This window comes from Mustela nigripes, chromosome 13, assembly GCF_022355385.1.
Source record: "Mustela nigripes isolate SB6536 chromosome 13, MUSNIG.SB6536, whole genome shotgun sequence".
Classification (NCBI taxonomy): domain Eukaryota; kingdom Metazoa; phylum Chordata; class Mammalia; order Carnivora; family Mustelidae; genus Mustela; species Mustela nigripes.
Genome location: NC_081569.1, coordinates 95863222 through 95935310, shown reverse-complemented (window position 1 = coordinate 95935310; position 72089 = coordinate 95863222).

The window sequence follows — 72089 nt, the reverse complement described above, 5'->3', positions numbered from 1 at the left end:
AAGACATTTCTGAAATAATCAAAATTGTTCATCTACAGTAAAAGGAACAAACTGAGCTATATTCATTAAATGGGACACTATATACAGCAATTAAAAACAATCAATATAATACTGCTATACAGGATAATATTTACTAATCACACAAACCTAATATTTGGTGAATGATGCCAGACACACAGAGGACTATCAACTATAACATTCAATATTTATGAAAGGACAAAGATAAAATACAAATTTGTTCTTGAGGTTAAAAGTAGGAAAGGGGGTGAAGTTAGGAGCTGCTGGATTCGGTTTCATCACTAGCATGGTGGACACATGAGTGTGCCCAGACATTCATCATACCACAGTTTCATGCCTTTTTCTACATGTATTTTTGTAGTGCCATTAAAAATTATTTGAGTGATAACTTCTTGTTATCCCAGTACTATGAAAACAGAATGAAACAGAATCTTAACTGAATAACTATAACCAATAAGCACTAATTGACATGTATTACTTTAGGCTTGTGAATAGGACTCAAACTTCACAAATGACTTACTTAACATTTTATTTTTTAAGATTTTATTTATTTGTGAGAGAGAGAGAGTGAGTGAGCAGGAGCAGGGTGAAGGGCAGAGGGATAAGACTCCCTGCTGAGCAAGGAACCCAATGAACCCCTCGACCTCAGGACCCTGGATGAGCCAAAGGCAGTCGCTTTACCAACTGAGCCACCCAGGTGTCCTGACTTAATATTTTAACAAAAACTGGGAAATTGTAGTCATCATATAAGGACATGAACTTAGGTGAAGAAGAGGATAAAAATATATCCAAAGTAATCCTGACAACCTGGGATTTAATATTTTGTGGTTTAGTGTTTTTAAAGTCACATTTAATATAATAGAGGGCCTGCACTTGATTTAAACTATATTCTGGGAAAAAAGCAGTATAAACAGAAATATTATCTTAGATTAGGTCCTCTGGGAGCCCACAATTAGGCCAAATTCAAAGTATATGATGCTTGTTAACAATCAACGTATGTGGAAAGGCAGGGTGGGGAGATGAAGAAGTGGTGCTGGACAGAGGAAAAAGTGAAACAAACTTGGGCCAACTGAGTGGAGAGCTATGGAGCTTACATTTCCTGTCAGTCATCCCCCTTTGGACTGAAATGGCTGGGCTTTTAGACATCTGCCTCCCCCGGTCTAAGGAGGCAGGATGCCCCGGGAGGTAGTGGCCTGGGTAAGGCTCAGCTTTGCAGCTGACTCTGACTCTGACTCCCTCAACTGGAGGCAGTTTGAAGAGGGATTAGAGTAGGACATTTCCATGTCTAGGACACAGATAGAAAAATTGGCACAAATTCAGATGAGACTAACAAGAGGAGTGATTATGTTTAATATGAATGAAAACATGGCATATATGGAAACTGCCATGTCTATCTCAGGAAAGGGGGAAAAATTAGGCGATGTTTTTAGATATCTGAAAAGTTGTCAGGTGGGTGAGGTTTTAAACTTTATCACAGAAGAAAACTAGGACCAATTGACAATTTTGAGGCATATATATATGTATTATAACGAACAATATTAAGTAACATAACTATTTTTGTGAGGTGATAAGCTTCCCACCTTGCAGCCATCCCGGTGAACCTGGATCACCACTTGACTGGAACAATACAGAGAAGATTCAAACACCAAAGAGAGGACTTGACCAATGGCATCCGTAGCTCATATCAGGTCTAGTGGTCCATGGTTTTCTGTAGCCACAGATCAAGATAGATTTTAAAATGAAAATATAAATAAATTAGGTATCATGCAAATTGGAGTTACCAAGGAAAATATTTTGAAATGTGGATGTATTATAATTAAGGACTGAAAAAGTATGTACACACCTAAATTACAGTGAAATTTACTAAATTCAAAAGAGATCAAAGGAGAGATGGCATTGCCTGGCTAACATTTAGGGAGGTTTCCATCAGAATTAGAGACTGTGGAGCAGGAATGTCAAGCTGACTTTGGATGAAAAATTGAACTGTATGTGAGACATGCAAAATACTGGAGTGTAAAGAAAAGAGGGATTGTGCAAAAGATGTGATGAAATCAAAAGAAAATGTCAATATATTTTTATCTGACTCCATTCCCTTGAGGATTTTCCAAGTTGTGATGGAGGTGCTCTCTGTCATCCTTAATTAAGGCTACATCTGCACCAAGTACAAGTAACTATTTTAGTCTAGATGATTCACTGAAAGGAATCTCAGAAGGTTGTACACATACATAATTAGTCCCATCAAGATTGTAGAACTGGTAGTTTCAGTCTGTAGTTTTACTTAAGATTCTGCCTTAATTATTCCATTTGAATGTGTGGTAAACCTGTGTTCCAATCTTCAGAGTATAGGATGGAGGCAAAGGTCATACTTATTTAAAAAAAAAAAAAAAAGGACATCTGATTTGTCTGCTTCTCTAAGCTGTAGATTGCTAAAGACTACATTGTTTTTGCTGTATTTTGATACCATGGTTCAAATGTTATCTGCCTCAGTGGTATGTTTTTAGAACTGAAAGTGTTAGAAATGTCCAGTCCTTGTTTCCATGATTATCTCTCTACCCCACCTTCCAAAGATGAAAGGAATAAATATATTTTGCTGCCTTGCTAATATGAAAATGCAAGCTCCTTTGCCTTCAGAGTTGTTGAGTGCATAAAACTGATAGGGAAGTAGAAGCTGGTGGAAATGATGCTCCCAACTTCGACATAGCAAGAGATGATTAAAATAAAATTGCACTTCTCTTGGCGGTGTTAGACATTGGCCAGCTGCCCAAATTCAGTAGTGCATATTCCAGTAGGCCTAGCTTCTCTCCTGATATACTGTACCAGTGAGCACAGACTTCTGTCTATTACTTCAGATGTGCTGGGATTGATGTATTTACCCCACCTCGTTGCCTGTGAGTACCCAAGGCATTAAAGAAAAGATTAACCTATAGGTATGATGAACACTGGGGACTCTTCTTACATTAGATGTCACTTCCCAAAATATTGGCTTTCAATGGCACATACAAGCAAGATCAAAATGGGATTTGTCAGTAGTTTTAACCATTTGCTAGAGGATGGAAATTTGCATAAGACATACTATAAAGCTCTATTCAAATTCTTGCTTTATGTAGCAGATCAAAAATGGAAGTTATTTTTAAGCTAACTTGAGAAAAATGTCCCTTCCCTCACCCACATTTTCCAATGAAGTAGTAGCTTGGCTGCCTTTTTACAGATTCCGTTATATGTTGCTACATAGACTATATATCCCAGCATAGTGACTGGGAAAGCAGACCCAGAATTGTCAGAATTGTAGTTGAGACCTCTGGCAGATTTCTAAATATGTCTTAACATATCTGCGCCTCAGTTTTCTCACTGTAAAAAAAAAAAAAAAAAAAAGCTACTCCCTCATAGGGTTGCTGCGATAATGAAATGATTTAACACATAATAAGCACTTAGAACGATATTGACACATGATGGATGCTTGGTTCAAGGTCAGCTATGATTAAAGAGGATAGTGAGCATACTGAATGTTCATGAAACCATGGCATACATGGAATGGCTTCATTTACTACAGAAATGAGAAATTTGAAGGTGAAATGATAACTGTTTATAGATATCTGCAAATTTAAGTGGTGAAGGTTTTAAACTTTTTGTATCACAAGAAAAATGCTAACCCATTTTATACACACACACACACAACACACATCACCTCTGTTCTCAACCAAAAGTCATGCTCCCAAAGGTCTTAAGCTGATACAAATTTAGAAATATCATTTATTTGGATTATAAAATTTAATCTGTTACATGTTGTCTATAAAATGCAGTCAGATAATGTACAGATCCCAGCCTCTTAAGATATTGAGGTATTCACGTAGATAAAATAAACTCTAAAAATACAATAAATCCTCAAGTAACCTCCCTATAGTTCCATCTTCTCTCAGTGAAACAACTGTTTCTTATAATTGGGTGATGAACAGAAAAGGAAGGAGAAAGAAACTAAGCGGCCTTTTTCTTGAGCTCTATTATCCTATTGTTTAGTTTTGTGAGCAAACCATAGACAATTCCGCCAAAATTCATAACTCCTTAATTTAAGAAAAACAGTCTTCTACACTTTTCAGATTTAGTGATAGATATTTTACTTAGCAGTCTATCAGAGTTCCAGAAGCAGTGATTCATTTCTAGATACATATTGGAACTATCTGAGGCCTTGGGAAAAATGCTGATATCCAGGTTCCATCCCTGGGGAGACTATTTTATTAATCTGGGATAAACTGGAATAAGTGTTTTTGAAAGCTCTCCAGCTGATTCTAATATGCAGCCAAGGCCAAAAACCACTGGTAAGAGTCTTAATTGTTCAGAGATAGCCTAACAATTAGACAGGAAGGAAATAAACAATGAAATATGATATAAATGTATAACCATTTAAAGTTAGAGTACTTTGTAGGAGGATAGCAGGTTTGAACTCTTATAATTAAGTTCTCAGTAGAATTATAGATGATGCTATTAATATTCACACAGAAACCTGACAACTATAATATATATATATATATATTTGTATATATATATATATATATATACAAACCCCAAATGTTTAATTATATAGTGTAACCATTGAGGGGGGAAAAAAAAGCAAGCACCAACTAGGTTCAGAATTAGGAATATCAAGATGGCCAAAACAAGGTCCCTGCTTATAATAAATTCAAAGTTGAATTTTGACATAAAGTAGCAAGATAGCTACTTCCTCACTGAGTATGGAACTAACATATTTTTTTAAGATTTTTTTTTTTTTTATTTATTTGACAGACAGAGATCACAAATAGACAGAGAGGCAGGCAGAGAGAGAGGAGGAAGCAGACTCCCCACTGAGCAGAAAGCTCGATTCCAGGACCGTGGGATCATGACCCAGCTGAAGGCAGAGGCTTCCCCAACATTTTTTTTTTTTAAACTGTGTCCTCAGACATTGTTCTAAGGACATTACATCAAAGAGTTTTATATTGAAAAAATGGAAGAACTTAGATGCTAAGAAAATTTTCCAAGATTATGATATTTATATATATTGCTGCTAATGAGAGAGTTTAGATTTTAATTCCAGTGATACACTTGGAGAACTTTTTAATTCTATTTTTTATCAGATTGCTTTTAAAACTCAAAACATCCAAGTCATTAAATGATCCACAGTGTCTGCATGTGGAAGTCTGTATGCATTTATTAAGAATGAAGTGTTCTTTTGAAAATACGTTGTTTAAGGACTTATTAAAAGCAAGATTTGAAATGTGCTGGTTTGTTTTAAGGTTTTGAGAGATATCTAACAAAAAATCGTGATGTTTAATTGCCACCATTGAAAAACAAATTTTAGAACTGGTAACCTAGATAATTTGTTAAAGATTTTTTAAATTTAGGGGTGTCTGGGTGGCTCAGTGGGTTAAGCCTCTGCCTTCAGCTCAGGTCATGATCTCAGGGTCCTGGGATGGAGCTCTGCTTTGGGCTATCTGCTCAGCAGGGAGCCTGCTTCCTCCTCTCTCTCTCTCTGCCTGCCTCTCTGCGTATTTGTGATTTCTGTGAAATAAATAAGTAAAAATCTTAAAAAAAAAAGATTTTTCAAAATTGATTTATTTGACCACAGAGCTAGAGACAGGGAGAACACAAGCAGGGGGAGTGGGAGAGGGAGAAGCAGAGCGGGGAGCCCAATGTGGGGCTCCATGCAGGGCTGGATCTCAGGACTGTGGGATCATGATCTGAGCTGAAGTCAGACACTTAATGACTGAGCCACTCAGGTGCCCCAACCTAGATAATTTTATGGGGACATATGAAGGAAATAACTTGCTGAACTAAAAGAAAACCTGAAAAACCAAACCTTGGAAAGTTCAGGAGCCAAGGCAGTCTTAGAAAAAAAAAAAAAAAAAAAAAGAAGCAGGAACATGGGAAGTCTTTTCAGAGCTCCATTATTTTAATAAACTATATTCAACCATTTTCTCACCTTTTATCACTTGGGGAAATATCCACATTTGAGGAAGAATCTGATTGGCTGAACTTAGGTACCCCGCCTACCTCTCGGCCAAGAGAAGCTTAGCCTCTTAAAAACTAATTCCACCATAACCATTTCAAAAGAAGGGAAATAGTTATCCAAAGGGATCAAGGTGCAGTTACGAAAAAAGGATGAGGAAAGCAAGCAATAGCAGCAGCTGGCCCATAAAGCTCTATTGCTATTGAGCTGAAGCAATGCAGTGATTCTGAGGTCTTATAACAGGAGTTTGCCTATTGGTCAAAAACTGTCCTTGAACAAGAAGGTGGGAGGAGGACAAAGGATAATTCATTCACAAGATAGCTACAAAGACAATCACTATTTATGAATAAGCTTATTTGTCCTCCCCTGAGTCCTACCTTCCCACCCTCCTACCTTAAGCATTTAGGACAAAATCAGTCCTTTCCTAGATAATTAAGACTGGAGTTGATGAGCCCAAAGCTTCCATCACTGAAATTGATTTAATGTGAGGCTAGGAAAAGCTCTTTTCTAATTTAGCTAAGTTAAAATTTAAGATTACTTGTCTGTCTTCCCCTAGTTCCCTTCTAAAGGCTGGATCTCACCCTCCAAGTAGAACAGGGAAGCATCTGTCAGGTTAGGTCTAGACATTCTGTCATTATCACCTCTACATTTACTATTTTTCCTGGCTCACTTCTGTGCTAAAGATCCTTCTGTTACTCATAAAAATGTTCCAATTCCTACTCATAACCTAATTTCCCAGTTGCACAACTCAAGACTGACTTAGTGTGTTGTGTTACCTCTTCTCTCCAAAAAGAGGAAAGTAGATGCTATCACCTCTAGAGAACTGGATATAAAGAGACCCCAAACAGAGTCCAAGGAAAATCACCATGTAAGACAGACCGATCTAAAGGACCAGGAGAGTTTGTGTTGCAGAAGCAAATCGGACACATGGCCCAATGACTAGCATGAAACAGCCACTTAATAAACATTTGATGGGTGCCTGGGTGGCTCAGTGGGTTGGGCTGCTGCCTTCGGCTCAGGTCATGATCTCAGGGTCCTGGGATCCAGCTCTGCATCGGTCTCTCTGCTCAGCAGGGAGCCTGCTTCCTCCTTTCTCTCTCTGCTTGCCTCTCTGCCTACTTGTGATCTCTCTCTGTCAAATAAATAAATAAATAAATAAACATTCGATGACTGACTAGCTGAATATATTAATATAATCATGACACAACATTTTTTGTATTTTTTCCTTAGACAGTTTGAGAATCCTGGCTAACTACTCTTTAAGAACACTTAAGAGTATTCTGTGGAAAATGATACATATAAACATGAAATCATTCTCATGACATTTTTCAGTTATGTTGAGATACAATTAACCTGAGATCTGCACTTTAAATTGCATAGTTTTATTATAATTTGTTCACGACAGTATATACAATTTGATGATTAGATACTTATTTAAGATCTTTTACTGTCTTCTTTCTCAAAAACTGCTTACAAGTAGAAATTGTCAACTCACTGAAAACCTTGACAACACGATCCATCAAAAGATGGAACTGCTGACTGGATTCTGCATTTAATATTGGGCTAATTTTGACTGGAGCACTTTATAAATGCATTACCATTTTCCCTTGATGGACAATATAGAATACATTCTGGACATACATGCAAATGTTCAAAGTGCAGAAATTACTACAAATAAGTGAAAAGGGAAGTTTGAAATTAAATTATTACTTTCAAGGAAAAAGCAGGGATGGAACTCATTCAAGACAAATCATTAGGGTAATCTTTCCAGATATCACTCAAAAATATGAGAATCATGAGACTTAAAGGCCTGGCTCATTAGGGCTATTTTGTAGGCTGTAGGGTAAGCCATTCATCAATCTGGTAAGACAGGGGATAAGTGGAGAACAAAGGTAAATAAATGATAGATCCATTCAACTGAAGTCACTGGAATATTTACAATTATTAGTTCCAGAATCAAGATCAATCCATCTAACATATTCCACTTAAAGGGGTCTTCATATATCAAGACCTTATCCAACCTGTTTTTCCATTTAGGATAACTTTGGGGAAAATAGGAAAACATAACACTTTCCTAACCAATGTGTACTACTTTAAAAACATTTTCAATCACCCATAAATTCAGAGATAGTTTTATTAGAATCAGTTCTCAAAAGAGGCCACAGTGTGTCTTATTTCTAGTGTGCTAATTCAACTATCAAGTGATGGACATATTTTCTCATATGAAACTGAATGAAGGAGCATATAAATTGTGTGTCCAATAACCAGTCATCTACAAAGCACCATGATTAACGATGATGCTTTCACCTCTGTTCTCTTCCATTCATAGTCCACACTTCAGTAATCTAGTCCAATGCCAAAGTCTATTGTGCAGTGTTATCAGATGTACTTTCTGATGGTTGAAGGCGTCTCCTTAATCATCTTGTAAGAATATTAATTTAAAAATCCAAGCAAGCTAGAGCTTCTAAAGAAGTAATAGAATAGTAAAATTTTCTCTGTTATGATATTATTTGCCCCCAAATTTTGCTGCAGTTTACAGTTAAGTTTTGTCAAGCAGCTGCCTTTATGGCCTAAATAATTTATGGAAGAAAAGTTGGATTTAACATACTGTGATTCACAGTAGATGCCCCATTTTCGTCTCGTTTTTGCATTTTCCTACTCTTTTAAAGATAAAGACCCTACCCTTTTGAGGATGAAAATTGAAGGACTAAGAAAACCCTTTTCCCTGGCATAAAACATGTACTGTGCCAAGCATGAAAGCTTAAAGACAGAGACAACGTTTCCTTAATGTGAACAAAGCTACCTATAATTATGTCCAGTACTTTTTTCCTTTCTGGGAACCCCTATATCTGCTGCCCATTGACTACTCACTTACTCTAGTTAAAACCATGACACAATTCTACTGAACTATTCTTATAAAATTGCACCACTTTATATCCATAAATTTATTTAATGGTTGCACTTCTTTTCTCAGTTTGCCAGAATATCAGAAGCATTTGATACATGTGTCTACTCCCTTTTTATGGAAAAATGGCTTCTTTTTATGACATAATATTCCACTGGTTTTTCTCTAACTTCTCAGAACCCATTTATGTCAGATTTATCAGAAACTCTCCCCTTCCAGATCTTTGAAGCTTGACATCTTTTAGGAGGAGATTAAACATTCTGTTCTTGTTCTATATTCTTGTAGCTCATCTCTTTTGCCCATGTCTGATTTCACTTTTATACTAAATACCAGCAAAATTATATCCAGAGTTCAGCCCCTCCCTTCAACTCCATACCTAAATTGATCAAGTATCTCCTCTTGAACATCTTATCAACAGCTCAAGTTCAATACACCCATACTGTACCACTCTGCTGCCATTCAGTGTTTCTATCTCAATAAATGGCACTTCTCTCTAACCAGTTGTCCAGCTCAGAACCTCCTGTGTCAAGCCTGAAATCTCCCTTTCTTTCATCTGCCAAATGTAACTATCCGTTTTTACTGATGTTGGTTATTAAGGATGTTTGGATTATAGTAATTATTCTTCTACCCTAACAACTCCAAGCCATCTCATGGGCATTACTATCATAGCCTCAAAAGTGTTTTTCTTGTCTATTCTTGCTCCTTTTTCTCATGTTGGATAATTATACTTTTAGTTAAAAATTCTCATTTTTCATATTGGAGAAAATTATAATTTTAACAAAATTGTATTGTGTGAGTGTTTTTCTTTCCCCCATGCTTAGGACCTTTCAACTGCTTCCCAACTTCCTTTTGATAAGGTTCTATGTCCTTAACCTGGGCACTTCTGGTGGCCTACCCAGCAATAATATTCCCCTACCAGACTAGTAGTACCCCAATTTTAAACTGCTATCAAAAATTTGGGAATCTTATGACTGATCTTTATGACTTTAAGGAGCCTAATTCCACACGAGTAAGTTCACACTAGGATTTACCAGCCTAGCTCCCTCCACACAAACAAGTCTAAAGAACTGTATACATTCGATGCCTCCACTCACCTACATCCCCCCACACTCATGTATTCCTCAAATGATTAGTTATGGCAGTTACATTCCCCTTACAAATCAATAGTACAGAAAACCAAAGATCCTGTGGCCCATTCTGGCCAATAAGATGAAAGGGAAATTTCCCGAGTATTTATGAAGATAATTTTTTTTCTTAAAAAGAGATACAAAAAATATATTATGCTTACAGCTCTGGATATTGGTATGTGAGGATGTGCATCTTGCAGACATGAGGGAGAACTACTCCATTTCTGAGTAACTCATTCAGTATTTATGATCTAATGCTCCCTACCTGTCCCCTCCCCCCTCGAACACGAAGCATATAATCACCAGATTCATACAGCAAAAGTGCAGTTCTTTCAGCCTTCAGGTCCTGTCCCCAGTGCTACTTAAATAAACTTATTAAGTTGCACACCACACACAAATCCCCTCAAATTATTAGATAATGAGTTGTTGAATTAACCAAACTTAAAGCTGCTTTACTTTAGGACTTCTTATTACAGAAGACCAAAAAAAAAAAAAAAAAATTCTTTTTATTGAAGCCAGTGGAGGCAATGTTTTCTAATGTCTCCCCAAGGCCCATGAAAACTGGTAATTTCTATTACCTATAGAGATCTGATGCTACTTTTCTCAGCCTCTTTTCTTTGGCTGTTGGTGTCTTCCTTTCTCTCGATATTGCAACCATATTGGCTCTTTTTCAGCTCTTGAAATACTCTGTGCACATCTTCACCTCAGAGTTGTTTTGCAAGGAATTTATCTTTATGGAATTCTTCTGCTCCTGCTCTATAGCCTATTCAAGTGCCAGCTGAAATGTCACTTCCTCAGCCCTCTGTTATATATGCTATAGCATGACACTTGTCCTTACACTACCCATCATACCTCTAATTAATGTTCAAGGTCATCCATTCTGACTTCATTGTCAGCTTTATAAGATAGCAGCTTGTGTCTCTTATTCAGTTTAGTTATAGCACTGAGCATGGTTCTTGGCATACAGGAAGTGCTAAATATGTACTTTTTAAATGAATAAAACTAAAACCATTAATCAATAAAAGACTTATAAAGTTTTATTCCTGCAGGTCTTCTTTAGTTCTAGAATCTACATACTGCATCGAGAAGAATTTCCAACCATATCCTGACCCTGTTTAAGATGACCAGCCACATAAGGAAAGGCAGCAGGCAGACATAAAACTCACTGGCTATCAACAACATTCCTTACCTGGACCAAGAGACTTAAGTTAAAATAAAAGTGGAGATGGATAAATGTAACCCTAGGGGAAAAGGAAACTCTAACAGAAACTGTGCATTCATTCAAGGTGTCTTATTGCTAGTAGACAGTCCATAATGGATCCATTTGTCTAAGTGAGACTCAGAAACAAAAAATAGCAGAACCACTGGGGCACAGGTAGGCTGATTTAGTACCCATAACGACCTGTCTACCAACCAAAGCTGGAGGAGAAAAACAAACTGAAAACATCGCAAGCAAAATTATTTTCTCTTCTCAAACCATTTTTTCCCCCAGTAGTTTAACCTGCCCAGGAATATGTAAGCACATCTAGTACCAATCACTACTTGGATGCTGAAACCCATTCCAGGAGACTCCTATCCCTACCATACTGTTTTGTGGTTTATAAGCCCCACTCTGTGTCAGTAGCAGCCTTCTTTTTTTTTTTTTTTTTTCCCTAGCACTTCCATTATATCATGTATGGTAATGATCTGTTTAGTTATGTTTGACCCTGCTTTTCCATGGCATAGATTAAATCCCACAGAAATGATGTATTATTTCTAGGACCTATCAAATTGTGGGACAATGGTAAAAATTCGGAAAACATTTCTATTTCTAAATGATTGTGTTGAGCATTGCCAACTGAAGAAAACGTATTATACTGAAGGATGTTTTTGTATGAAAAGATAACATGAGGCAAAGGAAAAAAATCTCTTCTCTGCAGGTAGGCTAAGTATATAATAGAAAATGCAGTTTTCCACCTGAAGATGGACCCCTATCTTTTTATAAAATCAGACCTTTTGTAAACACTTTGGAGAGATCAATTTGAAAGTAGGTCGTAAAAGTTTACATTTTTATGTTAAAAGTACCATATTTTTACTATAAATATTGTCCTGCATTTTCTGATTATATAAGTAAAAAAGACCTAAACAGGAAATCTAAAATGAAAAAGCATGTAGAAGAAAATATAGGAGATAATCTTTGCAACCTTTAGGATGACAAAGATTTCTAGAACAAAAAAAGCACCAGCTTCATAAAAAAAAAAAATTATCATTTGGAGTTCATGAGAAGTAAAACATTCAACTTTTCACCATACAGTTAAGCAAATAAAAAGGCAAGACACAGGTAAGGAGAAAATATTTGCAGAACCTACAGCTGAAAGTGTATCTGTATTTGTAAGGGCTCTTACAACTCCATGATAAAAGGAGGGAATGCATTATTTTTTAAATGGGCAAGAGATTTGAAAAGACAATTCACAAAAGATAAGAATAAGCATCTGAAAAGACAGTAAGCATCTTTCACCAAGTGGGAAATACAATTTAAACTCTAAAGAAATATCACTAGGTACCCATAAGAATAGCTAATATTTAAAAAGCTGATAGTAACAAGTGCTGACTGGTTAGTAGAACAATGACAACTGTCTTACATTTCTGGTAATGATGCAAAATGATACAGCCACTTTGGAAAACTCCTAGCAGTTTTTTTTTTTTTTTTACAAAATTAAACATACTTTTTACCCTATGACCCAGTAATTCCAGTGCTATGTACCCATGAGAAATAAAGCATTTGCCTAGAAAAATACTTGTACATGAATGTTTATGGTAGCATTATTCATAATAGGGAAAAATTAGAATAATGCAAAAATCCATCAAGAGAAGATGGAAAAGCAAGTCATGGTATATTCACATAACAATCAGCAATACAAAAGGAAGAAACTACTGCTTCATACTATAATGTAGGTACTTAAAATAAAAAATCAATATGCTGATCAACAGAAGATAAATACAAAGAAACCATGTGATTTGGGGCGCCTGGGTGGCTCAGTGGGTTAAGCCGCTGCCTTCGGCTCAGGTCATGATCTCAGGGTCCTGGGATCGAGTCCCGCATCGGGCTCTCTGCTCAGCAGGGAGCCTGCTTCCTTCTCTCTCTCTCTGCCTGCCTCTCAGTGTACTTGTAATTTCTCTCTGTCAAATAAATAAATAAAATCTTTAAAAAAAAAAAAAAAAAAAAAAAAGAAACCATGTGATTCTATTTTTGCTAATGTCTAAAAGAAGTAAATTAATGAAAAAAGAAGATCAGTGTTGTCTGGCGCTGAGGATTGGTATCAGACAATTGATTATAAAATGCTCAAAGAGGGGTGCCTGGGTGGCTCAGAGGGTTAAGCCTCTGCCTTCAGCTCAGGTCATGATCTCAGTGTCTTGGGATAGAGCCCCACATCTGGCTCTCTGCTCAGCGGGGAGCCTGCTTCCTCCTCTCTCTCTGCCTGCTTCTCGGCCAACTTGTGATCTCTGTCAAATAAATAAATAAAATCTTAAAAATAAATAAATAAATAAATAAAATAAAATGCTCGAAGACACTCTTCTGAATGATGGTGGCACAAATGCACACATTCCTCAAAATTTGTAAAAACTTACAATTAGGGACACCTGGGTGGCTCAGTGGGTTAAGCCTCTGCCTTTGGCTCAGGTCATGATCTCAGGGTCCTGGGATCCAGCCCTATATCAGACACTCTGCTCAGCAGGGAGCCTGCTTCCCCCTCTTTCTGCTTGCCTCTCTGCCTAATTGTGATCTCTCCCTCTGTTAAATAAATAAATAAAATCTTTAAAAAAAACCCAAAAACCTTACATTTAAAATTCTACCTCAAAAAAGTATCATTGTCACTAATACCTATATTTTAGTCATTTATGTTAATGTTAACTACAAACCTTCAATTATAAACATATTAAAATGATTATGGAGATTTTCCTATATTAATATCACTCCCAGAGAAAGCCATTTTAAAATAGTTTGATAATATCTTATCCTGCAACTTTGTGTATGTATATACATGTGTACATACTTTTATTTTACAAAGATGGGACAAGCTACATATAACCTATTTTCCTTAAAAGTAATAATGCTTTTTGATGCTCCATGTCAGTCCATATAACATTCTAATGAATGCAATCCAATTTTCTAAGTGAATACTATACTAGTGCTATAGTAATTTATCATAGGTATCCTGTAATTTATTTTGCCCATGTCTGCTGGTGGAAAAAGACATCCAAAAATCCACTTCCAAATATTTTAAGTTGAGAAATGAAATAAAGCTGTCATTTTTTAATACAAAAATATCTGTATTGACTGCTTTAGCAAAACAGGATCTTAGAAATTTATTCTGACCCTGAGTAAATTATACATCAGTCATGCATATTCTCCCAACTGATGAAAATCACTAACAGTGAAAATACTGCATGACAAAATGAGATTTCTAAAGGGACCATTAGACTGATGAAAAAAAAAATGCAGCTCAGATTGATCAAGAGACATATCCAAGGTCATACAAGTTGAGGTTGGCTGAGCCAGCATCCGTTCCAGGTCCCTTGACCTTAGTGCCACGTTTTCCACACGTTTTCCTTTGTGTAAATTTCACTAGCCTGCCAGGGGCTTCAACCTATCAGCTTGGCGTCATTAACATTGTGTCTAAACATGGGAGATCACCAATCTTTCCTGTATTTGAATAATTCAGAAGAGAGAGAAATGCTTCATGTTGAAGACGCAGAGGTAACATGGTGCTTATCTTTCAGAAATGTTTCTTTATGCTTCACAACTTAACATACTGCAACAGCATGATGCATCTAATGATTTTTTTTTTTTAAACAGCTTTCTGCTGACAGCAAAAACAAAACAAGTTTATTTTGAGTGAGCAGCTGCTGTTTTTTCATGGAGGAACGTCACTTGCTGAAATAATGCAGCAGGCTGGCACTGCCGTGAGTGGATAAACATCTATGGGGTTTGTGGACTGGCAAGTATAGGACCATTCTGCTACTGCCGCAGTTACCAATAAAACAAACAGCCCATCTCCAATTTTATGAGAATGGAAAGTTAAGGCAGTCTGCAAAAGAGTTACAGAAATGGGCAGCACAGATTGTCTTATTTTAATGAATGGATCAACTGCAGATGTCAGATTTTTTTGTCACTATATGTGGGATTTGTAAATTACTTTGTTTTTTAGGTTCTTTGAATTAGTTGATTCTTTTAAAAAAGTCTGTTTTGCTTGCTTTTAAACGGGATTTATTACAAGAAAAAGTTAAGGCAAGGCTCTGGAGATTTATTCATACAAAACTCCCTTTTTGCCCTCCTTAACAATGTATTCATCAATATTTCTTTCAAAAAAGATTTTAATGGCCTAAGTTTGGTCTGGGGGAAAAAAAAATGTACTGGCCAGCAAATGATCTGAAGGAAGTAGTGAATTGACAAAAATATTTAGATAAGGGATCTCTTTTTGGAATGTTTTTGATCTTTTATCAACCCCACCTTGGTTTTAGTGCTTCAGGGAAAGCTGACAAAGTCTGTAGTCTGAAAGTTATTATTTATCTTTCTGTTTGTACATTTTTGCAAGTCTATAATTATGTAACACCATCATTTGGCTGACCTCAGACATTCTGTTCAAGTAAAATGACTAATCCTATGATCTATGAAGACTGTAAATTTAAATCGGAGTTGCAAATATGGTACTGAAATTTCCCACATACACTTCACCCAACTTCCTCCTATATTACATAATTATAGAACATTCATCAAAACTAAAGTTTCATATTTGACTTTATCATTTTTTAAAATACAATTAGTATAAGTCAAGAATACTGCTAAATGATAAGCATATACAAGCACAAGAACCGAAGAGGAGATATCAAGTATAGAAATTTCTGGAAGGGAAACACTACTTCCAACCAACTAGAACACTAAGGTGTTTATGGCTGAGTAGCATTTCTACTGGGACCTGGATGGTTATTAAGACCTAGACTTACAACATTGGAACAAAAGGAGAACCCTTGAAGTTCAAACAAACAACAACAAAAAAAAGAGGAGCAATGTAGAAGGCTAAAATTAAAGTGTAAGTGAAGTTGTGAAAATCTACACCCTATGGAAATTTGGAAACAGAGGAGAGAGATCAAGGGCTCTTTTCAATGACCTTTCAATGTAATAATTTTACTGTTTTATTATTAGAAGAACTATAGATTGTATGAAACATACCAAAATTAAGAAAAAAAAAATCTGCAAACCTCGATCCCTTGGTAAACTACTGAATATGCCATTAAGTTAAATAGTGAACTCTTTCTTGGCCTAATCCCAGCTAATTATAATTCTGTTCACACCTTCTAACCTTTGCATAGTTAGCATCTTAGCAGGTGAATAGGTCAGGTCTTTGGGGTGTCAATTAATCTTACCAGAGAAACTTCACTATTTTAACACTTTAAGCACATTTAATACAGGTTCTCTTTGAGAACCATGGAAATCTGTTGAAAATGTTAAGTATTATAAATGAGATCAATCATTCATGTGCTGTATTATTAATATCATTTAGAATTTATATGCCACCAATGTTTTAAAAATAGGGCAAGTCTGAATTGATGCAATAGTCACAAAGGCAAAACATTGCTAGAATAACTCCCAGGGTCCACTGGGTAAAGGGGCAATGGCCTATTGTTGCTAAAAACAGTTTTGATATGGACTTTCCTACAAATATACCTACTCTGAATTGTTCGTAGAGAGAATAGAGGTGCCACATAAACTCTAACAATTTGATTTTATTCTAAAAAATAATGGATATTTCTCCTTATATGAAACTCTCAGATCCCCTAAAGATGCTTAAACAGAGGGATGCAAACAAAATTGCTTTGATCCTTATTCAAAACCAACAGCAACCTTGAGTGATCCCTATATCTGGAACAAAATTGAGAAATCCATGAAAGAGAACACCCACCTGCTACATATTATGCTTTGTTTGTTGTTTGTTTTGCTTCACTGAAGCCATTATTAACCAAGAGCTCAATTCTGAAGGTCATTCCCATCTCTTCTATGTCTATTCAAATTCTATCAATTGCACCTGATTCAATGTTCAACTTCCTGAACTCTTAAATGACCATCCCTCCTCAGCAATGTTCCCTCTTCCCCTACTGCACATTTGTGTAGCCTTTATGTTCTACACCACTTATTGGATCCTATTATATTATTTGTTTCTATATCATATTTTCTATTCTTCCTAACTACATGGACTTCATAGAGGACAGAGCTGATGAACTTATTAACATCTCTTCCTATGGTAAACTTTCCTGGGTACTAAAGCCTGATCTTCTTGTGGATTTTGTTTTTAACCTAGGCATGGACCATGATGGAACATTATGTATCACCAATTCACTTTTATCCATCAAGTAATTAAAGGCTCATTAAGTGCAAACCACATACCAAAGATGATCCACATGTGATTCTGCCTCTACAGGACTTACTGCTGAAGAAGATTGTACAACTACATAATTAGGATACAAATGGGCAAGTCATGGATGTCTAAGGGGTTATGGTTGAAAGTTTCTCCATGTGCTAAAGGTATACTTGGATTGAATCTTGTTATACAAGAGGATTTATGAAGGAGAAAGTGTTAAGGAGGCCCTTCCACACAAAGGTGCTCTTTAAACCAATACAGAGAAGCACAAAGAATCCACAGGTACTAGTGCAGAATTAAAACTGATAGGAAAAAAAAAAAAAAAAGTAATGAATTCCAATTCATTTTGAAAAAGGAAGCCAGGTCCAAATAATAAAGGCTATTAAATTTGACATTTGGGAGTTTTGACTTTATTCTGTAAGCATCATTTTATCTTTAATTTGTTAAAATCTTAAATATGTGTTTTCAGGTAATTCTTGTATCAGAAGGTAAGATAGGAATGGGAAAAAGATTTGGAAGACTGCTGTCTTAGTTCGACAGTTTGGAAAACAAGCATTGGAAATAGAAAGGAGGGATGGATGGGAGGTACTACAGAAGTGGAATCAATAGAACACGTATGCATCATCTTTCAGCAAGCACTCGATCTCCTTCAGGAACTCCTATTTGAAGTAAAAAAAAAATACAGAGTATATATATATATATATATATACATATATATATATATATATGTATATATATATATATACTGTAAGGTACTCTCTCTTACAGAATATTGGTAGAGAACTCAGAGTTACCAGGGAGCAAAGAAAAACTTGAGGAACCCTTCTACCAATATCTTTCAAACAAGAAAGGTTTAGTAAAGATGATATTGTCTTTATAAGGAGGCAAAAAAACAGATTTTAAAATAAGTATTTTGGAATAAAAGAGATAAGGTCAATATACCAAAATAAATTTAAGGCATCAGAACTATTATAAAAAAAGAAATCCATTCCAGCCCCAGAGAAGGTCAAAAGATGGCTACTCAATTGTCAGCTGCTTCTTTAAACACTGGATAGATTGAAAAAAAAAAAAATCATTTGCACAAGGAAACCATGCTGCTAAACATCCACCACATATAAACATAGGACTGTGTACCAAAAGCAGGGATGGTCAATGATATCATGAGCTAAATATTGTGTGCTAAAATTCAGATCTTTTCTTATGCTATTTCTGTTGTCTTTTTGTTCAGCATCCAACAAATTGATTTTAAAGAGTCTGAGTGTGATCTCAATATATACTTCTGGTTTCATAGTACATTACTAATGACCTAAATTAATATTTTTTAATGAACAAAATGAAGAAAAAGAGATTATGAATCTAAGATGAGAATATTTACTTACAAAGCTAAAGAACATATTGAAAAGAAAAAAAAAAGAGAGACAACATTGGAGCTAATAATAATTGCCCCCAAATAAACTATTCATAAATTAAACATAATGCTTGCTTAGTAGGACACCTATTAACTTTTATTGATCGAAGTAGCGACATTAATATGCACAAATTTGTTTTCCATGGAACATCTCTTTTCCCTGTGGAATATTTTATGATAATTGAGCATGCATAGGAGGAAGCTCTTCCATTAGCATATGGATCCACTGGTGCTAGAGCTGCAGGAAAATTTCTCTGGAAAGTTTATATATTGGCAAGGAAACATGTATATTCAGCCATTCAGCCTATCAATCAACTCTGAGAACTTATAAATCTCTCTCTATACACACACACACACACACACACACACACACATATATATACACATAGATACACACACACACAGACTTTTCTTTAGTCCTACATGTTCTGTTGATCATGATGCCATTCAGTCATTCAGCTTAAAACTCAGGCCTGAGATCATGAAGATATATATATATATATAATATATATATGCACATGCACAGATCATATATATGTATATACATAAATAAAAATACACTTGAGACTATATATGCATAAAAATATATTATGTACCCAAATATGTATATTTACACTAAAAGTATAGGGACATCTGGGTGGCTCAGTCATTGGGTCTCCAGTTCTTGATTTCGGTTGATGTCATGATCTCAGTGTCGTGGGTGTTAGCCCCTCATCAAACTCCAAGTAGGGCTGCTTTGTCTGTGCAGAGTCTGCTTGATATTCTCTCTCTCTCTCTCTTACTCTCTCTCTGTAACCTCCACCTGGCTTTTCTTTAATTAGAAAAAAGAAAAAAGAAAAAAAAAACAGTATAAATACTAAAGTATATTCTAAAGACTATATAATTAAAGTCTGATTATTTTTTAAAGCTCTTGATCTCAATGTTAGTCTGAGACCCCGAGAAATAAAAATCCTCATATTATTAATTAATCATAACTGAAAAAAGACAGAAGATTTAGCATGGGGCATTAATAAATGCAGACAATTCCTAAATTTTACAGACCAAAAGCATTAGTGATTTTCTTAACCTCTCATTGGCTTGGGTTCCTGCCTGCTACAAAACCAGGGAAAGACTTGGCAGAATACACTGTAGCATCTACCTTCTCTACAAAAAAAAAAAACTCATTTCCTCTGAGGAGTTAACACAGAAATAAGCATATCCTCTGTGCATTTTTGTACAAAACCTCTGTTGTATTAGGAAAAATATGAAATATTCACCATCACTGATTTACTTTATTCCAAAAATCACCTAATATCTTGATTCATTGTTTATTAACTACAGTTCTAATTGGTAATGAAATGGTTCTTCAATCATTACTGGAAAATGGAGTATTTTACTACCTTAAGTACTCAGGGGCAGAAACAAATACAACTCAGCATGAAATTATATATACTTTCTGACTAAGCATGATAGGAAAATTATTTTCCTTATTTATTTACTTTTAGCTGTTTACAGAATAAAATTAAATAATGGCTTTCAGAATCCCAGAAAATGAATTTATCCACTGTCAAAGGGGTCTTTTAATTTTACCATCATGCACAAAGCAATGTAGTCCCATGCTATAGAGTGTATTGCAAACAAGGGTGAAATGAAAAAACTAACATAGCATATGCTTTCCCAGAACAACAGAAGACAAAAATCCGACTGGAAAAACAGCAAGCAAATCCTAAGAACAACTTTAAGTGGTGTTTTTTTTTTTTTTTTTAAATCAAAAAAGAAAAGTTGACAAAACAAATTAAAAAAATTATGTTTTTAAAAGTGGAATTTAAATGGTCTGAAAGGTAAGGATGTATGTATGAGTTTACAACTGATAAAAAGAGATAGAAAGTGCCTGCAATACACCTTGATATTTGCAGGCATCTGGCAAGGTTCCTGAGATCCTTTAGCCACCCAAGATTATTTACTGAATGCACAGTCATCGTGCAAAACAGATGCTAAAGGGTCTCACCTTTGGATAGCAACATCATTATATTAAAATAAATCAGTGAGAGGAGAAAATGCAAAATGTCATTGTTTAAACTGTCTAGGGGGAGAAGGGGTACAGAGGACACATAATTATAGACTCTTCCTCCACATCTGGAGCAAAGAAATGCTAACTTCAAAGATGTCATTACTATCCTTAGCATTACTATCAGCACCAACTTTTCCACAGCAATAGGGAATAAACATTATGGTAATAATGATCTTTATGGCCCCTAACCTTCTTGCTCCCTAATTCTAGGACCTTATGGCCATTTATAAGTCTCAGGGCCTATACAGATGCTTTTGTCTACATGAAGAAACAAGATCAAGATGGAATTTTCTACCTGTGTTTTATTTTCCCACAGAGAGGAGATATTCAGGATTCTGGAATTAGGGCAAATTTACTACCTATACAGATACAGGATATTGCTGTTAATTTTCTCTATAGTTCTACTAAGAAAAGAAATTAAAGCCCTCTAGCTAATACCCTTTAGGTACATCCATGTTATTGCAAAAGATAAGAGCCTATATATGTGTACACACACACACACACACACATCTAATTACCTAGATACTGATAATCTGTAAAGAAGGAAGTTGTGTAGGAGCCTGAAGGTAAGTGTGCTGAACAAGGGAAGAAAATGCTTGCTAGGATCAGTAGATGTAAACTTGCTGAGCAAGAAAGATGTAAATTGGTTAAATTTTTCAAGAGGGAGTCATTTTCCTTTCTTTACACCCCCTCATGCTGAGAACATTTCTTCTCCCCAAAGATCATGGTCACTAGAGGATGAATATCCACTAAAAAGCACATTTCAGCACAATTATACGTCAAAGCTTGCTAGACAGAATGTGTGCCAGTCTTTGTGTGTACTGATATCTTTGAAATAAAATGTGTGTTAACAAACAGTCTATACTGGTGATTCAAGTTAATTGCATCATTACGTTGTGATAAGGCGATGCAATTAACACATTTCCCTGTACAGAGATCTCAGGATGGGTATCCAATTAACTCAGGTCACCAGGCGCCTTGTTTAGAATGGGGCTTTCAGTCTGCTCCCAGGATGACTTCACACAGTCGCCTATCTCCTGACGTGCAAGAAAAACTTTTTAAGAATTAAGGCAATTTTGAAAAGGTTAGGGTAAAACTGCTGTATCAACTTGGTTCAGAACATGCCATGCTGATAAATCTCTTCCAGTGTGTCAGGAAAATATTGTTTAAAACTGGGCAGAGTGACTAAAATATGCAAGAGTTCCTCATTGTTTCCTATAAATATTTCATTCACTCATTATAACAAAGCTGAGGATGTTGGACTTGACCATACTTTCAACAATACCAGAAAGCATGGGATTCCTATTCGATAATGGGGTATTTAAAACTGAGACGATTACTGGAATATCACAAACAACAACAGCAACAACCTAGCATATCATTTTGGAAGATCTGAAATACCTTTAAAAACATGGCAAGGAAATAGCTTTTCGATTTATAAAGGAAGGTATGACATCATACTGGGGTTCTTTAATTCATGTAATAATCTACCCCCCCAAAAGAGAACTGAGCAAAAAGCAACAGAGTTCATATTTATTGGTACCACCCTTTTCAACAAAAACTGGTAAACCCCTTTCCCCGCTCCATACTGTTTACTCACCACTTTTTATAAACACTTGTCATATTGCAACATAATTATTTCAAAGCCTGTCTTACAGTAATATAAATTGCTTAACGGAACATTCACCTTTTCATCCCTATTATTATACTATTGGTTTCCCTGTAAGTATTTGAAAAAAAATGAGAAAATTTATGAATAGCAATGTAATGCATTCCCTTATTATTAGGGCATACAGACATTGGTCGTTTGCAGTTATTTGAAACGAAGCCATCCTTAGATTCACATAAAGGGGGACATAAATAGAATGGTAGCATCAAGTTTTATGAATGAATGAAATGCCCTAGTCCACCATGATGGTAAGCAGCCCGTTGGAAAAGCTATGAAGTGGAACTAAACATAGTTGCTCAAGTTGGTACAGATGCTGGGAGAAACTCCAGACTGATAGACCATACGAAACATCCGAACATAAACCAAGGTAATGCGCAGGCATTGGCATTCCTTATATGGGAAAAATAATACCAAATGATATTTCGTAAGTCTATGTCAATGCAATGCCTGCCTTTTCCTATTTAAAGATTCTATTATTTATTTCAGAGCAAGCAAGTGTGAGGATGTGAGCGAGGGCAGGGGTGGAGGGAGAGAAGAGAGAATCTTGAGACTGACTGAGCACAGAGCCTGACCTAGGGCTTGATCCCATGAACCTGAGATCATGATCTGAGCTGAAATCAAAAGGTTGCAGGGGGGAGGGGGGTTGGGAGAAGGGGGTGGGATTATGGACATTGGGGAGGGTATGTGCTTTGGTGAGTGCTGTGAAGTGTGTAAACCTGGTGATTCACAGACCTGTACCCCTGGGGATAAAAATATATGTTTATAAAAATAAAAATTTTTTTAAAAAAAAGTTGCTTGCATAACCAACTTCATGAGGTGAGTTTAAATACAAGATAACTAGACATTTTTAGCTTAAAAATGATTCTGGTTTATTAGGCTATATTATATTCTGCTTTCTAGGATGACCCTGGATTGGTCTTTTATTCCTGTTTGAACTTCACTTATTCGGGGCTACTTTCTGAGTTTTCTAAACCTATATCCTTAAATGTCCTTAACTGCTTAAAATCAGGGACTCTGTGCATTTAATCTTTGCTTTGGAAACCAGAACACTTAGCTCACGGATTGTATGTGGATGTTTGGGCTCCAATTCATTCAGGAGTAATCCTCTTAGCTTGATGAAACCCACATCCCTACAGCAGCTGGCAAGATCCCTTCTGCTTCTCATAGTCCCATCCTTGAGGAAATGAGATGGGATGGCTCCCAGGTTTGTCCTGCTAAGTATCCTCGCTATGGAACTGCAAGATGAAGGATTACACTTTGATTAGACTTTGATTAGACTACACTTTGATTAGACTTTGATTAGACTTTTACTTCAGCCCATAACCTGAACTCATGGACTACTATCTCAGTAGTATAAAAGGCTCACGCTGATGGTTTGTAGTGTTGCCACAACAGGTGTCCTCTCAAATCATGAAGAATATTTACTCAGGGTGTCAAAGCAAGGGAGGTAGACCCCTGCAACTGCATATTCTTCTTTTTGGTTTTTTTTTGCTGTTTAGTAAGGCATAGTCTGAGCATCCTGATGGTGGCAACATCAAGTCCATGGGTATATCACACTTCAAAATTTTGCTTGCAGAGAAGTGACAAACCAATGTTCAGGTAGACCACCCATCCAGAAATGTAGCTGCATGTTGGAAATGAGGTACATATTCAGTGAGGAGAGTTATAGACAGGGAATGCTGGGGAGGCCCTCTCTCCTCCACCCTCTGGGAAAATGATTTCTCAGATGATAACAAAGACTCAAGAAAAATATGTTAAATATCAAACTTTAAAGGCAACATCAAAAACATGATTCAAAACTATAATTTTATTTCAAATCTTTTTTTAAAAAATATTTTGATTGTCAGAGAGAGAGAAAGAGAGGGAGAGAGCACACACAAAGCAGGGGGAGTGGCAGACAGAGGGAGAAGTAAACTCCCTGCTGAGCAAGAAGTCCTGTGCAGAAATTGATCCCAAGCTCCTATCACCTGAGCCTAATCAGACACTTAAAGACTGAGCCTCAAATCTTTTGTTTTGTATTTAATCTTTTGTATTTAAGCTCATCTCATGAAGTCACGAGTAGGTCTGCACATAATGAAGGACTGAATATGCTGGTAGGGAACAAAGGTGGCAGACTTAATGTTAGACTTTGCCTAATGGCCTACCACGGCAGACATTTTTTTTTTTTTTTTTTACTGAGAGGTAGAGTGTGCTCAGCTCCAATTAGCAGATGCAGACCAGCCTTGCTTCTGAAACCAAGTCTGACTTTAAACAGGGGAAGAAAAGAAAAGCAACCGAAGGCTTAAATTCAGTGATTCACCCTCCAGGTCAACCTATTGCTCTATTTAATGCCATATCTTGGATTTAGGATTGACTTAGCAGATCCCATTCCATGTTGCCTCTAGCTTCTGGATAACTATGCTTTTCCCAGTGACCAAGCCTGTCCTGGTTTTTGGCCAGTACCCCAGCTTCTATGCAACCAAGGCCTTGTCTAAGTTTGAGACCTAGACTGATCTATAAATTGCAGTGCAGTGGCCAGGGAACTGATGAGAGCTTAAAGAGACAGGCAGTGGGGCACCTGTGTGGCTCAGGAGGTTAAGCGACCAACTGCTTTTATAAACTGTATTCAAGGGAAGTTAAAATATTTTGCTTATGCTCATGATGAGGGTGCTTGAATATTTAACAACTTTATTAGTTTCTCCTCAATAAGTTGTACAGTTAACTACAGAAATTTAGTTACTATTTCCAGGTCTATTTTTAAATGCCCCTCAAAAATTAATAATAATCGACCTGAAAAATCATGTTACACATCTGGATAAAAGAAATGAAGATGATTTTATTCTCATTAATCTCTCCATATAAGTTCTGGGAAGATAGAATCCCCAAGGTTGAACTGACATTTAATACTGCAAAATGACCAGTTCTCAAAGAGAATGTGTTTACCTTTTTAATTTCTGTCGTTTTTCTAAATGAAACTGATTTGTAAATGGTGAATCTTCTCTAAATGTTTTAAAGTTAACTGAAATTAAATTACACTAAATAAAAAGAAAAACAAAATCTACCTTTAATATCAGTTAATCAAGGAATTTTAAAAGTAAGAAAACTCAACCACACCATATGATTTACGTTACCCACTGTTGATATGCTTTCTCTAGCTGAAACCAGCTCTTGGTAGGTTACAAGAATTCTGAAAACATTTTAGGAATTCCACAATTGAAGATTCTTGATAGGATGGTAATGTACAAATAGTCTTTTAGTCCATTAGATATTTAGCTATCCAAAAGGCCATCACTTGGTTGATGCTGCCCTGAAACCCCAAACCTTCTATGGAATGCTAGAGCAATGCACTAATGGTGATATCTAATACCTAAGTGAACTCACGAACAAATTAGTTGATGAATGCAATGGAAATACTCATGAAATTTTTCTAAAACTTTCTTCCCCTTTTATGCTATGGTAGAAAAAGAAATTCCTTCAACTAGTCTATCTCACATGGCCATAATAATCTTAAGAATTAAAAATCACATACATATGCACTTAACCTTATGAGAATCATTTCAAAACTATGCCATATGCAGTTAGTGAATGGTATAGATCATAAAACTTCTGTTTTTCAAACTGATTCCATTCTAAATAAAAAAAATACTATATGAACCTTTGTGATAGATTAGAAATTCTTGTTATATTGGAAAAGAGCAGCTTTCTCACTGATACTGAATAATTAAAAATAACCACAATTGATCACTAACCTATCAAGTTTCACATTTTCCAAGCTCAGACCCATGTTTTCAGTATTTTTTTTTTTTTTCCTGTCAGGGCAAAGGCAGATGTTGTCTGTTCCTATAAATCTAAAGTTACAGAATCCATGAGCTGTAGAACATCACATTTTACTTTTCATTTTTACTATATTAATTAAAACTATATGATGTTTTCTGGGCAGGAGAGTGGTTTTAACTGGATTTTTTTGTTTATATTTTAAAGACTTTATGTGAGATGGTGAGAGTGAGTGTGAGTGAGCAGGGAGAGGAGGAGAGGGAGAGGGATAAGCAGACTCCACGCTGAGCACAGAGCCTGAAATAGGGCTCAGCCTTACTACATCTGACTCAGCCTCACCACCCTGAGATCATGACCTGAGCTGAAATCAGGAGCCAGATGCCTAACTCACTGAGCCATTCAGGCACCCCTAGGTGGAATTTGTAATAATTCTAGAACAATTATAAAATATAAGGCCTACATATCAATAATTAGGTCTTTTCTAGACTGCTTCCAAAACAGCCATTTTTGTTTATAAAAATGAATTTGATGAAGTTTATACTGAAACTTTTATTCTCATATTCACAAACTCACTATTAATCTAATCTGCTTTGACCTTTATAAGTAACCCTAAATATTGAAATAGATCTTTGCTTTAGCAGTTCTAAAAGTTTTGCTTACACTTTTGGCAAAACCAATATGATTCTGAGCTAAGATCTAAGTAAAGCTTAAGTATCCTTATGCCAAGTGTATCTTAACTCATGATTTCCTATAGAAGAGGCAAAACTGGGAACTTAAATAGCATGGTATTTAAGTAATATTTTCTTTCATCTGCTACTTTATAGGTAAGAAATGTGAGAAATCTAGACACTAATATTGTTTTACCACATTTTCCCCCTCAGGATAGATTAAAAGCAAAAAGAACTACAGTGACTTAAGGACATCGTCACTTTGGTAGCAAGATTTATGTGGCAATCTTTCAATCACAAATTGTAATATTTGAGACTAGGTGTAAGAGACAAATTCAAAACTCCAAGACTAATGGAACTCTAGTTATCTGAGGGATACAGAAAGAGATTCAATCTATCAATAAGATTACATCTATCCATGTGCCCTTTGAAAGCCCCCCAGACTTCATAAATAGGCTCTTCCAAACACAAACCAAAGCCCTATTTCCCTCATTTAATTCCTCATTGGAGCTCTCATTTTCTCAGTCTCTTGACTATGAAATGGAAACGAACAGATACAGTTGGAGACTCGGGACTTTATTTCCAACCAGTTCCTCTTTAATGGCCTCCACAACACCCCAAACCATGTATGTTGTTTTGTACATTTGATGGATTTATACATTTGAGATCGTACCACTTCTATTTCTTGTTTCAGACTGGTTGAAAATGTGTTTTTCCATTATAATTTATTACTGGTTTCTGGCAATTGATAAAAGTTCCTAACGTTTCTATGTTTGTACCAATGCTCATTAATGGTCTAAAGTGGAATTATAATAGAATATTTCATATTATTTATACTTTCAGAAATTAAAAATAAAGGAGCTTTGAAACAAGACTCATTTTCTGGTCAGGGAAAAGAAGTTCTTTTTTTTTTTTTTTTTTTCCTTAGGTATGAAATAATGAATTCTTCTTGGCCAAATCTTCAATAAAAACTGTTCTGGGGTTGTCAGGGGGAGCTAAAAGAACATCTGAGACAAATGTCTCCATCTGACAGAGAGGAAATTTGAGAGGAAACAGGTCCAGCTGTGTGGGAGGACACTAGTGGCAAGGTTCAGGTTTGGAACTTCTACCTCCTAACTCTGGTGTGGTGTTCCTTTCATACAAGGATACTTACCAGCCTAATTAAGTATCTAAATTTTTAAAGGAATCAGACAATGAAAAGAAACTAAAAGCATCCAGATCAGCAAGGAAGTCAAACTTCAGTTCTTCTCAGAAGACCTGATAGTCTATGTATAAAACAGGACTCTACTGAAAATTGCCAGAACTGATACAGGAATTCAGCAAAGTTGCAAGATATAAAATCAATGTACAGTAGTCAGCTGCATTTCTATACACCAGCACTGAAGCAGCAGAAGGAGAAATCAAGGAATAGGTCCCATTTACAATTACACCAAAAACAATAAGACACCTAGGAATAAACCTAATGAAAGAGGTAAAAGATCTCTACTCTGAATACTTTAAATTCTGATAAAGGAAATTGGAGATGGCACAACGAAATGGAAACACATTCCACGCTCATGGATTGAAAGAAGAAATATTGTTAAAATGTCTATATTACCCAAAGCAATCTACACCCCCAATGTAATCTTTATCAAAATACCACCAGCATTTTTCATAGAGCTGAAACAATTCTCTAATTCGTATGGAACCAGAAAAGACCCTGAATAGCTAAAGAAATGTTGAAAAAGAAAAATAAAGCTGGAGACATCACAAATCTGGACTTCAAGCTGTACTACTAACCTATAATTATCAATACAGGGATCTCTCGATTTTTACATGATGCAGACAATCATGTACATAAATCTGTTATAATGCCTAGCATGTGAAAACAAGATAAATTTTAACCAGATATGGGAATTATGTCTGGGGTGATAGGTCTTAATGTGTGGATTATATGTGTTTTTGGAGTTCACTTTGGGAGCCATTAGAGCTAGACAGATCCATTGTCATCTTCTGGAGCAACTAGCGCTAAGATCTAAGAGAGGATTATGTACAGGTCTTTCAAGAAAGATAGACTAAAAGAGCCCTGAAAAGAAGGAACAACAACATAGTTGGAGCATCAAATGCAAGGACAGACTCTCAAACGAGGGTCTCCATTTTCAATGTACTATACTATAACTCATCTGGAAATATTTGAACAGTTTACTCCAGGCTAATGATAGCAAACTTTAATTACACAGGAAGAGAAAGCGTCTCCTGCCTTTTCTCCGTGTTTTGTAGAACACCTTATAGTACATGGAAGGTCTACTCTTCTTGGTCTCTAACACCCCAGATTTTTCTGTAGCTTTGAGGCTCACTGACTTAATACTGAGCCCCTAAATTCAGAAGGGGTAAAGAAATGTAAGTCAGAGTTTCTCCACACTGTTTGCCAGGTCCTTCGCAAAGATAACCATTAGAAGTAATATTGTCTGGCATCATTTTATTTTTGACACCTTTATATCCGAAATAAGATCTTGAAATCCTCAATCTGAACTAACACTGAACAAGGATAGTAATGAAGCTGAATTACTTAAAAGTAAGCAGCAGGGTAGGAAGCACCTAGGTACTTCATACTAGCAAATGAGTTGCATTTGTCTGGTAAATAGAGACATGAATCACTTCCTTGCCTAAAGCTGCTCATTCTTTGAAGCTGAGGATCATGACAGAAAAAAAGAACAGTCACTGTTTGCTCACGTTACAACCAAGAATGATAGTTAACAGAAGACATTACTGAAACATTTGGTGATGATACATTTACATTGACAAATCTATAAAATCCCATCTGCAGCTTGCCAATAGTGTATAAACCTAGATCAAGCTTTGATCAATAGCAGCAAGTGGTTATCTTGGAAAAATTTGCCTTGCTTTTTCATTTTCGGATTCTGTTAACGTGATTTACTGATTGAATTTTAGATCTCATGTACAAAGACTGAAGATTATTAGCATTCTTTGAATATAAATGAATACTCTGTTATGGGATTCAATTTCTCTCTGAATTTTAATTTTGAAGATGTTCTCTTTTGTTTTGTTCATATTAATAATCAGAATCTTAATCATTTTCATGTTCCCATGGAAGTACTACAGAGATGGAAAAAGAAGCAAATGCAGTTGGATATATAAAGTTTCAGCTCTGTGACCACACCAAGATCATAATATACCAGAGAGAGATCTTCAATAAGTCAACCTCATTGCTCTTTTAATCTATAAGGAGCGGCTATGATGAAAAGATGTTTACTGACTATAAAACTTTTCCTTTCCCAATGACCATGCCTCCTGGTCAACTGTGCAACTGTGCAAGCGGTCACCTGGCCATATTAAATTGCCTTCACTTGTACCCATATGAGGCCACTAAATGAGCCTCTTGCTTGTAGAGGAAAATAAACAACAGACTTTTCAGTTCTCCAAATCAAAAAAGAATAACTATCAGGAGGAATTCACAGAGGAAATGGGAACAGTCTGCTCTCTTGTGTAAACCTTTAAAGCAGAATCTATTTTCACCTTCCAGATAGCAGACATTGAAGTATACCTCACCTTTTCCAGCATCTCTCTTCCCACAGCACATTTTATGAATGGAATAGCATGAAATAGAAAATAAAATGTCCCAGTTAAGGTTGATTCAACAAGACAGTGTAAGACTTCATAAAATACTAACAGATAACCAAGAAGTAGTTTCATTGTAACTGCATGCTTCCTAAGGTCAATTACCCTTATGGTAAGGATATTTACTAACACAAGATATTTAACACTGTGCAAATAATTGTTTTTCTTTTTGCCAAAAAATATTTCTATTGTGAACTAACTTTGTGCAGTATAGAACAGCTTTAAAGATTCTCTTTAGGTCAGGATAGAGGTCATTCAGGGAGACTGAGCTAACACTCTTTCAAGAGAAAAAGAGGAATTGTAAGGGGAGTTGTATCAGTGCCTGAAGATAAAAATACTGGAGCAAGAAACAATTTGCAGTTTTAAAATTTGTCATCCTAATTGCCATTGCAGTTTTGAGAGGAAGGGGGTTGACTCTAGACATTCAATTAATACAAAATATTTTTTTCAACTCAGATTCTTTAACTATCACTAGACAAACAGCAGAATCCAAGCACACATGTACCATGTAGCTGAAAACAGACTTCTCAAAACTTGGGTCCTCGTATTAGTCCTCAAATTCAGATGATCTTGCTAACAAAAAGGGTTTAAAGGGATTTCACCCTTCTAACATTTTCAATCCACAAAGACATCTTAAAACAAGTACAGGGTGGGTAAACCTGAAGTCCTCATGTTCAGACAGATCAATTACCATTGTTTTAATACTACCAGGTAAATTTGACAGTTTCACCTTTTTAAAGATACACTTCAATTTTTTTAACTTTTTCCAGAGGTTTTTATCTTTGGTCACCTCAGTACTCTGGCTCCAAAACCTTTTGATTGGACTTAAATATGTTGCTTTCCACCTGCCCTTTTAAATACATTCCACCAATTGTTCTCTTGTGGGTTTTTCCCTTTTCTTTTGTTCTAATACTATACCAAATATCAGCCATATGCTAACAAATTCTGGCACCATGAAATATAGGAGAAATCATATTAAAGGGATTTGGGGAAATGGTAGATTTTTAAAGAAGTTATTTAAAATAAAACCTTCTGGAATTTTCAGCTATTTCTCCCTGAAAAATGTTGATCTCTATTTTCCTCTGTTCAGCTTCTTGAGACTGTAGAGAAACCCTGCCTGCCTCCCAGCATACCCTCCACAAAAACATCAAGTGGGAAATCATTGAGCTCTGCCATAGCATTTGCTTTTTATGGGGTTCATTTTATGGGAGCACCTGTTCATGTAGATAAATGATGTCAAACTTGGATTCCAGCCTAAAAGATAGTGACTTCAGCACAGAGAGCCAAGCAGGAGTTGGACCTGCTTGCAGCAGGCAAGTCCATCCAGCCTCTGTAATCAGGCCCTAAGGGCCCACGTTTGCAGCAGCTGGTTAGACCTCCTACATGTGTGCTCCTCCTGCTTACTATGGAAGAAATGCATTTATAAACCCAAACGCTGGGTGAACATTCATCTATGGCCACAGATTAAAATAGGTTCTCTCGTCTATATTCATTGCTTGGCAATTAAAGAGTCCATTTGAAGGAACATGGTTTCACGCACATAATTTGAAGTGTGTGTTATCATAAATACACACACACACACACACACACACTCCAGATTTTGTCTAATTTCACCTGTTGCCAATTCTACAGTGAAGAGACTATTTCGGAGCTAAAACACACCAGGATAGAGAGAACTGTTTCCAGTCTCACAAGTTCTTTCTTTTCTGTCAAAATATATAAACTATCCTTTGAAGCACATCTTTATCAGTCCAACGTTGAAAGCAAATTGAATGTTAATTTGGGATAGTAATCAATTCTACCAGAAATAGAAATCATTTTAAGAACCAGTTCAGTTTCCAAATAAATACCGACTTTATGAAAATACGTACTATAAACACTTAACAGTCTAAAATCACTTCCATAATTATGGGTAAGTAGGACTGTACTTACTGATGTGGAAAACACTCCGGCATTGAGAGTTATATGGAAAAGGCAAGGGCAAAAACTGATGTGCTATCATTTTTGAGGAAACAATGGTAAATATTTACAAATATATGGCATATTTTGGTAGGATACAAGAATCTATGAAAGTGGGCCCTCCGGAGGGGACACTGCCTAAGTGGGAGCAGAGAAAGGAGGGAGAGTCTTTACGTTGTTCGGTATCTATTGTATTTTAGACTTTATGTGTTTTATTATAAAAGAAAAAAGAAAAAGAAAACCAAAGAACTTACTAATGCCATATAACTAGTTATAACCAAGTTATATTGTTTGGGGTGTTACCAGCATCTGAGCATTATTACATTCAACCCCATGAAATTTGGATTAACTCTCCATTTATATGGTGAGGAGGTTATGGAGCACAGGCCGGTGTTATTTAACTGTTGTTCAATGAGAGAAAAGCCAGAACTCTCTTTTTAGCTTCAATACCCATTTCTTCAGATGTCAGAGACACCTTACTCTGTTTGGGGTAATGAGGGGCTTATCTTGAGCCAATGAAATTGGCAGTGAGGGAATACTGTCCACACGGTCTTCATAAATTTCTGCGAAGATGACAGTCAATAAAATGGTCATTCTCCTAGGGCATCATCATGTGTATGTATTTGAAAATGGGAGGCTTTTATTCCACAGAATCCAAAGCAGCAAACAACTCATCTCTTCTGCATTGCGGACCCACGGTATTACACAGAACGGTGAAGGGAGGTCGGGTTGAGCAGGTAGAGTTTTCCCCCAGCTCCCTGTAGCTGCCCAGTGTGCGTGAGAGGAGTCTCTGTTACTCTCACGTTTATGCTTACCCGTTCCCAGCCCTATCCCATCCCGCAACATATTATGGCGATCCATTTCTAAACTCTTCAGGAGTGGAAGCAATGTGGCTTGGCTCTAACTCTATTTACTTTTCAACGGTACTCTTCTGGCATAAATTCTCTTCCTAGTTTCCCTTAATCCCTCTCTTCTGATTATCAAGATCCTTATGAATTACACTGCAAGTTCTAGAGACAATCAATGCACACAATTCTGGCCAGCTAGGAAAGTTATTAAGTACAGAGCCATATGAAGACAAAAATTTTGTATTTCCAGATATCATTTCCCTACATGTTGATAAAGACACTGAGACAGGTTGTTTGAATCAAAGTAATAATTACTATAACCGGACTCTCACCCACCTAAAGGGTTAACTTGTTTCAAGTTCAGACCCTCCTTACTTGCTGACCTGCTCCTTGCTATGTAGCAGACAGACTACTCGCCTGGAGGAGTGAAGGACTGAACAGTTCCCAGACCACAGAAGCCAGTAAGTCTGTTTGAAGCAACCTCAGTTTTTTGATTAGCCTCGAATTTTTTTTTAGCAAAGAAAAAAAAATTCTTTTTTAGGTTACATAAATGATTTTACTAACCTCCTTCTGGGTATCTGTGGACTTTGTCCTCCTTTGCATAAAGAACAGAGTCCTCCTGCACATCATGAAACAGAAACTGGACTCCCTCGCCCAGCACTGAGATAACGTCTATAGTTGGCACAGTTGAGTCTGCAAGTGATAAAGAAATATTCCAGACCCCTGCATTCTCTTCACTGATTAACCACCCCAAACTCCTTTCAAACCCCCTGAGCCAAGCACAAGCCTCTGAGGTGGTTTTGGACCAGAGTCTGCCTTCTCCCCAGGTTGCTGGCCTCTTGAATAAAGCTCCAATTGCTTTCCAGTCAAAACTCATCTCTTGAGTATCATCAGCCTTTTGAGCAACAAGCAGCCAAGCTCAGGTTCAGTAACATTCCCATTTTGAGAGAGGCTCAAGACAGACATATCTAACTCCATCATTTAGGTTTTAAAACATTAGGTTTTATGTTATTTCACCCCTTCTCAAGACAAACCCATACAGCAGTTTTCTATTGTTGTCACAACAAACTATGGCAAACTACAGCAGCTTAAAATAACACAAATTTGGGGCGCCTGGGTGGATCAGTGGGTTAAAGCCTCTGCCTTTGGCTCATGTAATGATTCCAGGGTCCTGGGATCGAGCCCCGCATCGGTCTCTCTGCTCAGCATGGAGCCTGCTTCCTCCTCTCTCTCTGCCTGATTCTCTGCCTACTTGTGATCTCCGACTGTCAAGTAAATAAATAAAATCTTAAAAAAAAATAATAACACAAATTCATTACCTTTCATTTCTGGAGGTTGCAAGCCCAGAATGGATCTCAGTGGGCTACAGGCAAGTATCAGCAGGGCTGCGCTCTGTTTGGAAGCTCTGAGGAGAATCTGTTTTCTCGCTGATCACATGTTTTGGCTTGCAGCTCCTTCCTCCAACCCTCAAAGCCAGAAACTGAAGACCTTCTCACGCCTCGTCACTTTGATACTAACCCTGCTGGCTCCCTCGTCCACATTTAAGTAAACTTGTTCTTACATTGGGTCCACCTAGATTATCCTGGTTCCCCTCCTTAAGTATACCTTATTGCATCCTTAATCCCAACTGAAATCTTAATTCACTCTTGCCATGAACACAATTCACAGGTCGCAGGTGGGGTGGGGGATGGGGAGGGTACATATCTTCAAGGATATTATTTTGCTTACTAAAATAGGAATAGTTATCCTCATTAACACATTTTAAAAGTGAGGCTTAAGGGTGCCTGGATGGCTCAGTCAGTTAAGCGTCTACCTTGGGCTCAGGTCATGATTCCAGGGTTCTGGGATCGAGTCCTGCATCAGGCTCCCTGTGGAGTAGGAAGCCTGCTTTTCCCTCTGCCTGCCACTCCCCCTGCTTGTGCATCACTCCCCGCCCCTGGCCTGTTTCAAATAAATAAATAATTTTTTTTTTTTTTTTACAGTGAGGCTTAAAGAGGCTCTATCATTCACCTAAATTTGCACAGTTATATTGGGAATGCTTCTATTCGCTTTGCCTAATATCTTCTGTTTCTCTCAAGGGTTCATGGCAGGAAAGAGAAGGCAGTTCAAGTTCGACAATTTAAGGAGAGTTTAATAAAATGATTATTTTTAAAATGTGGCTTTTTTCACTTACCATGATGTCCTCCAGGTTTCATTTATGACTTTTTCTTGGTCTGTTCATCTGTTGATGGACACATATCCACATGATATGGATTGTTTCCCATATTTTGGCTGTTGTAAATAATCCCTTTCAGATGGTTCATTGTTAGTGTATAAAAACACAGATGATTTTGCTACACGAATAAGGATAGATTTGAGGTACCTAAAACAGCCAAACTCATAGAAGCAAAGAATAAAATAGAAGCAAAGAATACAAGAAGAATACAAGAATACATAGAAGCAAAGAATACCATAGCAGCCTCCAGGGCCTAGGGGAGTGGGGAAAATGAGGAGTTATTCAATGTGCATCAAGTGTCAGTTCTACTGAGTGCAGAAGTCCTAGAGTTGGTATGGTATTGTACACTTCAAATTTGCTAATAATGTCGTTTTCATGTTAAATGTATTTACCATAAAAAGGGGGGGGGTGGAATTCTTAAGGGTGGATATGCCTATAACCTTGCTTGTGGTGATGTATCATGGCTATTTGCACATGTCCAAACTCAGCAAATTGTATACATTAAATATGTGCCCTTCTTTGTATATCAGTTTTCTCAATAAAGCTACAGGCAGGTATAGGGAAATTCTAAGAGGTAATGCCCTACATGGGAACTAGTATCAAAGCTTTCTCTACTGCTGCTCTGAAAGAGTAAAGGAAGGGAGAGTATGATCAGAACCTAGAGATGGTATGAAAAATTGACAGACTGGCAGGACTTGAGATCTTCTGTTATCGAGAACAGCTGGCCAGTGGTGACCTGGCAGATCTGGATCTGGAGGAGCACAAGAAGATACATGGGAATTTCCTCACGTTGCTTTATTGATTTATTATTGATTTACATTAATAGTTATTGCTGTTTTTGAGGTTCCACTAAAAAGTATAACTTCAACATTTAAAATTTCTTCAGCAATTAGTATGGAAGTAGTCAGAATCTGATCTTTCCCCCACATCACCTCTTCTATAAAAATATACTCACTTACCTGTTCTTATTTGATTGGCTTTAAGACGCTCAAGCATATATTCACTGAAAATGATTTATGATTGAGCTTCTAGTGGTTTCATATGGAATAGGTCTTTTCAGATGTAGGCAGTTCAAGACTTCACAGGGTTAAATTATTGAAAAGGTGTCATAGGTTAAAATCACTCAAGTTGAATCTGACTTGACCATATAATGATATAATAATTAAGGTACCAACCATAGAAATAACCAAGGAAATCACATTTAATCTACTATGAATGATTTATTAGGATGTTATATGTAAATCAATTAATTAGCCCAACTTAATAACTAACCTTATAAAAATATCTTTAATATAGTGATGAGATAGCAACAGAAGTAGTTCCTAACTTCAGTCCCCCTCACAGGAAGACCAGTTAACAACTACCATAGATGAAAAGCCATTGTGAAAATCCTAGAATGCAGAGGTGAGGCTGAAGCATCCTTTGGGATCATGGAAACCAAGAACATTAGAAGGATAAGAAGATCAGTTTTACTTCCACCGCATTGCCACCCACTAGGTGGGCGCAGAACCACACCAAGAATAACCCCCTGGGCCTACAGCTTCTCTGATGAGAAAAGAGAACCTGAGATGGACATCCAGATTTTCTAGTCTTGTGGGAGGTTCTTGGGAGGCATGCTCAGGTCTTGCCTCACCAGGATGGCCAGAGGAATCATAGGGCTCTACCACTGGCAGAGAGAGAGAGATAGAGAAAGGGGTGGGGCTTATGTAGCCAGTGCTTAAGATAGTGGACGATCACGTTTATGACTACTATGGGGCCAAGGGCCTGAATAGAGATCCCAGCCAACTGCTTTGCCCATCTGCAGAGTCAAGCTGGTAGCCCAATCTTACCAGGGAGCTTGGTTGGCAGTTCAGCCTGATTTAGATCCTTAGCCTAAGGGCCATAATGGCTGTAGAGTATGGAGTATGGCCTAAGGCCTTGTCTGGCAAGGAAAGCAAGTTCAAAGACTTGCCCAATGGCTGAGGAAAACCAACCTGTAGTCCTGCTCCAGTGGGAAGCATGGCCAGAGATGCCTGGCAGCTGGGAAACACATCCTACAATCTGTTCGGGCAGGAAAGAAAACTCTCAACATCACCCCAACGCTCAGTCCTACCAGACCAGGAGACTACTGGCCAGAAAACCCAGGTAGCCATGGAGCCCATTCTACAGCTCTGGTCCAGCAAGGAGCCAAATCAGTAGATGTGCCCATCTGTGGATCATAGCCGCTGGTATCTCATTACCAGGGAGCCTGAATGGTGATCCTGGGTAGGCTCAGAGCCCAATCTATGGTACTGTCCCACTGTAGAGTTCATCCTGCAGCCCTGCTGAACAAAATCAGTGACCTCACCCAGAAAGGTGGCTCAGACAGTGACCTCACCCAATTGCAAAGCATAACCTATGGCCCCACTTGACCCAGAAGCCTAGATAGCAAACCTACCCAACTTCAGGACAGTCTCCAGCCCCAGTGAACTATGGGATGTAGGTAGAGGATCTGCCCTATGAGAGAGCTCAGCCAGCAACCACAACAACAAAAGCTCAACAAAGAAGCACCAGTGGCCTCCCCAATCACCCCATCCAACTTTAGGGTACAGCCTGAAGCCTCACTTGATGGCAGAGCAGAGCCTGAAGCTCTATTTTCCTACAAGGCCCTACAGGGACCTGAACACAAAGCCCAGTTACTAGCATGGTCAGATTGCCTAGCCTGCACACAGCCCAGTCACAGATTCCAAACGGCGGCAACGCAGTTGCAACTCCGCCCAGTGATGGTTAATCTTGCATTCCAGGGAGTGATGCCACCTGACCGCAGAGCAAGCTAGCAGCACCATCAGATCAGCCATCCCACCCACCAGCTGGCTTAAACATAGAGCCCGGCCAGTGAGCTCACCCAGCCTGGGATTCTAGACAACCAGAGAGTGGCAAGCCCCTAACTCAGCCTGGGCATTTCTCTGACACCAAAGGCAGATAAAGGCACTACAAGAAAACAAACTACAGGCCAGTATCCCTGATGAATAGAGACACAAAAATTCCCGACAAAATCCTAGCAAACTGAATTGGGCAGCACATTAAGAGTCTCGTACGAATGAAATACAGTATAATGAAATGAAGTACAGTATAATGGTGTTTATAACCTTTTTAATCTCATTGTAATTGTTATCTTTAAGCATTAAATGACAAGACATTTAATGTAAATGTAGAAAAATTAGAATATATTTTTATCAAGATATTAGGATGAACAATGTTTCCTTTCCTACATAGTTTTTCAAGACAACATCTGAAGGCATCAGAGCTATTTTATGGCTTTGTGAAGACCAGTCCAAGTGTGTCTCTCAGCTGCCCCTTCTCCTCAACACATCTTCTTTAGCCTTTATTGTCAGTTGTTCCTTTAGCTGCATTCAAGAGGAAAATCAAGTTTCTTTGAAGGATCTCCTTCAAGTAGCTTAGCTTTCAACCTTGGTTCTAGCATGCATTCAGGTTTTTTAAACCTTTAAATTAAACCCATGTTTATTTGCTCTGGATTTTTTGCTGTTGTTGTTCTTTGACCTCTTCCTAATTTGTTATCCAATGTTAAAACATTACAGAGCTTTTACTTAGAGTGTCAGCCTCAAATGCACTTCTAGACATATGGAGAGCCTTTCAGTGGCCAAATTCCTGCCTCTCACTACTTCTCAGTCTGCCATCACTGGACACAGAAGAGTGAGATAATGGAGCGAAGATAAATCTAGGAGAGGAAATAGAACTGAAGGAGGGAGGAACTGGTCATTTATTTTTGTGTCACGTCTATGACAGGGAAACCTTAGAGAAGGCATTATACTGAGTTTGACCGGGGTAAGGGAAGATGAGATGTGGATTGGGGCTAAATAATCTTAGAAAGAGTAATCGCAAGAAAACTAACTTATTCTCAGTTTCATGAGGCATCTTTAAATTAAGTATAACAACTCATGTTCATTTTAAAGCTAACATGCATTTTAAATACTTGGGCTGAAAAACAGCATAAAAATTTCCCAGTGTTAGTGTGATGGAGCTATACTACACTGTAATCTCTTAATCAAGGACTACATCTTCTAAAAGCATTGTTCCCATTCAGTGACCCTGTGTCAATTTCAGCCGTTCTATACCATTAAGACTCAACCTGAAATTTGCCACATGATGAATACAAAACCCCTCATTTAGTTATGCATTTAAGTTTGTCTTTTCAAGTAATGGCTTGTCTGATGAAAGATGAACTGCTTTGCTGTTTCTGAACTGAACTCAGTTTGAACTTCTGCCTAATAAGGAGGTTTTTCCTAGGTGAGGCATTCCTTTTAACCAGAAACAATTTGGAAATTAACAAAGTATATAGTTCCCTGTCTTCCAACTTATGTTCAGCCCATGACAACTTTAGAGGCCTATACACAAATTGGGCCAAAGAACAGAGCTGTGGGCTAATGGGGAAGAAATTTTTATATGGTTCCTTAGATTATTATGTTTTATGAGCAATGGAAGAAATGATCAGATAATCAGAAAATTCTACTTGTGTACTAAACTCCTTTTCCAACACGGTTAGGCAAATCAGAGAGACCCACAAATTTTTTTCAATGCACATTCAAGAACACGTTTAATATTTATATATTGAATGTATTTTTGTAGGAGGTAAATCATCCTGAAAGTTTATCAGAAGCAAAGCTACATAACAAAAATCCAGTAGGTGAAAACCTTTTTTCTTTGCACCTCTAAGGTCTCTCGGCTTCCACTGGTGTCAGCAACAAAGGAAAGTACAAGTGAGGAAGGGAAGGGAACAGTATAACCAAGCTAACTTAAGCAAAGGAGAGAAAAGGAAGGCCAGACATACAGACGGCATGGATATCCAATATTGATCTTTGAGCAATTTACAGATAGGCACTGAGCGTTCCTCACAATTTGTTCAAAAACTCAAATTCAAAACGGCCTGAGTATTCTAACACAGATGGCACAGAATATATGGGATGCAGAGAAAGAATTAGTGAGTAACCGAGAGCCAGACCAAAGAAAGCTAGTGTTGACCATCAAACTAGACCAAGAAAGAGATGGGAGATATTTACCACAAACTCCTAAGGGTCTTACCAATTCCCTGACTAGCATCAGAACCAAACTGCGTGTTCTTTACAATTTCTTGTTTTTTTCACGTTTAAGCTGTTTTATGAACTATGAATAATTTGTTTTCAGTTAGGTTAAATAGTGTTTGAGTTATCATCCTGAAGTCCTGAGGTAAAGATCCCTCTTTCCAGTGTTAAAACAAGCCTATCTGAACTGAAGTGACTCAAAAGCATGTTACAGACAACACTTTTGTGGTATTCGGAATAGACAGGCCAAGTTAGGGACACATGCCTCAGAATGCTTACCTTACAAGACTTGCAACTGTCTGGGGATGCTACAGATAAAAGCCACTTGGAGCTCAGATCTTCCCTGAGTATCATTGCTCATAATGGATCTGAAAAACACTGCCAACACCTTTCCTCCTCATTAAAAGTGCAGTGCATGTTTGCAGCTGACAGTGATTATTTTAAGCCTATTTCTTTTAGACATGTGGACCTTAGAGATATTGCAGGTTTGGTCCCACACAACCACAATGAAGTGACTATTGCAACAAAGCAGGTCAAAAAAACTTTTTGGTTTCTCAGTTCATATAAAATTTATGTTTATTATACTGTAGTCTATTAAGTGTGCAATAGCATTGTGTCTAAAAAATGAACATACTTTAATTAAAAAATGTTTTATTGCTAAAATATGCTAACAATTATCTGAACTTTCAGCAAGTTGTAATCCACAGTAAAACTTCTTTCAAAATTGAAGTCAGTCTTCTCAAACGCTGCCCCTGCTTTAAGCTTACATCATATTCTAAATCCTTCATTGTCATTTTCACAATCTTCACAGCCTCTTCACCATGAGTAGTTCCCATCACAAGAAGCCACTTTCTTTGCTTGTGTTTAAGGAGCAGTTCTTCATCTGTTCAAGTTTTATCCTGAGATTTTAACAACTCAGCCCCATCTTTAGCCTCCACTTCTAATTCTCATTCTCTCGCTGTTTCTACCACATCTGCAGTTACTCCCTCCACTGAAGTTCTGAACCCTCAAAGTCATCCACGAGGGTTAGAATCGACTTCTTCCAAACTCCTGTTAGTGTTGATATTTTGACCACTTCCCATGAATCACAAATGTTGTTAGCGGCATCCAAAATGGTAAACCTTTCTAGAATGTTGTCAACGGACTTTGCCCAGATCCATCAGAGGAATTACTCTCTATGGCAGTTACAGACTCATGAAATGTATTTCTTAAACAATAAGACTTGAAAGTTGAAATGACTCCTTGATCCATGGGCTGCAGAATGGATTTTTTTTACTAGGCATGAAAATAACATCAGTCTCATCATACATCTCCATCAGAACTCTTGGGTGACCAGGGACATTGTCAATGAGCAGTTATATTTTGAAAGGAATCTTTTTCTTGAGCAGTAGATCTCAAAAGTCGGCTCAAAACACTCAGCAAGCCATGTTATAAAATGATGTGCTGTTGGGGGTACCTGGGTGGCTCAGTCAGTTAAGCAGCTGCCTTCGACTCAGGCCATGATCCCAGGGTCCTAGGATGGAGCCCCACATTAGGCTCCTTGCTCAGCAGGGAGCTTGCTTCTCCCCTGCCTGCTGTTCCCCTGCTTGTGCTTGCTTGTTTGCTCTCTGTATCACTCTGTTTTATTCACTCTGTGTCATATAAATCAAGAAAATCTTTAAAAAAAAAAAAAAAAAGATGTGCTGTCATCCAAGCTGTGCTGTTCCATTTATACAACACAGGCAGAGTAGAGTTAGCATAAGTCTTAAGGGCCCTAGGATTTCTGGAATGGTCAGTGAGCACTGGTTTCCAATGAAAGTTACCAGCTGCATTAGCCCCAAACAGAGAGTCAGCCTGTCCTCTGATGCTTTGAAGCCAGGCATTGAGTTCTCATCTCTAGCTATGAAGTCCTGACTAGCTCCTGAATCCAATAGAAGGCAGTTTCATCTACATTGAAAATCTGTTGTTGAATGTAGCTGCTTTCATTAATGATCTGAGCTACATCTTCTGGATTTCTTGCTGCAACTTCTACATCAGTACCTTTTGCTTCATCTTGCAGTTGTATGTTACTGGGCTGGTTTCTTTCTTTAAATCTCATGAAACCTCTGCTAGCTTCAAACTTTTCATCTGCAGCTCCCTCACTTCTCTCAGGCTTCATAGAATTGCAGAGAGGTAAGGCCTTGCTCTGGAATAGGTTTCAGCTTAAAGGAAATGTTGCAGCTGGTCTGATCTATGCAGACCGCTATTAAAACTTTCCCCGGATCAGTAATAAGGCTGTTTTCTTTCTTATTATTCTTGTATTCTCAGAAGTAACACTTTTCATTTCCTTGAAGAAATTTTCTTTGCAATTACATTTTGACTAATTGTTTGACACAGAGTCTTAGCTTTCAGCCCATCTCCACTTTTAACATGTCTTCCTAAGTTTAATCATTTTTATCTTTTGACTTTAAGTGAGAAACCTGTGACTCTTCCTTTCACTTTAACACTTAGAGGTCATTGTAGGGTTAGCAATTGGACTACTTTCAATATTGTCGTTTCTCAGTCATAGGGAGGCCCAAGGAGAAGGAGAGAGGTGAGGAAATGGCCAGTTGGTGGAATAACATGCATTTATAAAAAAATTTATTGATTTAAGTTTGCCATATTGTAAGGGAATGGTTTGTGGCACCCCAAAACAAAGAGTCCCATCAAAGATCACTGATCACAGATCACCATAACACATATAGTAACAATGAAAAAGCGTGAAATATTGCAAGAATACCAAAATGTGACCCAGAGACACAAAAGAACAAATGTTGGAGAAATGACACTCATAGATTTACTGGGTGCCAGGTTGCCACAGGCTTTCAATTTGTAAAAACCACAGTGTCTGCAAAGCACAATAGAAGGAAGCACAGTGAAATGAACCATGCCTGTATATGACCTCTTTTCAGTGAAAAACTTTACAAAATGTTTTAGCCCATTAATAGAACCATTTCTTCCCAAATGCTAATTCGTGGAATTGGTTTCTCTGGAGTAGGAAGATCTTTCTAAAGTTTCCCAAAAATGATGAAACTGAAGTTCTGTTTTTCAGCCAATGTGCTGTCCCAGGTCTGTCCTTCCTTATGATGTGTTACTATGTCCTGCTTCCCAGACCAATTATCTAAATGGCTGAACTTCAAGTTTGTCATACACCCTTGGTCTATTTAGATTCATTTTTTTCATGCTCCAGATCTTTGATCAGCTCATCTCACCTTTGTAATTTGTTTTCTTGTTCCTGTTTGTCTATCTACCTTCTGACCCACTGATTATTTAAGATGACCTTTTTAATATTTCTGAGTGTGTGGTGCCAACTACTCTGATGTACTTGGTAATTCTTCCACACACAGAGTACCAATTGGAACTCAGCTCTGGTTTTGTGAGACTCACTTTTCTGTCCTGTAACATACTTCCTCTCCCAAGCCAGTGACCCTCTCAAGTCCAATCTAGCGTTTCCAACCCCAGCCTTCACATGTTCGCTCTGCTCCTTGTGTATGGCCCACAACTTTTTATATCCCCAGTCAGAAAAGAAGACAATTCTCTGAATGGCATCTTCTCATTTCCCAGAAAAATAATGGGCAAATGATAACTATTTGAATTATGTAGGAGTGTTGACAATGCCCACCCCACCTTTGGCCTTCCAACTTGTTCATGCCCGTGCAATGACCTCCCTCAAGGCTACGTATTCCAGGCTGCATGGAGGTTAATGGAAACTGCCCAGAACAAGGGAAGGCTTATTCTGATCTTCCCTAAAGTGATGCAGAAAAGATCCTGTTGTAGATAAATAGTAAAGATCCTCTGGTATACAGGTAGCATCACTTTATTTTTATTTATTTTTTAATTTTTTATTTTTTATAAACTATATAATACATTTTTATCCCCCGGGGTACAGGTATGTGAATTGCCAGGTTTACACACTTCACAGCACTCATCATAGCACATACCCTCCCCAGTGTCCATAATCCCACCCCCCTCCCCCACCCCCCCCCCCCAGCAACCCTCACTTTGTTTTGTGAGATTAAGAGTCACTTATGGTTTGTCTCCCTCCCAATCCCATCTTGTTTCATTTATTCTTCTCCTACCCCCTTAACCCCCCATGTTGCATCTCCACTTCCTCATATCAGGGAGATCATATGATAGTTGTCTTTCTCCGCTTGACTTATTTCGCTAAGCATGATACCCTCTAGTTCCATCCACGTCATCGCAAATGGCAAGATTTCATTTCTTTTGATGGCTGCATAGTATTCAGCAATGTCCATTGTGTATATATACCACATATTCTTTATCCATTCATCTGTTGATGGACATCTAGGTTCTTTCCATAGTTTGGCTATTGTGGACATTGCTGCTATAAACATTCGGGTGCACATGCCCCTTCAGATCACTACGTTTGTATCTTTAGGGTAAATACCCAGTAGTGCAATTGCTGAGTCATAGGGTAGTTCTATTTTCAACATTTTGAGGGACCTCCATGCTGTTTTCCAGAGTGGTTGCACCAGCTTGCCTTCCCACCAACAGTATAGGAGGGTTCCCCTTTCTCCACATCCTCACCAGCATCTGTCATTTCCTGACTTGTTAATTTTAGCCATTCTGACTGGTGTGAGGTGATATCTCACTGTGGTTTTGATTTGTATTTCCCTGATGCCGAGTGATATGGAGCACTTTTTCATGTGTCTGTTGGCCATCTGGATGTCTTCTTTGCAGAAATGTCTGTTCATGTCCTCTGCCCATTTCTTGATTGGATTATTTATTCTTTGGGTGTTGAGTTTGCTAAGTTCTTTATAGATTTTGGACACTAGCCCTTTATCTGATATGTCGTTTGCAAATATCTTCTCCCATTCTGTCAGTTGTCTTTTGATTTTGTTAACTGTTTCCTTTGCTGTGCAAAAGCTTTTGATCTTGCCTAACCAAAGAATCTATAGGCAAAGAATCTATACTCAGAAAACTATAAAGTACTCATGAAAGAAATTGAGGAAGACACAAAGAAAATGTTCCATGCTCCTGGATTGAAAGAATAAATATTGTGAAAATGTCTATGTTACCTAAAGCAATCTACACATTTAATGAAATTCCTACCAAAGTACTATCCATCTTTTTCAAAGAAATGGAACAAATAATCCTAAAATTTATATGGAACCAGAGAAGACCTCGAATAGCCAAAGGATATTGAAAAAGCAAGCCAAAGTTGGTGGCATCACAATTCCGGACTTCAAGCTCTATTACAAAGCTGTCATAATCAAGACAGCATGGTACTGGCACAAAAACATAGATCAATGGAACAGAATAGAGAGCCCAGAAATGGACCCTCAACTCCATGGTCAACTAATCTTCGACAAAGCAGGAAAGAATGTCCAATGGAAAAAAGACAGCCTCTTCAGTAAATGATGTTGGGGAAATTGGACAGCCACATGCAGAAAAATGAAATTGGACCATTTCCTTACGCCACACACAAAAATAGACTCAAAATGGTTGAAGGACCTCAATGTGAGAAAGGAATCTATCAAAATCCTTGAGGAGAACACAGGCAGCAACCTCTTTGACCTCAGCCGCAGCAACATCTTCCTAGGAACATTGCCAAAGTCAAGGGAAGCAAGGGCAAAAATGAACTATTGGAATTTTATTTATTTATTTTTTTAAAGATTTTACTTACTTACTTACTAGCCAGGGTGGGGTGGTGTGGGGAGTGGAGAGTGAGCACAAGTTGGGAAGAGGCAGAGGGGAAAGGATAGGGACAAGTAGACTCCATGCTGAGCGTGGAGCCCCTCGCATGGCTTGATCTTACCACTCTAATTCATGACCTGAAACAATATCAAGAGTCAGATGTTCAATAGACTGAGATACCCAGGCACCCCCAGTTGGCACCACTTGAATACCCTTTGACCATGCCTCCATGTCCCTTGCTCTATAAAAGCTGAGGATTAAGGTCAGGAGAATAGAGGAAGAGAGTAGCTGCATATCCCTTGGATCATTTGCCTGTTGATTGCCCCTGTCTGTAAGTTACCATGGAGAAAATTCTTTATAAGTGGTATGCAGTGGCTTGCTTTATTTTCACTTTCAGAGAGCCTTCTTAGTCTGAAGGCTACTTTACTGACCCATCTCCACCTTCTAACAAATTGTTTCTGCATTCCAATAAAAATAGTTTAAATTGTTAAATGAATCACTGTTGAGACTGATATGGACAAGAGAAATATTCTTCTTATGGCGATTAAATGGAGAAAAAATAGGAAAAGGAAGACTTGGTTTTTACTCTAGCTAAGTGACAAAATGTTGAATTCCTCCTAACTCAGTTTCTTCATCTCTAGCACAAGAATAATTGTATCAGCTTTCCCTATGTCCAGAAGGTAGAGGAAAATCAAATAAAGTTGAAGTAAGTAAAAACACCTTGAAAAAAGTATGAGTGTGACCATGTAGAGGAGGATGTAGGGCGCCTGATGTTTGAAGCTGATGACCCTCTCCTATATAATATATCTTAAAACAGTTTTCTAGTTCTGCTGATGGATGTGTACAAATATAAGCAGTAGTTTTTTCCTTGTCAGTGCATCCCTGAAATCTTCCTGATAGTAGATGACATTGGTGCATTGGTGCCCTGGCATATACCCTTTGCCCTTGCCACCTCAGTGACATCTACCTACCAACACTCATGGTTAGTTGCTATGGAGTATTTTTCTGTTCAACAATGCCCACTTTGGGGCACTTGAGTGGCTCAGTGGGGTAAGCCTCTGCCTTCAGCTCAGGTCTTGATCTCAGGGTCCTGGGATCCAGTCCTGCACTGGGGTCCCCATGCAGCCACTCTGTGAAGAGTCTGCTTCTCCCTCTTCCTCTGCCCTTCCCCGCTCTGGCTCCTGTACATTTTCTTTTGCTCTCTCTTTCTCAAATAAATAAAATATTTTTTTAAAAATAGAGTATAAAAAGCATTGTTATACATGGGTAGTTTTTTATTATACGAAAGATGTTAAAAACATCTAATCCTGTTATTTCTGAACCTGAAGTTCAGCAATGAGCACCTCATAACCTAGAAAATGAAGCATATTCTCTAGGAACATTTTCTACCTAGATCCTATAATTCAGCCCTAGTGAGCTACTCCTGTCATCCACGGGAATGTTTTATGCTTCCACGTCTGCATACACTAGTTTTACAGACCCTAAAATAGCTCCCTCTTACCAAGTACCTGGGAAGTGTCTACTGATTTTTGGCTGCACAGATAAACTATCTTCCCCATTATACAGCTGGCCCCAGGCTTTCTTTACAGAGTTGATTTTTCTCCTTCATTTGTTCATTTGAGATAACAGATGAAACAAAAAATCTGATCCCCAAATTTCAAAGATCACAATTTCAGATAGTTCTTCCATACATTAAGACTTAAGATCCTCGGGCACCTGCGTGGCTCAGTGGGTTAAGCTGCTGCCTTCGGCTCAGGTCATGATCTCAGGATCCTGGGATCGAGTCCCGCATCGGGCTCTCTGCTCAGCAGGGAGCCTGCTTCCCCCTCTCTCTCTGCCTGCCTCTCCATCTACTTGTGATTTCTCTCTGTCAAATAAATAAAATCTTTAAAAAAAAAAAAAAAAGACTTAAGATCCTACCATGATAATCAAAGATCTGTTGAGCTGAAGATGTAGGTTGGAACCAGCTCACTTGATCCCTGACTAGTATCTGCATACCAGGCTCATAAAGCTCATGGTCAGAACAATGACTCAAAAATAACAATAATTTCCAAGTCATGAGCTTAGGAAACACTTTCAGATAGTCAAAACTGTGAATGAGAATCTCAAGAATGCTGAGTCCAGTGTTATTTGTTTTATTGCAATGGCTATATTTCTTTACATATGTATCTTTAATTTAGATTATGAGGTACTTATGGCATAATTTTTTTTTCTCCCCAGACCCTAGGAAAGTACAAGCCCATAACATGAACTCAATGAATATATGTTAAATATGAAAATAATGAAAATGATTATTTGGGCCATTATGTTGGGAACATACATCTTAAGAATGAGGTCACATTGACGGTACGAGCAGTCACTGGACCAGATGCCAACCTGGAAGAAAAAAATCAATTGAGTCCGTTACAGGATGGGTGGTGAAGCAAGGACTGTGCACATTTGCAATGTACCCTTGGCTGCCTTGGTGACCAGTATGCATTTATTTCACAAGTCTTTCAGTGAGCACATGTTTAATGGGTGTTTACTATGTGGTATACGTTATGGATTTGCACAGCAGCAGACAGGAACAAAATGTGTACTTGCTACCGGGTTAGGAGGTGTTTTACTGTGGTAGTTGCTGATTTCTAAGGGCTATACTGTCAAGTTTCCAGAAAATGTATTCTTAGCCTTTACTTCATGACTTTCTCAAATAAGATGATCAAAGAAATTACCTGTGGGTGTTCTATTCCTCTACATGTGGAAATGCTGGAATGAGTTCCTACTTAAAGGCCTAACAATTTATTCCTTGAATATTTTTAAAAACAGAAGGAATTCTGACACAGATTTTAGATGATCATAGTTGACCCAGATGTAAAAAGATGAAGGTAATGGCCTTGCAGATTCTTTTCCAGAATATAACCCTTAAAAATGGAATTAAAATAATAATGAACACCATTGATGGAGACTTCATCAGAAGCCCAGCCAGTGTTTGGAAGCACATGCTTCACAGCATCTGCATTTTATGCTTTGACTGGTTTGGAACACACCAGTTCCTTCAGGTTTTAACTCAGCATCACACTGTGTCCTTGTCTCTCCTCTAATGGGACCATGAGAATTCAGACAAGGGAGGTAAAGCCTATCAAAAACTTGGCATAATTCTTTTATAGACTTAAGTGCTGAGGAGTGCTTCTTTAACCACTCTGTATAGACCCACTGCCTCCTTCTTCACTTTCTAAAGAGAGTTTGCCTGACTTAAATTACCAGGTTGCATGAGCCAATCTAATCAGAAATTAACTTGCATGAGAGGTGCTGAGAAATTAAGTATGGAATTCACTGTGAGGGATTCATAATGACAGAGAGGAGGAGAAAGAGGGTTGTTCAGAAGGTAGCAAATGACTGACTTAGTAGCTCCACCGTTTGTAACAGCTCTCAGCACAGCTCTCACAGGTTCCTGTGCACCTACTTTTGGTAAGGCTTCCATGCATAAAGAAATAAGTGTACAGTAGTTAGCTCTACGCAGACTGAAGAGCCCAAGGTTTAATCTCAGTTGCGCACTGATGGAGTATAATTTGGAGATTCAGAGAGATGCATGAAATGCATCTAAATTTAGAATCCGACACAATGGTGGTTGCTAGGAGCTCAAAAAGAAATCAAGGAACAAAGGGAGTGGCTTTTGAAGTGGTTGAACTCATTTACAGAAGCAGAAAGGCTGTGTCTTATGATGTGGACTCTGTGCTGCTGTGGACTATTAAGATGAATGACTAAAGGATAGAGGGGTAGCTCAGCAAAAATGTCATAAAAGCTAGAATTCCAGGAGAGGCTGAGAGGTGAGTCTCATTACAATGAGCCAGGACTGAAGTATGAAAGTCACATTAACAATGCCTGAATCTTGTGTCTAATTTCCTGCCTATTGAGTCAAAAATTGTCTCCAGGTTTTATATAATGATAAATGTAAGGTATTTTATTTGATCTTGTCCTTTTTAAAAATTGTATGCACAATTTCGTTAGCCGCTATCCATTTTCCTCTAATTCTGTTCTTTCTCTAGTGATGCCACAGTCATTTCCTGACTTGCTTTGTTAGCATTAAGCTGTTCTGCACAAATATTCAAGAAGGGCTAGAGGTTAAAAAAGAGAGCCGCAGGAACAAAATAATAATAATAATAATAATGGGCTTAGTTTAAGTACGAATTATCTTGCTTGTGTAAAGTTTTTTAATTACTGAGTTCTCTTCTGCCAGCCCTTTCCAAAGTACTCCAATGAATTCCTTCAGTCACTGAACTAGGTAGATCCAAATGGGATTCTAGGGCTGATGACAAATTCCAACTGGAATCAGCAGCTGAGTCATCACATAGTGTCTTGGGCTATTGTTAGACAACTGTTGTTGGCTATATGATGTTCAAAAATCATTCATAAGACAAAGATTTATCATGTCACAGTCCCAGTGATGAAGTTAGACAGAAAACCTGCCACATTTGGAATAGGAGAGACCGTGTGGGTTTTTGTTTTTACTAACAATAATCTTCCATTTCACTAGCATTCCGGATTCTCTGTTCACAGATTTCTAAGAATGTCTTTATTCAAAACAAGCAGATAACCTGCCAGAGATTTCCCCTCCCTTCTTTCCTCACAATCTGCTTCAAGTTTATTTTAAAACTACATTTGTTTCCAAACAATCAGGAAAGTTTCCTCATGAAAGAATCTTACTTTTCTCATGACAATTTTTTTCTTTTATCCTAAAAAAAATAAATAAATAATCAGCATCCAGCTTCCCATGCTGGTTCACTTATTTCTCTAACTCATATAGCATGTCATCAAATAGGTCCATTAAATATGAATCATCAAATAGGAATTTTCTAAGTGTATATACTTGGTGTACATGCCAGTGTTCTCTTAGTAAGAGGTAAAGAATGTCAGTAAGAAGACCCAGTTTTCATACCTGCTTGAGAAACTTTGGCCGCATGAAGGCATCTCAGGCACCTTCAGTCCTGTGGCCTGGAGACCTCTCTAGTGAATTCAGAGTAAGGAAACTAGGGCTAAAAGTAAGGGCTCTGGACCATGTAACTAAAATCCACATAATGTTAAGGGTGGGAGAAAAAAAGCATTTCGCCTAGTGAAATGGCGAGGAAAATAATGAAAGATGGGGAACAGGAACGTCCAGGGAACAAAGCAGACAAAAGCCCCAAAGAGTGCACCTGCTTGAGGACAGGGTGACACCAGAGATAAGTGGTGGTGCCTCATGAAGAACTCCCGAGTCCCTGTGACATGTACAGAAAGAGCTAAAATCCTGGCTGGACCATCAGGCTATCTTTAAGTATCTTTATCTTTAAATAACTTCTCCCATGGCTTTCCGAATACCACTCACATCTGTTTTGCTTGGTGGGTGGTTTTCCTAAGTTCCTCTACCAGTGTTCCCCCCCTTTCGGACTTCCTCCATCTGCATCTCCAAGAGTGGTGCTCCCTGGGTTCCTTACCAAGTTCCTGCTGCTGTTCATTGAGAAAGTCCTTTCCAGATGAATGCACCTATTTTCACAGTTAAAACTACCACTGTCTATCAATTCTGCCCTGGACTCAAACCTCTCTTTGGAGATTCAGCCTCGGTATCCAAATGCCTTCTCCACAGCTTCACTTGTGCCCACAAATGTGTCTAAACCTAAACCTTAGACACCCAAATGGCTCCTCCTCTCATATTCATCATGCTTGATGACCTCTCCTTTTCCATTAGTCCACACTTCCTACATTGGATCACTCTTCAAGTCTGGATATTGTATTCTATTTGTTTACATTTAACATTTATTTATCAAAACCTATTTTGCACCAGATGCTTACCTAGGATCGACAGACAGAGTTACGTGAGAGAATAAGGCATTCTCATGGAGTTGTTAATCTAGTTGGAAAGACACACAATTAACAAGTAAACAAGTAAATAAACTAAATGATTACAGCTTATGTTAAATGCTATGAAGACTATAACCAGGTTGATGTAATGAAGAGTAATGGAAGGTATCTATTTTACATAGCACTCAAGGAAGGTTTCTTCGAGCCATGAGCTGAGGGATATAAGGGAACAGGCTGACTGGAAAAAGAGTGTTCTAGGCTAAATTTAGGATGAAACGTTTCAGTCCTCCAAAACACGTAAGTTCATTTTGTAGTCCATCAGAAGGCCAGTGAAGTTGAAACATATTACTATAGAGAATGGCTTGAAATGTGTTGATTAGCTGGCATTCACTGAGTGCTTTCTATAGCCTAACTACTGTGTGAGAATTTGAAGTGGACTATCACATTTTACTCTCATACTAACTTCATGATTTTTATCCTTATTTTGAGAATTAGGAAACTGAGTCACATGGAGGTTAAGCAATTTACACACGTACTAATTGGTAAGCTGAGATTGAAATATGGACAAGTTCATTCTTTTGACACTGTGTTATATTGCCATCTATTGTCACTTAGGAGTCAGGTTTTGCAGAGACTTTAAGGGCATGAGAGGGAGTTTGGATTTTATTTTTATTGGAACCGAAAAGACACTGATGGTTCTTAATAAGATACAAGTCTTATTCCCCGAGATTCTCTGAAGTGTGTCTCCAATGACAGGTTCTCAGTTCATGTCTTTTTTCTTGGCTCCCATGGGTCATAGCATCAGTGTCATCATTAGTCTGGTCAATGCACACTCCACACCACCATCAGATTTTAATACACATGAATTCTGAACCAATCAAATCACAACCCTGCTTCAAATTCTTGCACAGGGATTCACAGCCTTCAGTAATAAAATTCAAACTCCTCAGCACAGTACAGACTGCGTTTCATGATCTGTCTTCTGCTTCTCTTCCTAGTCTTGCTCCGGCCATGTTGTGATTTCCGTCTTGCGCTCCCTCTACACTCCACATTTTAGAGTTCCTGAGTGTGCTCTTTTCTTTCTCTCAGCAGCAGGGAAGAGAACCTTGCTGGTGAGCATTACAGTGATTTTGCTCAAATAGACTTTTTCTTTCTATGTCTACTCTTACATATGCTCCTCCCTCTGAAAAACACATGCTCTTTCTTGCTTGGAGAGCATCTCCTTACCACCACTGCTCCCTATCCTTTACTGTACTGTTTTGGAGAGCTAACTGCATCTGATACTCACTTTTAAAAACTCAACTCTGAAGTCACCTCCTCTGGGAAACCATCGTCCCACAGTATCCTCTGCATGTATCCTAGCACCTGTATATAACATTTTAGTTGTTGTTTGCTTGTCTGTCTCACTCTCCAATGTTATGACTGCTTCTAATTTAAGGATTTTGTCTTGTTCACATAATCCAATGCCTGGAACATGACATGAGCTTTACTAAAAACTCGCTGTATAAATGGTAAAGAAAATGGATAAAAGAACTGTAAAAATTCAAATGTCAGCCCAAAATGTAATGAAGATCAGGAGCTGCATAATTTATTTTTCAGGGAGCATATACCATTTCAATTGGTATACATGTACAAACTCATTCTACCATTTAGAATTCACCAAACTGGGGTGCCTGGGTGGCTTAGTTGGTTAAATGTCTGCTTTCTGCTGCATCATGATCTCAGGGTCCTGGGATCGAGCCCCACATTGGGCTCTCTGCTCAGTGGGGAGTCATCTTCTCCCTTTCCCTCTGCCTGCCTCTCTCTCTCTTTCTCTCTGTGTGTCAAATAAATAAATAAGTTAATAAAATCTTTAAAGAAAGGTAAGGTCCACCAAACAAAACAACCTGGTACTTTTATGTGAATCAATTAGTGAATAATATTTAAACACCCCTGTTAAAAGCAGATATGATGTTTGGGTCATATAATCTGCAATCTATATAATATATAATGTGTTTATTTGAGGAGAAAAGTTATTGATTTTAAAAGTATAGTACTAATATGGAGTATTTTATAGTATACATAGTTGTCTAGTAAAACGTTTGTCACATATTCCCAGCAATCCTACCATACGTGACATGTGAATTATTGGTAATCACCATTTTAGAGATTAGATATTAGAAGTCCTGAAAGAGTGCAGATCTGCTGGAAATTCAGTAGCCAGAAATTCAGTGGCAGAAATTAAGTTGTACCCTGAGTTTTCCAAGTTGAAATAATGTAACTCATTTAGTAATGTAATTCATTTAATATTAAACTGATACTACAGTGCATTTAATAATTCCATCTGAAAATATTTACTTGAAAAAAAGAAAAAAAAAGCTCCAACCATCTAGTTTTATTTAAGAGTTATACAGCTTACAGTAAGACATTAACTTTTTTTGCAAGTTTAGCACAAGCTCTAAAGTTTAGACTTCTGATACTTTTTGAATTTTGAACATACCAGTCTTGCTACAAAAGGCTTAAAGTTCCTGATCTTTTTTCTGAGTCTGAAGCAAGGGTTTTTGTCCTGAGAAGACTCATGTATTTCAGGGCATTTTGTCATTCTCTGGCCTAGAAAACACAAATATCATTATCCTCTCAGCATAAAGCGAATCTTAGATAATTCATTTCTAGGTGAGAGTTAAGAATTTTATATGTATTTCTGATGTTGTTTTGTGCTGAGACCATGAAAAATTATGGCATTCTGGTTTGTGATTAACTTTTAACTTCATTTTCTAGCAAAAGAGAAGCTACCAAGAAGAACACCCACAGACATTTGTCAGGTGTATAGAAATACATCCCTGAAAAACAAGACATGTTTAGTTATTTAAGGAAAAATGTAAACGGAAAAATACCCAAGGAGGCAGAGTAATTAAATGGTCTTCAATGATTTAAGTCCCATTCATTATAGAATTGTATACTTTGCATACACAATTAAGAAATATTCCCAATAAAATAAATGTGTCCAATTTCCATCATGCCTTCTCACTGAGGCAACAATAAAAATAGTTGTCAAAAATAAAAAAGTCTTTGACTGAGAATACCCTCCAGCAAACATTGCCTTAGCTGCTCCTTAAGGAGGCTGGAGATGTCTTCCAGACCAGGTGAAGAGGAGGTCACGATGCCCAGGTCCTGAGAATAGATATGTTGCACCCCAACATCACCTTGGAACAGTGGAACTGAACCATCTTTTACTATCAACAATTTCTTCCCAAGGTCCACTAGAAAATTATCTGTTCAGGAACATTAACGAACAGATATTACTTAATAATTACTATTTTGATAATAATGACAACATTTCTGGTCTTTAGGAGCTGAGAATTTAGTGTTTTAACACTCCAAAGTTTAGCAGCCAGGATGATTGGTGGCAAAACCTAACTTACACCCAGGTTTTTCAAATCTCAATAATGTAATTCATGTAATATTAAACTTATGCTAGATTTCATAACCCCATCTAGAAATATTTACTTGGAAAAAAAGAGTACAAACCATCCAGTATGGGTTAGAAGCAATATAGCTATTAGTAAGGCTGTATACACACACAAACCATCAAAATGCAATGTGCTAAGTGTTCAAATTGATGTTTGCACAGAGTGATAATGGAAGCACAAGGAGAATGATCCAAACATAACCTAGGGGAAATAGAGGTTCTAGGAAGAAGTAATGTTGACATTAGGAAGGATGAGAAGAGATTAACCAGATGTTAAAGACAAGGGGCTCCAGCCCCAGTAGAGACAGAAATACATAACAAAATATGGCTCTGAGACAGAGCATGGAGAGTTGTAGAAAATGTGGTGGTTCAGTATGAGCACAGTATACAGTGGTTGGAAAGGTGGGTAGGAGATAATACTGGGAAGATGGAGAGGTGGTTGAAAACACAGAAGGTTGTATATCATCTTATAAAATTTATTTTTTTTATCCTAAATGCTGTAGATAGTTCTTACTGGATTAAAAGCAAGAGGATGAATGTTATGGTTAGATTCATATTTTGTGTTTTATACTGTTGAGGCACTGTGGGAAATGAATTTTAGAGAGACAGAAACAGACTAACACAATCATCCTAGTGAGAAAATTATGAATGTCTGACTAACACCAACACGGTGCTTATGAGAGAGAGACTAATCTAATAAATATTTAGAAAGTACAGAAGATATAGAATTGACAATCAGTGTTAAAGTAATAATTGGTGATATAAAGCATATATGTAGTCAGCAATAAAGAAGAGGAGGTCTAGAATGACATAATTGATTTCTAACTTAAGCATGAAATTATTGGTGATACGAACAGTCAATGTAGGGAATAAAGGATAAAGATCATGTTTGGAAAAGGAGGATAGGAATTTTGTCCTTGTCCAAGTCATATTTAGGACGACTGTGGCACATCAGTGTGGAAATATTAAGGGGCATTAAAAGTAAGAATCTGTAAATCAAGAATGAGGTCTGGGGAACCTGGGTAGCTCAGTGAGTTAAGCCTCTGCCTTCAGCTTGGGTCTTGATCTCAGTGACCTGGGATCGAGCCCCACATCCGGCTCTCTGCTTGGAGGGGAGCCTGCTTCCTCCTTCTCTCTCTCTCTGCCTGCCTCTCTGCCTACTTTGTGATCTCTCTCTGTCAAACAGATAAATAAATTCTAAAAAAAAAAAAATAATGAGGTCTATATTAAAGATATATTTTATAGTTCAAACAAAAAAGTGAGAGTTGAAATTACAAGTGTGGACAATATTGTTTAAAGAAACCTATAAAGTGAAGTGAGATAAATATTTTATTGAGTTCAGCTTATCAATTCTTTTTTCATGGATCATGCTTATGGTATTGTGTTTAAAAAGTCATCACCAAACCAAGGTCATCTAGATGTTTTCCTTTGTTATCTTTTTAAGAGTTTTATAGGTTTGTATTTTACATTAAGCTTATGAACCATTTGGGTTAATTTCTGTGAAGGTTGTAAGGTCTGTCTAGTTTCATTTTTCTTGCAAGTGGATGTCCAGTTGTTCCATTACCATATGTTAAAAAGACTATCTTTTCTCCATTGTCAAAATTTTGTTTTAATCTGCTTTGTAAAAGATACTGTTAAGAAAATGAAAAAACAAGCCACAGACTGGTAGAAAATATTTGCAAAAGACACATCTTAAAAGACAGTGTGGGGCGCCTGGGTGGCTCAGTGGGTTAAAGCCGCTGCCTTCGGCTCAGGTCATGATCCCGGGGTCCTGGGATCGAGCCCCGCATCGGGCTTCCTGCTCGGCGGGGAGCCTGCTTCCTCCTCTCTCTCTATCTGCCTGCCTCTCTGCCTACTTGTAATCTGTCAAACAAATAAATAAAAATTTAAAAAAAAAAAAAAAAAAAAAAAAAAAAGACAGTGTTATCCCAAAATTACAAGGAGCTCTTAGAACTCAACAATAAGAAAACAAACAATCCAATTAAAACACAGGCCAAAACAAGATGGGATTGGGAGGGAGACAAACCATAAGTGACTCTTAATCTCACAAAACAAACTGAGGGTTGCTGGGGGGAGGGGGTTTGGGAGAAGGGGGTGGGATTATGGACATTGGGGAGGGTATGTGCTTTGGTGAGTGCTGTGAAGTGTGTAAACCTGGTGATTCACAGACCTGTATCCCTGGGGATAAAAATATATGTTTATAAAAAATAAAACAAACAAACAAACAAAAAAAACACAGGCCAAAGACATTAACAGACACCTCACTATAGAAGACATGCAAGTGGCAAATAAACATGAAAAGATGCCCCATATCACATGCCACCAGGAAATGCAAATGAAAAGAACCATGAGATACTACCACAAACCTATTAGAATGGCCAAATTCCAGGACACTGACAACACCAAATACTGGCAAGAATGTGGAGCAAGCAGAACTCTCATTTATTCTGGATGGGAATGCCGGGAGCCGGCCCCTCCCCCCGGGGTCTATCTTCCCGTCGCTTTGGATTCACTTCTCCGCCGGTCCTACCTTTCAGAAAGTGGCTGATTTTCTGTTTCCAGAATTGCTGTTCTTCTTCTCTTCGATCTGCCGATGGATTTTCAGGTGTTTGCAATCTTTAGATAAGCTATCTAGCTGATCTCTGGCTAGCTGAAGCAGTCTCAGCTTGCTACTTCTCCGCCATCTTGACTCCTCCTGATTCTGGATGGGAATGCAAAATAGTACAATCATCTTGGGAATGTAAAACTACCAAAATGGTTTTGGTAGTTTCTTACAAAATGAAACGAACCATACTCTTACACAATTTAGCCTAAAGAAGTTGAAAGTTTTGGCCATACAGAATTTGGATATGGTTATTTACAGCAGTTTTATTCACAACTGCCAAAGTTGAAAGCAACTAAGATGTCCTTCAGTAGATATATGGATAAGGAAATTGTATGCTATCAAAACAAACAAATATTATTCAGTACTAGAAAAGAACTGAGCTACCACGCCACAAAAAGACATGGAGGAAACTTAAATGTATATTACTAAATGAAAAAAACCTACTTTTTGAAGGGCTACATACTGCAGTAGTCTAACTATATGACAATTCTGAAAAAAAGGCAAAACTATGGAGCCATAAAAAACAAAAAAAAGGAAAAAATATACAGTGGAAAAAAGACAGTCTCTTCAATAAATGGTGCTGGGAAAACCAGACAGCTATATGTAGAAAAATGAAACTTGACCATTCTCTTACACCGTACTCAAAGATAAACTCGAAATGGATAAAAGAACTCAACGTGAGACAGGAATCCATCAGAATCCATCAGAATCCTAGAGGAGTACATAGGCAGTAATCTATTCAATATCAGCCACAGCAACTTCTTTCAAGATATGTCTCCAAGGGCAAAGGAAACAAAAGCGAAGATGAACTTTTGGGACTTTATTAAGATCAAAAGCTTCTGCACAGCAAAGGAAACAGTCAACAAAACAAAAAGGCAACCCAGGAATGGGAGAAGATATTTGCAAATGACAGTACGGACAAAAGGTTGGTATCCAGGATCTATAAAGAACTCCTCAAACTCAACACACAAAAAACCAGATAATCATATCAAAAAAATGGGCAGAAGATATGAACGGACACTTCTCCAATGAAGACATACAAATGGCTATCAGACACATGAAAAATGTTCATCATCACTGGCCATCAGGGAGATTCAAATTAAAACCGCATTGAGATACCACCTTACACCAGTTAGAATGGCCAAAATTAGCAAGACAGGAAACAAAATGTGTTGGAGAGGATGTGGAGAAAGGGGAACCCTCTTACACTGTTGGTGGGAATGCAAGTTGGTGCAGCCTCTTTGGAGAGCAGTGTGGAGATTCCTCAAGAAATTAAAAATAGAGCTTCCCTATGACCCTGCCATTGCACTACTGGGTATTTACCCCAAAGATACAGATGTAGTGAAAAGAAGGGCCATCTGTACCCCAATGTTTATAGCACCAATGGCCACGGTTGCCAAACTGTGGAAAGAACCAAGATGTCCTTCGATGGACGAATGGATAAGGAAGACGTGGTTGATATACACAATGAAGTATTATGCCTCCATCAGAAAGGATGAATACCTAACTTTTGTAGCAAAATGGACGGGACTGGAAGAGATTATGCTGAGTGAAATAAGTCAAGCAGAGAGTCAATTATCACATGGTTTCACTTATTTGTGGAGCACAGCAAATAGCATGGAGGACAAGGGGACATGGAGAGGAGAAGGGAGTTGAGGGAAATTGGAAGGGGAGGTGAACCATGAGAGACTATGGACTCTGAAAAACAATCTGAGGGTTTTGAAGGGGCGGGGGGTGAGAGGTTGGGGGAACCAGGTGGTGGGTATTAGAGAGGGCACGTATTGCATGGAGCACTGGGTGTGATGCAAAAACAATGAATACTGTTACACTGAAAAGAAATAAAAAACAACAACAACAACAAAAACCATTAGGTAGCCAAGGACTTGGAGGAAAGAGGATGAGTAGGTAGAGCACAGCGGTTTTCTTAGGACAGTGAAATTATTCTATATGACATTATAATGACTGGTACACACATGACACTCTACAATTCTCCAAACCCATAGAATGTACACCATCAAGAGTGAACCAGAATGTAAGCTATAAACTTTGGGTGATAATGTTGAGTCAATGTAGGTTCATCAGTTGTAACAAATCCACATTTCTGGTTGGGGGGAATGGATAATGAGGGAGTCTACGCATATGTTGGCAGGGTGTGAATGAGAAATTTCTGTGCCTTCTGCTCAATTCTGCCATGAACCTGAATATGCTCCAAAACATAAAATCTATTAAAATTATTTAATTTATTGATTATAATATTCTCTATAGACATTATTATTTTAGTTTGTAAATCCTATTCAACATTTTTTGTAATACTAATTTTAGTTTGACTAGTTACTGAAAAAATATATTTAAAATATTTTAAATGAAACAAGATGGGAATGGGAGGGAGACAAACCATAAGTGACTCTTAATCTCACAAAACAAACAGGGTTGCTGGGGGGAGGGGGTTTGGGAGAAGGGGGTGGGATTATGGACATTGGGGAGGGTATGTGCTTTGGTGATTGCTGTGAAGTGTGTAACCTGGTGATTCACAGACCTGTACCCCTGGGGACTAAAAATATATGTTTATAAAAAATAAAAAATTAAAAAAAATTTTAGTATAATTCTGCATTTTTTATTTGACCTTGAATGTCTTTGAATTTTTTCCTTTAGATATTGTAAAACTGTGTTATATGGTACATACCAATTTGATGTATTCTTGGCATGTCAACTTAAAATTGCCCTATCACCCTGGTAGATTGACTCTTTTATAATCGTTCCCTATACCTAGAAATACTTATTTCTTTAAATTACAATTTTTATTATAGTAGTATAGCTTTTATCAGTTTTGTTTAACTAATACTTGATTGATATGAATTTTCCATCTGTTTGTTTTTAAACTTTCAGTGTATTTATAATTAAGGTGTGCTTCCTGTAAGCAACATATGGTTGGGATAGACTTTATTTCTTGCTTGACAATTGCTGTCCTTTAATTTGAATTATTTATTCAATGGAATTCTAATACAGTTACTGATATATACCATTTTAAATTTGGTTCTCATTTGTTCCACTTTTATTTTCCTTTTACTTTCTTTCCTTCAATTGTATCAGTTCAGTTGGAATCAGTCTAATCTCAATAATTAGAAAATGATTCTAGTTTTTTCCTCTGGTCCCTGAAAACACTGGAAGCTCTACATCCCAGACAAAGCAAGGTTTTTAGAATAGTAACTTTGGGCACCTGGGTGGCTCAGTAGGTTAAAGGGGCTTCTTTTGGTTCAGGTCATGGTCCCAGGGCTCCAGGATAGATCCCTGAGTGGTGCTCCCTACTCAGCAGAGAATGGGCTTCTCCCTCTCCCTGACTGCCACTCCCCCTGCTTGTGCTCTTTCTCTATTTCTTTGTCAAATAAATAAATAAAATTAAAAAAAAAAAAAAAACTAACACCCCTTATTCCCTTCCTAACTTTTGTGTATTGTCACAGAGTATTATAATTTTATATACAACTTTCACCACTGTTTTAAAAAACATAATCAATTTGAGTTTAATTTTCTCACATATCTGTCCTTTGTATTTTTATTCCTTCCTGCATTCCTTACTATAACTTGGTATCATTCCCTTTGCTTTAAAAACATTTTGTGATATTTTAGTGTTAATCAGGTGATGCTGAATTATCTGAGTTTTTGTTTGTCTAAAAATGCCTTAAATTCATGTTTGTTTCTAAGCAATACTTTTGCTTGGTATAAAATTCTAATTTTGCAGTCATTTACTTTTACCATTTGAACATATCATTTTATTGTTTTCTGGTTTCTATTAATCTTTTGATATGCAATCTGTTACTCTTTTGAAAGCAACATGCCTTTTCTCTGATTGCTTTTAACATTTCCTTTGGTCTTTAATGCCTTCAGTGTTTTTATGATCTTTCTGTGTGTTACTTTATTTGTATTTTCTCACTTGAGATTTGTAACATTTCCTAAGGCTCTGACTTGATCTTTCAATGGTTTTGAAGACTCAGCAATTATTTTTTCAAGTGTTACCACTCTCTTCTTTTCCCTTTTGGACTCTAATTAAGTGTGTGTTAACTCTTTCTACCATTTCACAGAGTGGATGTTTCCCAAAGCTTTTTCTATTATTTTCCATCATTCTTTCTTTCTGTTACCAAGTGTGGGTATTTTCCTTTGGTCTATCTTTCAACTCTGTAATTAGCCTTAGTATATAGAATATGACTATTTAAGAGTATCCATTTTATTGTTGATGTAGTTTCTGCTACTTCTCTGAAAGTTCTCCATTTTTGTCCTTTAAGTTCACGACAAAATCAATTATCGTTTTATCTGCATCTGCTACCTTTATTATTTAGTTTTCCTATCAATTTCTTTTGTCTATTCCTCTCTTCTTCTCTTTTGTCCATTTTATAAGGTTGACTGTTACCTATAAAAATGTAGAGATAATGTGAGTATCTAGATTTTTTTTTTTCATGGCAGGATTTTTCTTTTGCTTTTTTTAGACAGTTAAGACAGGAGTAGTTCACACTAATGCAATCAAGGATGGAGGTCATTTGAAACTCTGCACTTAGTAGTCTGATGTCTCTTGTTGTGGAAAGAAAACAGAGAAATGGAAATTACCTTGAGTAAGTACTTTTAAAAATAACCCTTCCTTGCTTAAGTTTCTTCATTTGAAAAAAAAAAAAAAGTTTCTTATATAGGATTTTATTAGGTAAAAACTATTGCTATGCAATTATGGTTTGATAAAAGTAAATGTGATGTATCTATTTTATGATATTCTGACAATGTGAGCTAAAGTTACCTTTAATTTTTTCAATATTTATAAAACAAAATGTTTCGTGAAGATGTAAAAAAAAATGTTCACAATTATTTGAATGATACTACCAATATTTCCTACGGGGAAGATAGAAAAATGCATAAAAGATACATCTGACCTCAAATGTCTTTTTTCTTCTTGTCTCTGATTTTATGTACAGCTCTATAAAGCAATACTTCTCGGAGCCTGTAATTGTTAAATAAAATGAAAGAAGAGGAAGAAAAAGAAGGAGAAAGGAGAAGATAAGAAAGAGGAGGAGGAGAAGGGAAAGGAGGAGGAGGAGGGGGAATTTCCTGTGTCAAAAATCAAAGAAATGAAAATAATAAGTAAGACTACAACTTAGACCCTCTCTTTTCGTGTTTTAGAAACAATAATCCCAGGCTGACTAGTAACACTGAAATAACTCTGGATTGATCATATACATAAGGACAAGTGGTATTCTATATCTTAATTTTCACAGTTCCTTCTGAAAGAAGTATAATGTATAGGGAATGAGAAGTTATTCATACCGTCTGAATGGGAAGGATAAAAAGCTAAAGTAGGTGGGGCGCCTGGGTGGCTCAGTGAGTTAAAGCCTCTGCCTTTGGCTCAGGTCATGATCCCAGGGTCCTGGGATGGAGCCCCGCATTGGGCTCTCTGCTCTGCAGGGAGCTGCTTCCTCCCCTCTCTCTCTCTGCTTGCTTCTCTGCCTACTTGTGATTTCTCTCTCTCTGTCAAATAAATAAAATCTTAAAAAAAAAAAAGCTAAAGTAGGAGATTTTATACTCAAGAGATCATAATAGTCTATTCTATACTGATGATGGAATTTTTAACTTTCAAAAACTATTTAAACCCTTAAAGAAAATTACAACATGCCTATTTTAGAGTGACGAAGTACAGTTTCACAATTCTTATAAAATAACTTTGAAAAATATTCCCGGAAGCCACCCTCCTTATACGTTCCCCTCGGTCATTTTCAGATAACTGAAACTACCTCTGAAGTGATTAGCCAGCTAGAGACAAATACATAGGATCTTTAAAGACTCTTTTTTTTTTTTTTTTAAGATTTTATTTTTAAGTAAACTCTACACCTAACCTGGGGCTTAAACCCATAACCCTGAGATCAAGAGCCACTTGTTCTACTGGTTGAGTCAGCCAGGCACCCCTAAAGTTTATTGTAAATAAACTAAAATGTTAGTGCACTCTGAGAGAGGAATACAGAAATGGGATTTAGGCATCTTTTCTTCCACAATACATTTTATAAAGTAGTAAATCAAGAATTGGTTAGTTCATGAAACTAATCTGAGGTCAGTGTCTGTATTCAATGTAAACTGTGAATTGCTTCAGACACTAAAGATAAGCACCATAAAGAAAGTAATTAAGCTAATGTCAGATTTTGTTAGTCAGCTGAGAGGATGAGGTTTCTACTGGGAGTTGGGCAGTAGTTATGAGCACTTTAGGGAACACAGTGATTTATCCAGTGTGCAACCCTAGGGTTGGCTTATAGGAGGATCTCAGTACAAGTTCACTGCACGCATGAAAGAGTGGTACTATCTTAGATCCCAAATGGAGATTAAACAGGTTCCCAGATTATTGCTTTTTAGATGGTTTTATTTGGGATTTTATCTTAGACAGAGGGATTTTAGTTGAACCCCAGGATCTTTTTCTAAAAATCCTTTTTCTAAATTCCATGTTTCCTGGATTTAATACAAAGGCTTTAGACAATTCTTGGCTGTAGAAACACTTTTAAGTGGTCTCTCCTGGATATATCTCCTATTATTATTTCAGAATTTATAAAAGCCTTAAGTATTCTGTCTGTAATGACCAGTGAAGGGGAGCAAAATCATTGAATGAGGTACTTAGTTATTTGCTCTCAGAGAAATTTCTCCCATGGTCTTAAGTTATATGTATATCTATATTTAAAATTAAGTACAGCAGACTAGTTTATTTACCATGGACTAATTTTTTGCATAAGAGTCAAAAGCATGCATATCAAGTTACCTCTACTGCAGAATTAAAATGCCTGACTTATGCAAAAAGTTTTCATGCATTCAATCATTAGTAAGACGATGGCAATTAGCCCAGCTGGTGCCAAGAGGACCACAGTTATGGCTGGTAGATGAAGTGTCTTGATTTTTTTTTTTTTTTTAATTAAAAAGGTGTGAAAGACTGGAGGACATGGAACCCTCTCCACACCTGACTGGGAAGATAGGCTTATGAAAACATTGCTACAAAGTAGAAGAACTTTGTTTGACACTATTTCCCCAACTACTTTTCAACACCTTCATCACAACCAACAAGTTGGTCCAATCCATGCTCTTTCTCCTCTGGACATTTCCATCACCTCCTAATTGGTAATCTGTCTTTCTATTTTTGTCCCCGCATTGCCACAGAGAAAGTAATTTTCATAAAGTAAGTCAGATCATGATATTCCCTGCTTAAGTTCCTCCAATGGCTGTCCACCTTACTTACATAAGATCCAAATTTCTCAGAGGTCATATAGCCCAGTATTAATCTGAGCTCATTCCCACCACTCTGTCCTCTTTTCACTCTGATTTAGCCTCCTGGCCTCTTGTGTTCCTTCAGAAACACTGAGCAAACTTCAACCTGAGAGCTTTTCCTTCTGCCTAAGATATCATTCTCCACATACACACCTGCTAAAGATAAACAAAGCCAGACATCAAAGTTCTGAGGATAGATGTTATTCAGTGATGACTATTACCATAGGGAAGAGGATCCAGTGGGTACTGAATTCAACTTCATGAAACAAAAGGCAGGAGATTCTTTTGAGACTGAGGTATGCTGAGGCAAAGGCACTGAGAGTATCAAAAGGAGCTGGGTCCCTGTGACTGGGCTGTATGGGTTTGTTCCTTGGAGTTTATCCAGAGGAGAAACAAAGAGTTGTATCTGCATGATTGGAGGCAGTGTTGCAAGTTAAAGCAAAGCTGCTACATCACTTGGTTTCACTCCTATGTGGAATATAAGAAACCAGGCAGAGAACTGTAGGGGAAGGGAGGAAAAACAGAATGCAAAGTCATCAGAGGGAGAAAAACCATGAGAGATTCTTAACTACAGGAAACAAACAGGGTTCCTGGAGGGGAGGTGGATGGGGGATGGGGTAATTGGGTGATGGGAGTAAGGAGGGCACATGATGTGATATGTACCAGGTGTTATAGGCAACTGATAAATTACTGAACACCACATATGAAACTAAATGATATACTATAATTTGGCTAACTGAGTTTAAATAAAAAATAAATAAATAAATCAAGGCTGCTACAACATTGGGTCTTTTTCCTCCAACAAGGACTGGGAACAAGAATGAGAGTTACCTCCTGGAACCCTTGAAAGTTTGCACTTTAAAGAGATGCTGATTCTCAGGTCCTTGAGAATACAGTTCTGAGTGGTAAGAGATTTACATCTCTGGGAGGCAAAGAAAGGATTTATAATTGCAAGCTTCCTAAAGTAACTACTCTAAGAGGGAGTTTCTGGGCCCAACTGCCTATCACCAGGTTTTGATTGAGACAGACAGTAAATTCTTCTGATATTAACAGATTATATGTATTATATATAAATATATAATGTATTTATGTATTGAATTTTACCTTAAATTAGTATATAAATTCCGTCAAGAATCCCCAATGCCTACCCTTGCTCTTGGCACATGGTTAGAATTTGCTAAATATTTGTTGATAAAAGATTTTATTTTTAAAACATTTATTTAGAATTCTCTATATGCCACTGTGATCCTTACTCGGAATCTAAAGTAAGATTCCTTACTTCAAATTTAAAGATAAGTAAGATAGTCCCAGACATCCTGGATTACTAGAAGAAATGGACATGAAACGCAAATTATTGCAAAATAGTGAACTACTTTCTGAAAATTAATTAAGTACAAAATACTATTGGGATCCTAAAATCTAAACAACAATCTACTGGGGAGAAGAAATATATCAAGAAAAACTCTGAGCAAGAGTTGGTTATTTGATTAGAGTCTTGAAGGAAGAGAGAAAATGTATTCAAATATATTTCCAATAAAATTTGGCATATTTTTCAAAATGCCATATTGATGATTTGTGCATACAGACAATTTTATTTTTCCTTTTAAAAAGAGCTTGTCCTGTGGAAATTTGACAGCTAGTAGCACAGTAGAATTACTGACTTAAATCTTATTCTCAATGCAGCATTATTTCCCTTTTTCACCTTATCATAAGGACCTGACATTTCATTAAGGAACATGCCTCATTTCTGGTAAGCCTTGGGGTTTCCCCAGGTTACACATTTCTTTCCTTTTTTCCTTTCCCAAATCACTACATGACTGGGTCTAAGGAAGATGATTGTAGAATTGCCACTAGCACACATGACTTAAGGAAGGGAATCTATTCATGCCATACATTCCTAGTATAATTCTATCTCTACCTCTCATGTTACCAGTATACCTTATGATACAAAAAAAATCATAATGCACTTTAATATTCTAAACTTAAATAAACACTCATAAAAAGTCAATGCACTGACATGCAATGAGCTATAAGGATAGTATTTTAAGCAGATATATAGACAGAGAGTTACAATCATTCATATATATTTGTAAGGTTTTTTTTAATAGACTGTAAGATATTTATAGCACAAAAGTAGCATTAATAGAGTCTTTTATTTGGAAATTGGAAATAGTCATTGCATAGAATGAAATGCTATGGTGGTAGTCATTAAAATGGAATTCTGTCTACATTGGAGAATCACTTAAGGCACAATATTAATTATGAGTAAAATTTTTATCATAGGCAGTGATGCACAAATGATTAGTGTGACTGAAGTAGTCAGTAGAATCAAGAGGGATGAATTTTCCTTTAACTCATTTTAAATAAACAATCTTTGCAAAAAGTCAATCAGCATAAAGTATCTCAAGTTAAGTTATTTTCTCAGTGCTTATAAGATGATATAAATGATATATGGTGATACTGTATTTTGACATAGGCCATTAAGCCATTCTGATTATTAGAGTAATGTTGTCACAATGTCTTCAGTCATTGAATTTCAATCATAAACTTTGTTCAGACATAATTGATCATTAATGTTCTCACTTGCTTCAGGCTCACTGTAGCTTTTTAATACTCTAAAATCATTACCAGGAAGTGAGAGGTTAATCTCCTCTCTGCATTACAGTTGATCATCCTTGAGGGAAGCTTTTTCAGTCTAATGAAATGACAGTGAAAGCCAGTGCAAAGAATAGTTGACTTGGGGTACAGGAGAGTTGGATTCTATGATACAGATTTCAACAAGATGGCAAATGTTTTTTGTGGCTTACCAATTTTAAGTTTGGAAATACATTTGTTTCATATAGCGTATTGGCCAGAAATACTGGGAACAAATGGGTTGGATTTATCTGAGGTGGTTTGCGCCTTTCTTGAGAAAGAGAATGCTGGCATAAATTAAAAATACTAGTATTCCAAAGTAATTCGTTGTACTGGCCCCTGGAGTAAGAATACACATGTATCATTATCATTCAGAAGCTATTTAGTACTACTATACAGATAAGTTATGCTGATTTTAATATACCCCAAATCTTTTTGCACCAAAGTAACGTGTTTTTCAAGTACTTGGATTCTGTTTTATAAATCACAGCTTATACATTTTTAGGAATTAATTCTTAGAATTAGAAGGTATTTTAAATATTTAATAAGTCTTGTCCAAGACCAAATCACTTTTTTAACTCCAAATTCTAATAATTATAAATACGTCCTCAATAAGCATATTTACCAGCTTTTGTTCTATCTCTAAAAAACCCCTTTTTCATGGAGGCTACAGCTCTTTTGAGTGGGCCTTCAGCCCCATTTCCATCTCAATTGTTAAAATATCTGTAGACCATTCTATTGGGTGTTTATACCTTTCCTTACTTAGCCATTTTCTTACTGATAGTAGATTATTATCTCCTTTATTCTCTTATAATAAGAACATGATAAGTATCTTTGTGCATAATTTCTTATTCTTATCTTTAAAATTGTTTCCTTAGCATAGATTTTTAGAAGTAGAATTTTACTGGGCCCAAGAGCATTAAAATCTTAAAGGCTTTTAAATATATACTGAAACTAAATTGTTTTCCCAAAGGGTCATATCAATTTACATGATCACGATCAATGTATGAGAGTGCTGGTTTTATTGTACTCTCATTGGATTGTCAGAATTAAAGCAATACTAATATTGTCCATTAAATTAAACCAAACCAATACAAAACAAACAACTGATACTTGATTTATACAGAAGTGATCCAATAAAGTAATAAAGGGATTATACGATCTATTCAGGAAACTTTGGGGTTAAACATGGGGTATTGCACATATGCATTTATCTTTGCTTCTTTCTGAAGCTTGGCCAAGTGACAGGAAAAATTAAATATGTTTTAAACTCCAAAATAAGTCAGATAGGAGATGAAAACATGGTTTCAGAAGCTGGAAAGTAGGTAAGAGATGAAAGGAAATGTCAAAGGTAAGCAAGATAGTTCTCACTGGAAGGATTCTTGCACAAGAGGACCAGGTACAGTAGAGGTAAAAAAGGAGGAGGGCAAACTGCAAGTCTTTGTAAGAACCTTGGGGCCCCTTCCCAATCTTGTGCAGCCACACACCTGCCTTTCTCCCTCCAAGAGAATAGAGGTTTATTTGGTGCAGAAATTGGAGTAGAGACTCTAGACCAAGGATACCCAAAGCATAAGAGAAGAGGGAGAGAGGTTGGCATTTAAAAAAAAAACAAATAAGGGAAAACCTAAATCCTCTTCTTGCATGATACAAGGGAATTGTTAGTCTCAAACTGGTAATTCAAGAAATAGGAGTAAAACCCTCTCATTTATAACCAAGTAGGTAGGTGTCAGAAAAAGTAGCTACAAAATTTAGGGGAGAGGGATTTGTGAACAAGAAGTGAAGAAAGGGTCATTTTTAAAATTATTATAATCAGAATTTTTTTTCTTTTTTTTTTTTTTTTGCATATTTATTTATTTATTTGAGAGAGAGAGAACGCAAGTGAGGGGAGGAGCAGAGGGAAACAGAGAGTCCTGACAGCAGACTTTCCACTGAGCATGGAGCTTGGAGGAGCTCCACGTGGGCTGGATCTCAAGACCCTGAGACCATGACCTGAGCTGAAATCAAGAATCAGCAGCTCAACTAACTGAGCCCCCAGGTACTCCTATAGTTAGACTTTTTTTTTTAAAGATTTTATTTATTTATTTGACAGAGAGAGTTCACAGTAGACAGGCAGGCATAGAGAGAGAGAGAGGGAAGCAGGCTCCCTGCTGAGCAGAGATCCCGATGTGGGACTCGATCCCAGGATCCTGAGATCATGACCTGAGCCGAAGGCAGCTGCTTAACCCACTGAGCCACCCAGGCGCCCTATAGTTAGACTTTTAAAATGTACATGTATTACTTTGATTTTAAAATCTGTGCAGAAAATAAAACATAGTAATAAAGGCGATCCACCTGAATGAAAGGACCAGCATTTATATTTTGGACAGCTCCCTACTCCTTACTCCTAAGGGAACCTTAGGACCTGGGTCCTGAGAGCAGGGAGGAGAGCCATGTAAAACAGCAAGGTGCCTGTGCTATTAAACTTGTCTTTTCCAAGTTTGGCGTGTCTAACCTTAGATGCCTGTCAGAGTGGGGAGGCCAATGAATTAACCAGGTAGGAGAGCATGGACATATTGGAACACAATGGATTATTTAATGCCAAAACTACTGGATTGTCGCTAAATAACTCAGCAATACATGGAATAAAAAGTTCTCTCTCTCTTAGATATGCCAACAGACTCAACTGTTTTATACATCTCTCTTCTTCTTCTCATGCCCTCCCTTTGGCTTGACTCAGCATCATTTCTCAAACAGCCTACCTAGAATAAGTGAGGCTCCTCTTCTCAATTTCACTTAGTTTATTTGCATGTGGTTTTTACTGTCATTTTGATAAGGTGAAGATCCCATTCCCAGGGTAACTAGGAATGGTATGTGTGCAGAACAGCTTTAATCTTTAATTCCCATAATGTCCTAGAAGCTATTTTTTTCTTGAAGTGACGAGAATACTAACCGTTCTGTGCTTCTGCACATTTATTCTCTTATTTTTCTCTCTCTCTCCAAATTCTAACTGGCTTACACTTTTATCAGGATATTATGAATTTAACCATTCTGTTTCCATGAGAGAACTGAGATGCTTTCCCAAACTTTTCATAAATAGATACCATTTAAAAAAAAAAATCCCCATTCTAGACATTGAATATGACAGTTCACTTTTTTTTTAAGGATAAAATTTATATAAAATTAAAAGGCTGTATTCTAGATATTTGTTTCCTGTATTCTTATGCACTGGAATATACATAAGAATTCACCTGAGGAGGAAGTGTGTAAGCCTGACGATTCACAGACCTGTAGCCCTAGGGCTAGTAACACATTATATGTTAATTAAAAAAAGGTAATAAAAAATAAAAATAGAGATAGAAAAAAAAATTTTTTAAATACATGTGTCTGCTCCTCCCCCTACTTTTTGTTCAGTAGGTTTGGCATAGGACCTAAACATCAGCATCTATAACAAATGCAAATGAATTCAGAACAACAGCCTGAAAAACATTAATTTAAGCATGATTTTTCTTTTGTGTGTGGGGAGATGGCTTGGGTTTCCCTATCCAGAGATTATTGTCATACCTTGAAATATGCAATTTATTTAGCATGATTATATGGGAACATCTACTCCTTACATGGATATGAAATAAACACCTTAGTTTAAAAATTATTGAAATATAAACTCATCTTAAGAAAAAACACCAGTAACTGGAAACCCTCTGAAATCCTGTAAAATACAGAGGAAAATAAGGATAGTCTGATGTTTATCAATCAAGTTAGCATTTTCCTAACAACTGAAATATGATTGAGGATTTAAGAGAACCCAATGCAATGGATTCCTCTAGAGATAACTTTCATTTTTATGAAAGTGATTAAGAGAAAATAATACTGGTGCTAATTAAAGTTGAAGTAATTTGAAAGATAGAAAATGGAAAGAATGGGAGGAGGAGTCAAGATGGCGGAGAAGTAGCAGGCTGAGACTACTTCAGCTAGCCGGAGATCAGCTAGATAGCTTATCTAAAGATAGCAAA